We start from the raw sequence: 72,089 nt of genomic DNA on the forward strand, positions 1-72,089 counted from the left end.
GTCTGCTACATGTATATTTTCTATTGTGTTGGTCAAGATGTGATGTTGTGGCCCAGATGTACGTTGTTGTTGAATTGACATCTGCTCCCATCTAATCCCACACAGGAGGGCTCCAAATGTGCATCGACCATACTCTGTGCTGGAGGACATGGTTGACGAGGAGGTGATCCGCAAATTCCAGCTGGACAGACGGAGGTTGCAGGACCTTGTGGGCCAATTTTCACCTCATCTTCAGCCACACAGGACATATCCAGGATCATTTACACCAACAGCAAAGTGATGGCGGCACTTCACTTCTTTGCAACTGGCACTTTCCAGTACACAGTTGGACATGCCGGGGGGATGTCCCAATCCATGTTCAGCATGGTACTGCGGGATGTGCTGGATGCCATGATGTCTTACAAAGATGAAGACATCCATTTCCCACTTCTGGCAGAGCTGCCTGCAGTGAAGGGTGACTTCTATGCCCTGGCCCAGATCCCACACGTAGTGGGTGCCATTGATGGGACACATATTGGTCTGATTCCACCACAGGCACGTGAAGCTGTCTATCGTAATAGGAAGCACTACCACTCTATAAATGTGCAAGTGGTGTGCCTGGCTGACAACATCATCTCACATGTGTGTGCAAGGTTTCCTGGGTCCGCACATGACTCCCACATCCTGCGGAGCAGCAATGTCCCCCAACTGATGGCTAATTTGCATCAAGAACGTGCGTGGCTTGTAGGTGAGTGTGCTGTGATGACTACTGTGTTGTATGTGTGACATGCTGTTCCCATCAATCCTGGTAGTAATGTATGTGTCTGTCATCCCCTCACCTAGGCGACTCTGCGTACCCAAACTGACCGTGGCTGCTGAGCCCCCTACGGAATCCAACTACCCCAGGAGACATGCGCTACAATGATGCCCATAGGAGGACACGTAGGGTGGTGGAACGTACGTTTGGTCTGCTGAAGTCTAGGTTTCGCTGCTTGATAAAACCGGAGGGGCCCTGCCATACTCACCCGGAAAAGTATGCAAGATCGTGGTTGCCTGCTGTATGCTCCACAACCTGGCCTTACGCAACAACATTGCACTGATCATGGACCCTGTAGACCAACAGGTTGCTCCGCCTCCCATACCACCCATGTCCAGTGATGAGGATAGTGAGGGGGGCGTGGCTTGGACGCCGATCGGGATGGCGGCGTGAGCTCGCAGCTCCGCGCGGAATCCCGCTAATTCTCCTGTTTTTGGGACCCTAGGCGACCCGAAAACGACGTTCCTGCCCTCTGAAGTGTAAGGGGACAGCTGGGCATAATCGGAGAATCGCTGGGGGACTGCGGGCCCTGAGAAGATCGAGAAAAGAGGCGGCCGAGGTGTTGCCGAGGGTGAGAAGAAAATGGCGGCGAGGAGATCGGACGGTCCCGTACTCCAGCCCTGAGCCAAGTTGTCACCGAGTGGCAAGAGATCCAGCACTCGGCTGCCCGAAGCACTAGAATTGGCGGTGCTGTGCACTGAGATCAGGGGACGCTGACCCGATCCACCCAGGAGCTCGGGGACCCTCGCTGGCCACCGCCCTAAGACTCATCCTCCCCCCCCGCAGGCTGCAGGGGGGTGACGGAACGGAGCCCATCCACCTGGCCATTGCTCCTGAGACCGTCGGTGGGGACGTAGTACTGTCTGGTGACTGGAGACCGGGGCGGACCCACGGCCGTGCCAGCGGGACGGACGACTGGATCTGTGACGCAGTGCCCTAACATGGCGGCGATCGGAGGATCGATGCCCGGGAGCCGCGAGGGGGACTCGGCAACGTCGACCCAACTGAATGGAAGTCCCTCCCCGGAGCCTGACCAGGAACAGCGGCTGAACCGGCGCTTGGATGCCATCCTTGAGGTGATCACCTCCACGAAGGAGGCGCTACACAATGACATTGCCCAAGTGGCCACGGGCCTGGGGCTGCTACGCGCGGATCACGCGAAGCTGGCGGATCGGGTCAAGGACCATGACCAACTGTTGCTGGACCTGAAGCCTTCGGTGGTGACCGCGGAGCACAGGATCACAGACATATTGGCTCGACTGGACACTCTGGAGCGAAGGGCGGAGGATGCCGAAGGCCGTAATAGGCGGAACAACGTGCGGGTAGTAGGCCTGCCGGAACGGATTGAGGGGGAGGACGCGGTGGCCTACATGGAGAACTGGTTCCGTACTGTGGTGGCGCCGGAGGGGCTTACTCCATTTTTCACTTTGGAGCGAGCTCACCGGGTGCCCGCTCGCCCTCCGGGGCTTGGCCGCCCCCCCGACCGATGGTGGTACGGCTCCTCCACTACAAGGACCGAGATCTCCTCATCCAGCGGGCCAGGATGTCGGGCCCTTATGAGGTGGAGAACAGCAAAGTGACGATTTTTCTGGACTATACACAGGCGGTCCAGAAGGACAGGGCCTCGTTCCTCGCTGTGAAGAAGGAGCTCAGGGAGGAAGGCATCCAGTACTCCTTGCTCTACCCGGCCAAGCTGCGGATTATCATGGATGGCACCACACACTTTTTCCAGACTCCGGATGAGGTCTGGCAATGGCTAGAGTTGTACAGAGCGGGGACGGACAGAACGCACCAAAGTCGGCGGGACCAGCCCAAGCAGCCCCGGGTGCGGCAATCGCAACGCATCAGGTCCCGCAACAGGCGCCAGCGGGAGAAACTGGAGGCTCAAATGGCGGCGGAGAAGAGGGATGCCCTTGCAGCGACGGCGGCCATAACAGGGTCACAGCAGAACAGTGAACGGACCGAAACGGACTCGGGTGGGGAAGGCAGCAGAACAGGAGGGGAACTTTCGGAGGCGGAGAGCCAGAAGGGGGCAGATGTTACCCCACAGACTTCGGATGATATCATCTGCGGCTGAGATAGACTTGGGATTAGATCGGGACTTCATGGTAGGATGATATCCTGTCGCTGGAAGGCGGGTTGCCGGGTGGGGGAGCTGAGTGACTTGGTGGGGATGATGGGCGGACGCGGGCTCCGCTTGCTGGGGTCGGCGGCGACTCACCCCCCTAGGCCCTTAAGGTCGACTGTGGTGGAGACCACAGGATAAGTGTGCGAGAAGTTGGGTTAAGGTTTGGATGGGGGCGGCCATCGGGTTCGTGTGCTCTGTCCTGGGGTGTGGGGTTTGGGGTATGTTTCGGTTTTGGGGCTGTTTGGGGGGGGGCAACTGCATTGGGGGGGGGGCATTGACCGTTGTCTTTTGATTCGGACTGCACGGGACTGGAATGGGGACATTACCTAATCTGAAGTGCCTAACGTGGAATGTCCGGGGGTTGCGGACTATGGTAAAACGTCACAAAGTGCATGCATTCCTGGTACGCAGGGGGGTTCAGATAGCTATGCTCCAGGAAACCCATCTCACCAAAAAAGAGTGCGCTGCCCTGCAAAAAAGATGGCGGGGCCAGGTCTTTGGCACCACCTATTCGGCGTACGCCAGGGGGGTCTTGATCTGGGTGAGGGCGGGGATACCCTTTCAAGTGCTGAACCAGGTGGTGGATCCGGAGGGCAGGTTTGTAGCGGTGGAGGGGAGGTTATATGGACGCAATGTGGTATTCTGTTGTGTTTATGCACCGAACACTGACCAAGGCCGGTACTTTGATGGCCTCTCGGGGTCCTTGGCCTCTTTCCTGGCAGGTCCGATAGTGCTAGGGGGGGATTTCAACTCGATTACGGATGTGGCTCTGGATAGGTCCCATCCCCCCCTAGTGGACTCTCCTGTGCGCAGGCTGGCCGCGCACAGGAAGGACTGGCAAGAACGGTGGGGGTTGCTGGATGTCTGGAGGGAGAGGCACAGGGGAACCAGGGATTACTCCTTTTATTCCGCTCTCCATGATCTGCATGTCAGGATCGATTCGGTGCTTTGCGGGAGCGCTCTATCCCCATTGATTACCCATGCGGAATACCTAGCTAGGACTATATCCGATCATAACCCCCTATTGGTGCACATTCAGTGGCAGAGGGAGCGCTCAGTGATACCAACATGGCGGCTTCGGCCGGAGACGCTGGAGGATTCTGTGTTTGAGGATGCGGTCCGGCAGGGCATTGTTAGTTATTTTGGTGTGAATGAGGGCACGGCAGTGAGTAGGTCTATTGAATGGGATGCAATGAAAGTGGTGGTGAGAGGGGTGTGCCTGGGCAGGTTCTCGAATGCTCGAACGACTGTGCTGAATGATCTGATGAAAGCAGAAGACACTTTGAGGGACCTGGAGCGCCGCAGGCCGACCAGGCCTGGTTTACAGGCCCAGTTATTGGAGGCGAAGGAAGTGGTAGCTGCTGGGACGGAACGCTTGAGATGTTATGATTATAGGCAGTACATTATCAGGGCACACGCGGAAAGGGACAAGGTGGGAACCCTCTTGGCCAGACTAGCGAACCCGGAGCTCAGGGGTTGCCCGATCCTCAGCATCACTAAAGCGCAAGGTGAGTTGGTGTACTCCCAGGCGGCTGTACTGGACCGCTTCAGGGGTTATTATGAGGACTTGTACCGGAGTCAGTTGGAAGTGGGGATGCAGGACATCGTGGAGTACCTGGGGGAGAGGCCGCTTCCGGTCCTTGATGAGGAGGACGCGAGGGACCTGGGTAGCCCCATCACGCTTACGGAAATCCGCGTGGCTATCAAACATATGGCCCGTAACAAGACGCCCGGGGTGGACGGATTGCCGATCGAGTTCTATCAGCACTATGTGGACGTTCTGGCGCCCAGGCTGCTGGTGGTGTACACGGAAGCCTTCGAGAAGGGGGCCTTGCCTGGCTCCATGCGGGAGGCCTTGATAGTGCCGCTCCTCAAGCCTGGCCGGGATGCCGCGGACGTGAGGTCTTATCGCCCGCTGTCCATGTTGACGGTGGACTATAAGATCCTGAGTCGCATCCTCGCTACTAGACTGGCTCCGCACATGACGGGCCTGGTACACAGGGATCAGGCCGGGTTTATACCCACGAGGAGCACGGCGATGAATATTCGCCGCCTGGTGGGAATAATGGACGCCACCTTGGGTGGGGAAGGAGCGCCGGCGGTTCTGTCCGTGGATATCGAGAAGGCCTTCGATAGCTTGGAATGGCCCTTCTTGGATGGAGTGCTGGAGAGGTTTGGCATGGGTGACGGGTTTCGAAGGTGGACGAGGGTCTTGTATAATTCAGCGACGGCGAGAGTTCGTTTGGGCGGTCTGGTCTCAGCGGCGTACCCGGTGAGCAGGGGAACGCGACAGGGGTGCTCTCTCTCCCCTCTGTTGTTTGCCCTGGCGATGGAACCCTTGGCGGTCCATGCGAGGTCGGGCGACCGATACTCGGGTATGGAGGGTGATGGACAGTGGCATCATATTTCGCTTTATGCGGATGACCTGCTCCTGTACCTGGCTGATACCTCGGGGGCCCTGGTTGGAGCGATGGCTCTGCTGTCCGAATTCGGCCGGCTATCGGGCCTTAAGGTCAATTGGGCGAAGACCTGCGTGTTCCCGCTGAGGGCGGGATCGCCGGCCCCCGACAGCGACTTGGGTGTGGCATGGGAACCCTCTTGCATCACCTACTTGGGTGTCCGCATTTACCACTCGGCTGCTGACCTTTTGGAGGGTAACATTGGCCGTTGTGTTCGATCACTGCGGGGCAGCCTGTCTTTCTGGTCGACCCTCCCGCTGACAGTCCTGGGCCGGATAGCACTGCTGAAAATGGTGGCGCTCCCCCGCTTCCTCTACTATTTCCGAACGCTACCTGTCTGGATTCCTCAGGGGGTGTTCAGGGAACTGTGATCTATGATTACTGGCTTTCTCTGGGGGCATGGCCGTCGCAGAATAGCCTTGAGCACGTTACTTCGCCCCAAGATGGAAGGGGGCATGGCTGTGCCCGACCTAGAACTGTACTACCTAGCGGCGCAGCTGCAGGTCCTTACACAGAACGTAGCCAGGGTGTTCCGGGGGCCGGAGGACGACCGGGATCGGGGGATACAGCGCCACGTGCTGTCGTACATCGTTATGCAGCAACGGCTCGAGCTGCGGGCCCTCTCCATGGAGGAGCGGACGCTCCGGCTGTGCTGGCAAAGGAGCCTTCGGAGAGCGCGGGCGTCAAGGCCTTACGCCCCGGAGATTCCGATCGGGATGTTGACGGCTTTGCCGCACGGAGGAGATTGGTCCCCGTTGTTGGGTTGGGAAGAGGCGGGGTTGCAGGTGGTGGGCGATCTGTACATAGATGGGGCTCTGGCGCCGTTTGACGTGCTCCGGGACCAGTTTGGCCTGCCTGAGGGGGGCTTCCTCCTGCACGCGGCGGTGGTGGCAGCCATACAAAAGCATTGGAGAGAGGGGCTCCTGGAGCCCACGACGACCATGGCGTGCCAGTATGTGGTGATGGCGGCTGGCACATTCAAAGCTGTGACATGCCTCCATAATAGGATGCTGACGGAAGGGCTGGAACCGCTCCATGGGCTCAAAGCTAAATGGGAGGCGAGTGTTGGTCGGCCCATACCGGATACGGCATGGGGCCACATCCTGCGACGCACGTGGAAGGGCACCAGGAACGCCCGCTTTCAGCAGGTCCATTTCTATGTGCTTCATAGGGCCTACTTGACCCCAGAGAAATTACAATGGTACTTTCGGGTGCCGGATGCATGTTGCCCCCGGTGCTCGTCCCCAGGGGCGGATATGGACCACTTGTTTTGGGGGTGTCCACAACTGGGAACCTATTGGGCAGAGGTAGGGGAACTTCTGAATGAAGTGACCGACAGGGAGGTAGAATTCGACATGGCAGCGTGCCTGTTGCTTTGGTTCCCGCATACTAAGCGCACCAAGGTGACAAGCAAATTCATAGATCTGGCTCTGATATTGGCACAGAGGGAAATATCATGGCACTGGAAGTCTAGGGGCGGTCCCTCACTGCGTAGATGGAAGAATGAGTTGCTGCGGTGGTCTGACTGCGAGAGCGTGCTCCGGATGAAGCAAGCGGTAAAGTTGGGGAATGAAAAGGTATTGGATGCGGCGCGTGCATGGGAGTTGGTGGTACAGGCTTTGCGTGATGCTTTGGTTGAGGGTGAAGACGGCGAGCACTAATCCACTGGACACCACGGGGCGTATACAAGAATACGGAACCACGCACTGTATTGGACCCATCCAGTTCAGCGGAGCGAAACGCGCACCTTAGCAGTTGCCCGGGGGGGGAGGGGAGTTGGGGGGGTTAGTTGTGGGGGGGTTGGGGAGGGCCGGAAGCCATTGGAGGGTTGCGGGCTGAGGCCTTGGACCTACTGGGACAGGGGGTATTGAGTGGTGGATCGACTGAATGGGTGGAACGGCCTGGTAAGTAGGCCGCATGGCCTAGAGCAGGCCCCTACAGGGGCGATCACATTACTTGCACGGAGATGGCTGATGGGAATGTTGTTGCGGGTGGGGGGGTAAAAGCAGATACGCAAAACGATCTATCGCCAGGGTCCCAATGGGACGTACACTGTGTTGTGTTCCTTTCGAGCGAAGTGATATGCCGCCCGGCCTCCGGGATGCGGGCTGAATGGCTGTGTACCACTGTGAATTGTCACTGGACGGGGGGGGCCACGAGTGTGTTGGCTGTTTACTGTTATCCTGTGGTTTATAATTCTGCAATAAAAATATAATTTACAAAAAAATGAGGATAGTGATGAGGAAGAAGGTGTGGACCAGAGGCGTCAGCTCATTGCTCGCTACTTTAGTGAAATGTGAGTAACTTCCTCTTGTGCTGGTGTTCAAAGCGTGATGTATGTTAGCTGGTGATGTCTGGATGTGGTGTGTGGATGGTGCCTGTTCTGGTATGTTCTGTTTGCAAATGGGTGTGGGAGATGGTGTACGTCAAATGCTCCCTGATGTGTGTCCTGTGATCCGCTTAATTTGAGATGAGTATGGTTTGTGGGACGTTGCTGTATGTTGTGCTGTGATGGTTGTGAATCAGTTTCCTAACCTGTGCTTCTTGTTGTCTCATTTTCCCTAGGTCACTCCCACAGAGACATGATTGACAAGTACATTGATACCTGCACCTGGTAATGACAAGTACTAAAACGAACCTTTGAATGAAACATGGAGTTCACAGAGCTTTGAGTGTTTACGTGGTGTTTATTTGCAAAGTGTGGATTACTGTTAGTGCATGTTTACAAATAGGTGTTGTTGGGGAAGTGAGAGTTGAAGGTCAAGTCAGATGAAAACACCGTGGGTACACCACATTGTGTGATGTACACATAGTCCAACAGAAGCGTGCAAATGCTTGGCATTGTGGTGCAGGATAGTTCGCAGAGTGCATGCCAAGGTCAAGGAAGGGTGAAGTCAGTGGCGGCCCCTCTTTGAGCGGGCGGATGGTGCATTGCCACTGCTGTGAGCTGGATCCAGCATCGGACGGCCCCTCCTTCTTGGAGCCGGAGCGGTGCCAGCTGTGGGGGCAGGTTGTTGTGGGGCATCCTCCCTGTCAGTGGCCTCAGATGATGGTGGTGGTAGTGTTGGTGGCCTGTCCCGCTGGCCACTTGGGGGAGGGGGGTGGTGTTGATGCCCTATCCCGCTAGCCACTTGGGGAAGGGGGAGGTGGGCTTGGTGCCCTATCCCGCTGGCCACTTGGGGAAGGGGGAGGTGGTGTGGTGCGGGATAACCACTCCCTACAAAGAGCTGTTAGCTCGCCAAAGATGTCGACTAGTTGTCCCAAATGGGTGTCCACTGATCGCAACAGCTGGCAGGTGTCTATAGAGTCTTGGTGGGCACGATCGGCATGTGCCTGAGACCGTTCGTAGGAGGCTGCAACTCTGGCAATGGCATCCAGGGTCTCTCTCCTAGGATGGGCTGGGTGTTCTTCACAGCCGCACCTTGCAGCTGCACTCCTGTTAGTGACCTGGGCCGTCACCTGTGTCCTCACCCATCGACTCTGCCTGCTAAGCTGTGATGTAGAAGGACCATCATCGTCCGATGAGTCAGGCAGGATATCCGTGGCAGGAGTGGTGTGGTGGTGGTGGTGCTGGTGGTGGTAGCTGCACAGGTCACAGTGGCAGTAGTTGCTGTTGGTGCAGTGTTGATGGCGGTGGAGGCAGGGTTTTCCTGTGAGCATGATGGCCCTGGGATTGTAGTTGGGCCGGCATTGTCCTCCGCACCCGAGGTGTCCACCGGATCATCACCTGAGAGTCCATGCTGTGAGGTTGGCGAATGGTGCTGGTGGATGCTGGTTTCTCCTCTGAGTTCACGTTCACCTGAGGGACAAGAATATGAAGTTGTTGTGACATTTCTATTTAGTAGGGCATGCGAACATGTTTGTTGTTGTCTTTAAATTGGTGTGTTCCACAATACTGGGCATTATGGTGGTGGGGAGGGGGGTAGACAATACTTGGATATGTGTGGGCCTGTCCTGCTATTGGATGGTGCCCCTGTGAAGAAGGCTACCTACATATGAATTTGCAGAGGGTGATGCAGTGGTTTGCACATGGTATGCGGACTCCATTTTGCTGTGGGAGTGTACATGGGGGCCTGTTGGGAGTTGTAGTGCTGGACGAAACTCCCCACCCTCCCCCACACTCCACCACCCTCCCTATGAACATGGGGGCCTGTTGGGAGATGTAGTGCTGGACCCATCCCCCGCCCACTCCCCCACACTCCTACCACCCTCCCTGGGTACATGGGGGCCTGTTGGGAGTTGTAGTGCTGGACCAAACCCCGCTTCCCCCACCCTCCCTGTGAACATGGAGGCCTGTTGGGAGTTGTAGTGCTGGACCAAACCACCACCACCCTCCCCGCACTCCCACCACCCTCGCTGTGAACATGGGGGCCTGTTGGGAGTTGTAGTGCTGTGTGATAGTGGTCATTGGTTTGTACTTACCAGTCTCAAGTCCCTCTTCGATTACTTCGAGGCTCTCTGGGTGCAGTATGCCCAGCATCTTCTCCTCCCATTCTGTGAATGGTATGGGCTCCGGGGGAGTGCCGCCGCCAGTGTGGTGTGCCCGCAGGTGGTTCTTGGCCCTGATGCCTTTCACCCTTGTCTTGAGGTCGTGCCACTGCCTCTGGATCTCGTGTTTGGTGCGTAGCACGGTCCCTGAAGCATTGACTCTGCTCACTATCCTGTCCCACATGTTGGTTTGGTTGCCAAGGTGGTCTGCTGGACTAGGTTGCCGAATAGATGTGGTTCCACCCGGATGGTTTCATCGACCATGACCTTAAACTCAGTCTCTGTGAACTTGGGGTTTTTCTTGGGTGACATGTTGTGTGTTGTGCAAGGTGTGGGTGGGGTGTGCAGGTGTGTGGTAAGTAGGGATGGTGTTGTGGAGGTTTGTGTGGTGGGTGTGCTGGTTTGCAGGTTGTGTGTCTGTGTGTGTGTGTGTGTCTCTGCTGTTCGTGGTATTCTGCCTCTTTCTTCAAGGTGTGCTATGATGCAATGGATTGTGGTGATGGGAGGGATTCCTTATATACTCTGTGTGGTTCTTGTGTCCCAATGGTTGTTGGCAGTCAGGTGTTCTGTGGGTGTGGTGACTTGGATGTTCTTGTTTGTGTGGGGGGTTCCTTGGGGCGTGTAGTTGGTGGTGGTGGGTGTTTCAGGCGGGTGTGTGTCCTGTTTTGTGTGTTGTGTATTTACTCCCCTCCGCCATTTTGGAATCGGTTTGACGGCAGGGGTGATGTTCGTTTGGTCCTTCCGCAGTCATGCTCCGTTTTCCAATCATTCCGCGGCGGTCGTGGGAGCTGGTGAGTTCCGTTGGGGTTGCGGGGTTATCCTAATCGTGCTGGTGTACCCTCCGCAGGTCGTGCGGTGGTTGGCCATGCTTCCACGGTGTTTGCGTCCATGGCGGTTGGAATTTATGTAGTACCGTACGCCTGTGGCGGTCTTTCATGTTATCCGTACGCCGCGGACGGTGTTTTATGTGTTCCGTCCACCGCGGTCGGATGTTTGATGTCAGTTATATCCTAATCGCTACCGCGGATTTTCCGCAGAGCGGCCGGGAGTATTTTTACCGCGACCATGGCGGACGGAACACGTTTCCGTCCGCCATCCTAATCGGCCCCTATGTGTTTGTTTTTGCAAATCACTAAATCCAGGAGGGTCTGCATATTTATTGCCTTAGCACCAAAACACTATCCCACTACATGAATAAGTATTGTGGCCCCTCTATGCTAATGTCATCCAGATATGGTTGAAGAAAATAGACACATGAACAACACCATGTTACATGAGTGAATAGGGCACCTTGAAGTACTAGTTTTCGGACTGAGATGAGGAAGGTTCATTGGGAACAGCATGTCAACGGCAATGGAAATGGAATGAAAAGATAGTAACAATGGAAATAAATAAATGATATAGCATGACAATGGATAAGACTGACAATACAATCACAATGGAAATAAATAATATTGCAACTATTTGAATATGCACTTCAGAAATGATAAACAGTGACATGTGCAAGAGAACGACAGGGGGGGAGACAAAGCTGGCATCTATTTTGGAAAATATGTCTGCTACGCCCAAATTGAGGCCTAGCTGACAAGAGTCAGGAAAACACACTTCTACACAACATAGTAGATTTGTTCCGAAGACAATAGTACTAGTGTATGTTAGTGTATACATGTGTAATCAAGTGTAAAACCAGCTTGTCCACATTGTTAATATTGCACAAAAACATAAATGAAGATAAACCATTAATAATACCCCCTTCTGTTCAGTCTATAATCCCTAAACACACAATAAAATTAGTCAGAAATTATGACACACCTGCATCGCTTTCTGCTTCTTTTGACTCAATTCTTTCATCAATTCAAGCTGACTGTAAAGAAGATTCTTGCCATTCTCTAGCTCCAATGATTCTCTCTTTCTCTTTAATGATGTTTCTTTGTCCTCACACCCACATTTTAGGAACAAATTTGAATAAGCGAAGAAGCACAAATCAATACAATTATTACAGGTGTTAGGATTAGCCTAAACATACTTCCCTTGCAAACTATCAACCCAATCACCAACCTTGATAAATCCCTGTCCTATTTAACTGACCCGGGAACCTATTGCCATGCTCTTCGAAAGCATTGAGTCCACCTGAAATATTAATTATGTTTTTTACATATGTATTAATAACCCTACTATTATCAGGTATGCCGGTGCAGGCAGCATTCCCTAACCTACAATGGCCTGAATAGCTTACCTTCCTTCAGCAGAATGATATCTAGAGCAAGGCAGTTTTGCATTATCATTGCATGTATAGCAATTAACTCACAATTAATTTGCTTTAATGTGCCAACATTGTTAGAAGCAAGGCTATCCACAATCGAAGACAAATTTCTAAATATTGACATCCTTCATGGCCGCAACTATTGATGGAATCATAGCTCCTAATATATATAATACTATCAGTTCAAACACAACTTTCACTCTCGACACTCCACTCATGTAGTGCTAGAAACACCAAAACAATATAACACAAACTCGCCCAATTACACCTCAGGTCCAAATAAGTAGTCTTACCACACACACAATAAATTCCTCTCAAAATTGGTTCTTCACCAATCAGGAAATCACTACTTACAACATAACTTCTTTTCACTCTCATTCTCACCCACATGTTCAATTGACCTAACACAATACATAAATCTATCTTTCTCTCATGTTCTTTCAATTTAGGATGCCAATTTGAAAATCTAAATTCCTCTTCAGCCTTAGTCTGCTCTCGCATTCCCTTTTGATCTTTCCATACTTTCTCATTACACTCTTCTCTCACTATATTCTCACACATAGTCACTCAACAGTTTCGTACAAATATTTTCATGAAATTCACTAAGTAAACTTTACCTATGTGTCCGTGTATTTGATTTAGTATCATGTTGTACTGCAGTTAAATCAACTTCTGTGGAGGCATAGCTCAACAAAGAAAGAAGGCACAGCAATATATCAACTATGATTATTAGTGTCACTGTCACGGAGAGACAAATCATTTTGCAACATTTTTTATATGCCATTTTCTAAAAGAACAAGGAACGTGGAACTTAAATATTCACCGAAAATATCTTTAAAACTATAGACTTTTATTCTTTTCTTTGAAAGTAATATTCAAAAATAGAAATCAAAATAGACTTCCAATGTTCTTTTTTTTAGTTCTTCTGCTTTAGTTCATAGAATTAATTTTTCATTTTCTCAAACTTGTTTCTTGATGTTATGTCTTTTCAAAGTTTAAACTAATCTCTGTCAGTTTTTTCTGAGCATTCAAGATGGTTCATCTTCCAGTTTACATTCAGAAAAGAATTGGCAGCAGGTTAATGGACTGTAGATCTCTTATCTGACTTTTCTTTTTCAGATACTGATGCTAGAGATGCCCATTCAAGTGAAGCATCCATTCTTCTTGGAGCTCTATTTCTTGCAGGCTTTTTAGCAACCGGAGACTCACTTTCACTGAACTCTAAGTCAATTTCAATTACTTCAGGTTCTTCATTGATTGGCTTTAGTCTTTCATTCTGTCAGTGTTTTCTTTTACAGGTTCTCTTTAGTGTCTTTGTTGTTTTGACTCTTGCGTCGTCATTTGTGGCTACTGTTGAATCTTCTACACTTACTGATGGACTTAAACATTGATCAGGCAGAGTCCGGGGACTCTCCGAGATGCGGTGTTCCGAGAAGAGATTCGGGAGGCCTTTGCGGGATTCTTTTTATACTAATTGGTCGTCCACTGCCAGTAAGGGAGTGGAGTGGGACACGCTAAAGGTGGTGATCCAAGAGCATGTTTGTCTAAAGTTGGGGGTACAAGATGAAGTCTGGAACGGGAGCCTACCGACGCAGAGGACATGTTAGCCAGGCTGCCGCATGGGAGACAAGAGCCGGAGCCGCACAATGAATCCCTTCTGCGGGTACAGCGTTGACTTGAGGAGGTGTGGGACAGGCTAGACTGTTTCACTAGGCGAGAATACCGCCAGCTATTGCGTAGGGAAGGTGACAAATCGGGGAGACTGTTGGCGTGGCTGCCTGGGTGGGACCAGCCTCCCTCACTTATACTGATGCTTAGGCATTCAGGTGGACTACTGCCATTACACAGGCCGTAGGTAACTCCCTGTTGTGAGACCATCTGACCACGGTATAGCAGGAGGGCTCTGAGGCTGAGCCAACTGCGATTCCGAGGTTTCAGAATGATGTGCCCCTCACCTGTCTCACTGAGAAGCATGCGGCAGACATGGGGGTAGCAATTCAACTTGATGAGCTGCGGGAAGCGGTGTAGAGTATGACCCGTTGAAAATCCCCAGGACCGTATGGCCTCCTGGTAGAGGTATACCAGGCTTATGCTGACCTATTACTCCCCCAACTATTAGAAACCTTGCAAGAGGCCAAACGATCAGGAGTTTTGCAGCTGTCCATGAGAAAGGCGCAGATTATTATGCTCCCGAAGCCGGGTAGTGACGTAGGGGGCCCTGGCTCATCTAGACCTTTGTCAATGTGGGGGGTCGATGCCAAATTGTTCGCCAAGGTATTGGCAATGCGTCTGATTAAGGTGGTAGCGCACCTAGTCCATGAGGACCAATGCGGGTTCATGCCGGGAAGAGGGACGCACATGATTATTCGTAGTCTTTTCACGTATTACATTCGGTGGTGGATAGCAATGCCTGGGGAGCAGTCATCGCCCTGGATATTGAGAAAGCATATGACATTCTGAGATAGCAGTCTCTGTGGGAGGTCCTGAGGAGAATGGAATTAGGTTGTGAGTTTATAGCCTGGGTCCGACTCCTCTATTGTCAGCCGAGGGCTCGGATCTGTAATTGCGGTCAGATATCAGAGAATCTTTCCATTGAGAGGGGCGCGAGGAAGGGGTGCACATTGTCCCTGCTTCTTTTCGCCCTAGCGATGGAGCCATTGGTGATCTGGCTTCGGCGTGACATGGACTAGTGTTGTATCACCATTGATGGTGCACCCATGTAATTTCATTGTATTCAGATGGTGCACTGTTCTACATTTGCCAACTGGAGGAAGCAGTACCTGTACTTCTGGACATATTCGCTTCTATAGGATCAGCATCGAGCTTATATGTTAACCGCCAAAAGTCAGCCATATTCCCACTGGTGACACTAGCATGGGGGGATGCTTTGGATCTCCCCACTGTGGAGCTTGGTTGGGAGAGTGACCCTTTTTGATACCTGGGCATACAGGTGGCTGATTCGCCGGAAGCTAAATATGGGAGCAGTTATTACAGGCTTGAGCAAATCCATCTGGTTCTGGGACAGACTTCCCCTCTCAGTTGTGGGACGTGTGGCGCTGGCAAGGATGTTTATGCTCCCTGTTGTCTTTTTGCCCTCCAGAATTCTTTATGCTGTATCCCGAAATCTACTTTTGACACCTTGAACAGCCTTCTGGTTTCGTTGGTGTGGGCCGGAGGACGTATTAGGGTTGAATTCAAGATACTCAAGTTGGATGCAGATTCAGGGGTTCTAGGTCTCCCAGAATTTAGACTCTATTATTTGGCGGGGCTGCAGCAGTATGCGGCGCAGTGGTGTGCTGAGGGCTGCAATGTAGAGAAGGCACTGCTGGCGGATTGGGGTAATGGGACAGAACTGCAGAGATACCTAATTTGGGGCTCCTGGACCCCTGCGGAATGCCTGTACATAATCCGGCAGGTTGCAGAGGCCTGGGAGCTCTGGTTGTCCGCAGGGCCCTATGCGCTCTATAGATCCCTCTCCAGGGGCTATCAGATCCAGTGCTTCATGGATCTTACTAAATGGTATGGGGCGGGCTGCACAACAGCTGGAGACATGTACATGAATGGGACCTTTTTATCCTTTGATGAGGTGAGGGGTTGGTTCCAAGTACCGGTTGGTTATTTCTTACAGTACACAAAAATATCACGCACAGTCCGCAAAATATGGACCTCATTTCCGGATGAGCTGGAGGAGGCGCGGACTTAAGCGTTGTTGCTTGACCCTGGATCCATTAGAGGACTAATCTTTCCATATATAAACCCTTGAAAGAAGATCATATGGTCAAGGTGTCCACAAAAGAGGATAGAGCAGACCTGCAAACTGCAAAGTGATATTCTGGGTTTTAATGATGAAATTCCGTGGACACAGCTTTAATATCATCATTATTCAAGGGTTATCGGGACTGAGTATGTCCATCTGAGTCAAAGCCCTATTAAGAGCTTGGTCCACTATTTTCCCCATAGCACTGACTGAGGATTGAGGCAATTAAAGATACATTAACATCACAGTGCCAATGTATCCTGAGTATGATTACAATGTCTGGCATGATGACTTTAAGATACCAACACTTGTTTTTTTTTACACGCATGGAGGTTGTCCTTTCATATAGTTCTTCACTCGGTTTCCCATGGGGTTCTTTCTATTGCTTTATCAACAACAGTCTGAGCGATTGTATCCAATGAAAGAAATAACTTGAAGTAATGCTTTGTATTGATTTTTTCTGTACATTTAATGCAGATTAAAATTATACCATATTGTTTGTTCTAAATTATAGACCCCGAAGAAGGGCCAAAGCCCGAAATGCATTGGGCTTCAGGGCTACATTGAAGAAAAGTGACAACAACTTCAAATTGAGAAGATTGTACAATTGTGTTATATATTTCATGTTTGTTTAATGAAACACATTAAACATGTATATGATAATGAAATAACACAGGAATATTGTATATGATTTTTGAGGAGGATTTTGTCTGGTTGACGATGTTTAAGTGACTGTTTGAGAAAGTTTTGTAGGTTATGTGAAATTAAGGAGCAATAGCGCATAGGAAGTGTGCACAGTGGTCAAGCTATATACATTTGCTTTAAGGTGGGTTTGTTTTTGACATATTGAGTTAGTGTGTCCACCACTGCCAGCACGCAAAATAGAAAAGGTAACATCACACTAGGCTTTGAGTAAATTAAATATTAAATAAGTGGAGTGCTCCATGTTCTACTGAAAATTGATTATCTATTTGTGCCCACAAGTGTAGCCATAAGCTGTGAACAAGAGTGGCTCTATTAATGAACCACGATCTGATTTAAACATCTGCTGTTTTACTCAGTGATTGAAGAGCAATAGTCTTGTTGTCTATTAGTCTGGAATGAATGTGAGTTGATTTAAGAAGGAAGTTGATACAGACATGGCATATTGAATTATTCCATGAATCTAGATTCTTTCTACTTTTCCTTCTTGTAGAGAGGTGCCTCACGCCCTGAGCTGTTGCCAGGAGTAGTGAGGACTTCCCCCGCATGAATACGGGTAAGATTATGATGCTAACAAATCTGAATATTGAATATAAGAAACGTACATGACTGAGTAGTTTCTTTAATGTCATAAGCATAGACCGATATTTATAAGGGATAGAATGTCATCATATTTACATATTTTGTTTGTTTCAGGTGACTCGAAAAATCCTGTAGATCATTTGTTTGAAGACCACAGGTGATTGTAGGCGGTATCATTCTACCTAAGTTATTTTCACATTTTTGTCACAGTTTGTACACATCTATTTAGCAGTAGCATTTCTAGTCTGGTCCTGAGGAAGGCCGAGATCGGAGCACGATCGTGATGGCCGAAACATGTAGACCCTATACCTAGATCTACGTGATCGCAAATTTATTCAGATCGCGTTTGCACTGTTTTTAATGTTTGACACCCAGCGATAACCATTGAATAATTTTTTCGCTTTGTAGCCAATTTTAATTCACTATTTTTGAGCACTGCAATTACTATTTTACACATGCTTCAGAGATCTTAGGAGATCAGACTCATTGTCCCTCTTATTTAAAACATCTGTGAGCTACCCCTCATAGTGAGAGGGTTGCAGCCCTTGGTTGCACTAGGATTTGCAACTAAGAGGAGGTCCCAGATGATGAAGCATGCCACCTTGGTGGGTGATGGGATTCCGTCCTCTCAAACAAGACTTTTTTCTCTTAATTTTTGTATCAGATTTAGGTCAAAACTGTCTTTGTCTTTTTGGAACCACTCAGACCGGCGGACTTTATTTTGTTAATAGAGTATTGAATTGGGAATTGGGTCAGCGGTGGTCTTGTTAAAATATTTCCCTACAACCCTCTACCATTGTTGTGTTATTTACTCTGCAATATCTGCCTGCCCCTCGATAATCCTATTTTAGGTATCCTGTTTTTTCTGTTTTGGGATGGTTCCCACCACCAGTCTCTGCCAAGGTTCTTTTCATCTTTATTCTTTTATTCTCATATATTTTATTACAAGCCATATTAGTTAATGCTGCACATATTTCTCCTTTGAGGGAATTGCTTTGTATGCCGCACAGTTACCATACGTCCAGCAATGAAGCTACTGAATGGAGCATATGGGCACCCAGGCAGACCACTTTGACACACTTTACTGATACTTAGCCTATCTCTGATGCACTGTAAATTGAAGGGTTAACATGTAATGTGATATCTGTGCAGTTTTGTAATAAAAACCAGTTTAAAAAAAACATTGTTTAGGGCTGATTCACTGAGAATTGTTTTCTTCCTCTGGGGGTTCTTGTAGCTTGAATTTTCAACTGGAGTTTTTCACTGGCACTCATGACTTGTAACTACGCTTCACTCTGATCCTGAACTTGAAACTGGCCAATGCTACTAATACCTTCACCAGGATCTTCATTCTTGTCAGCAGCAACTTCTATAACTTCATCTTTACACGTTTCATTTTCAGATTTTACACCCCATTCTGGATCCACACTACAAACTTGAGCTTGATTCTGTGAATCAGTGGTTGTTGTCATCACTTCTACATCCACCTCCTTCGCTCTTCTCGTTTGAGAGCGTGGATCTACTGTGAAACTCCAGGACTCTTAACACCGGTCTTAGTCAGAAATATAACTTAAAACGGGCCTCTGCAATGTTCCTACAGGCAATTTTTGTAGATGTGTTTCTTGATGACCACCCAATCTCATGGATTCATTGGGTGGCATTGAGTTTCTTTGGTTGGTCCTGTTACCAAATTCACCTTATTGGACCTGATATCTCCATATAAGCTAGGCCTCTGCAGTAATCTAAAATGATTTTGTCTGTTATTGAAACAATTGTAACTGAAGGAGCATAGGCGAATCTCGTTTCTCTGTCCATTAACACTTCATGGGGTGAGAGAACAGTCTTTTTAGCCGCTGTATTTCTAATACTCATCACGACAAGAGGAAGGGTATCAGGCCATTTCAATGTAGTGGATGCACGTAGTTTGGCAAGCTTGTTCTTGATGGTCCCATTCATCATCTCAACTATTCTAGAAGATTTGGGGAAATGGTTGCAATGAACCCTTTGATCAATTTGGAGAGCAGTGCAAATCAATTTCAAAATTTAAATTTTTAAATGGCAGCCATGTTATGTCTCAATAAAGGTTGGCAGGCCAAAATGGGATATTTATTCCATTAACAAAAGCTTAGCAACTGTCAGGCTATCCAATCTTCTGGTGGGGTAGGACTCATCTCATTTAGAATACAAATAGACAATAACAAGAATGTACTTAAGGGCGTGGTAAGCTGGCATCTCAAAGAAATCGGCTTCAAGTCTTGTAAATGGGCCCCCTGATTTGCCAATATGATTCATGAGTACAGCAGTCCTCTTCCTTTGATTATATCTCAGAAAAATTAAGCATCAATGGCAAACATCTTCTGCAACACTTCTGAATTTAGAATATGGCCAGTATTTATTAAATGAATCTCTTCCTACATGTGACTAGTTAAGAAAACACCCATCCATACAATTCAACATTGTGCCAGTCAATACAAATGTATTCTCAGGAATGATGTAAATATTTTGATAATTGTTTTTGTAAGCCATCATTCCTTATTTCCTTTCGTCATCCTCTAAGGTTTTTCTACTGGAGGTCCCTCAATTCACTTAAAGAAGTCTGAAATTGACTCAATAAGAATTTTTTTTTTTTGGTGCTTTTATCACTAATATTTTATGTGATCCATTTTGTTTTGTCCTTTGAATTCTAATCTGTTCATTTGATCTTACCATTTAATTCTGAGTTGCACAATAACTGGCTACCTGGTCTCCATATTTATTTGTAAGGGTGGCAGGATCTTTTCCAGTCTTATGGGTAGCGCATTTTACCACTACAAGTTCTTTTGGTTGCTGTATTGCTTCCAAATATATCAAGTATGTAGGAACTGTTCATGTTGGGATTTCTAGAGGATGTCTTAAACCCCTCTTTATGGCCATAATTGTCAAAAGTCATGGGCCACTTGAAAACTATTTGGATATCTGTATATACTGTCACAAACAAACTTTCTGACACGTACCTGGCTCCTGTCAGTGCGAAGTTACATTGGGCAGGTATGATGCTTCAAGAATTTCAGAAATGGAACATACTACATAGGTAACCTGCAGTGCTCCATGATGGTCTCTTAAAGAAGAAGAACAAATAAACACAATAAGATCTGCAATTTCAAGAGTAATTTCTTTACCGTCTGGTCTTGGCTTGGTAAGTAACTTCCTTACACTGATGCAACCGTGTTCTGGCTTGCCGTCATCATCATTATCACTCCTATTTTAGTCCTCATTATTGTTTGGAACAGGAAACAGCATTGCAGGATTTAGGAAATTACGCCTATCTGGTCATGAAAAGTGTACCTGTACAGGTAAGCAAAATCTTAGCGGAATATGGAACAATCACAATTAATGTATATCCCATTATAATTCTTTCCTCTGTTCAATTGCAATGCAAATAACTGCAACCACTTTCAGGCAACCAGGAAGACTTACAGATATTGGATGCAAAACAGCTTATAGGTAAGCTTTAGGCCACATAGTTCCACCATTTATATGGGTCAGAACTAACAAAGCATGCATGCATCTTTTGTGACAAAAAAGATAAAGTTCTTTGCTATAATCAAGCATTCCAGGGGCAGGTGCTGTAGATAAGTTTTCCCTCATTTCCAAGATTTGCATTTGGGTTCACATTTATCCTGACAGGCTTTGCACGTTTTATTAATCCCATCTCTTTTCCTGCAAAATCTCATACCTCTTCCTTAACAGTATTTCTTAAATCTAGAGGCAATTAGTGTTGGTAAAGACTGGAAAATAATTTACTATTGAATCATTTTTTTTTTTTTTTAATATATTTTTATTGCAGGAATCAGTAAATTTTTACAAAGTGACCAGCATTATAAGTTCAATCAAAATTAGTAGAATACATCCCTCCGTCCCTCAGCAGGATGAACCATTACACAGCCATTTAGCCCACAACCCAAGGGTCGGGCGGCGATACCCAATGGGGACTCAACAGGAAGTCGAAGCTGGTCCGGATGATCCACTATCCGTCATCTGCTTTTCTAAACCATCCTACAAAGAAAGCCAAAAGAAACCCCCCCCCCCTCAAAACACTATGAACCAAACTAAAACCCCCCCCAACCCCGCCATCAGTGCACGGTAACAGCCGTAATAGGATCTGTGAGAGGACCCATGAGGAAAGCAACAGACATGTAAAGTGCAATCGTCTATCGGGACTCGGGGCGAGCTGCATCTTCGCTTTCGGAATCGCTGAGAGCGCAATAATCCCTGAGGGCCTGCACTAATGTCTCCCATTCTAGCGCCGCCTCCTGCGCCTTCTCGTTGTGTTGTCTCCTAGCTAACTGGTACCGCAGCGTGCTTTCCCCCGCCGCCCATTTCAAGAGTTCGCTGTGCCATCGGGCCCCCGTTGGACCAACCTGTGCCTTCCAATTCCTGGTCACCTCCCGTTTAGCAAGGAGAAGCCCCAGATCAATGAATTTACTAGTGATTTTATTTTTGGGGGTATGTGGGAACCAGTGCAGGAGCCCCACTGCCGCATCAACCGATAAGGATCTCCCCGTTACCTCCTCCAGGGTATCCCCCACTTCCAGCCAGTAGGAGGACAGCCTCGGGCAGGACCACAACATATGAAGAAGGTCTGCATCAGGCGCATGTCACCTGGGGCAGTCCGCGGAGTCCGGGGCAAAATATTGTTGGATCTTCGCCGGGGTCAAATATGCCCTATGGAGTACGTAGTAGTGGACCAATTGAAAGCGGGCGTGGCGCGTGCCTTTCCAGGCCCGCCTCATGAGTTGGGATCAGGTCGCCTCCGGGATCTCCTTCCCTATGTCTTCCTCCCAACGGGTTCTTAAAGTAGTGAGGGGGGCCAACCCCTCATTGAGCAGTCTGCCGTATAGGCAAGTGACCGCCTTAACAGTTCCCGCCGACATCATAACGTACTGGCACACTGGAGAAGTAGGAGGTTCCTCCTGCCCGTGCTTCCAGTGCGCCTGAATCGCTCGGACCAGGGCCGAGTGCAGAAGAAAATCACCGCGAGGAACCTCGAAGCGATCAATGAGCTCCTGAAAGGGCAAAAGCGCCCCGTCCTCGTAAAGGTCACCCACCAACTGTAGGCCCGCGTCCTCCCAATCCGCTAATCGTGACCAATCACCGCCATGAGGCAGGGCCGTCAGCATGCCCAGAGGTATTTCGGGTGCATACGGTATCCGCAACTGGCCCCGGGCGTGGGCTCGGTTCCAACACAAGCGAATGGTCTTCTCTTCAAGTGTCAAGTCCTGCAAGGCCAAATGTTGTCGCAGCGCTATGAAGGAGAGAACATGCCGAGCTATCCCTGTGCCCCTCCTGTCCTCTGGGCCTCGGAATTCCCTGGCGACCTCCTGGGTGAAAGTCTGCAGCTGCGCTGCCAAGTAATACTTTTCAAAGTCCGGCACCGCCAGCCCACCCTCAGCTTTCGGCCTCGTCAGGGTCTTGAGGGCCACTCTTCGGCGGCCCGAACCCCAGAGGAATAATTTACTATTGAATCATGTGATTCTATTTTACACTGTAAATCTTCATCTTGGATTTCAATTGCAATACCATTGGGTCTGCAATAAATCACACAGTTCATCTTGCAAAGAGAGTCTCTGCCTAATAAATTAACAGGACTAGAATATGACATAATATTAACTGATGATTACTCTCCATTGATCCTATTTTAACAGGGACGTCTGCTGAAACCAGGTTTAACCATATGTGTATTACTGACGCAAACAACTTGGACTTCTCTTCACAAGAGTGGTAGGTTTGAAACCTCTACAGAATGTAGCAGAGATAGCTCCTGTATCTACTACGTAAACGGACGGCTATTGACTATAGCATCAATGTATTTGCCACTTTCGTATACCTCCATGACTGTTCCAAGTAAGCAGTCCCCCTAACCCCTCAGTCATAATCATTTGTGAATTATTTTCTGGGGAAAACTGAGGAAATCATTAATCAAAATCAAGGGATTCTGTTGGTACCCTGGAATACATGGAAGTTTGTTTTTCACACTTTGCTGCAACACTAGAGCTATGGGCATATTCATGCAAAACTGTCCCCGATTTTGCATATTCTACACAGCAGCTATTTAGTCTGGGGCTAAAGGCTGTATCTGCATCTGATGCACATTCTGTTGCATCTGGGGGGAAAATTCACTCTGGATTCAGTCTGGATTCTGTCTGCATTCCCGCTTCAAGTGGCTGATTTTATAGCAGAAATGACAAGCAGTGTTTTTCATTAGCCGGTCAATATTTGCATTTATTCTGGAATTATTCACAACCCTCTTCTACGCGCTTGCATCTGCACCATCTCATTTCCCAATTTCTCGAATTGATGACATTACATTAATTGCAGTATTTTCACTTAACACAAAACCCAAATAAGAACCCATCATTTGACTCATGCCATTTCTCTGGAACTGATTTGCCTGGGCAACCATCAATTTCTCATTGATCTTCTTCTGCCTTACATCAAACCAATCAGTGCTGTACTTGGCTTACTTTAGGATCTGTTCTATTCCTTTGGACCTGGCCCTTTTATTAGGGTCTCCCCCAGATTTTCTTTTGCCTTATGTTGCTAAACCCATTTTTGCTGGCTTTAGGACTCTGTGCACATTTCCCCTGCTAACCAGTGGCAATGTGCTTGTGCTCGCTCCTAAAATTATGGTACAAATGGCATCTACCAGAATGGTATATTTAATTTACAAATACATCCATAGTAAATGTTACTGCATGTACCCCGGACAAGTAAAAAAAAGGCTAATAGTGGGTCAGCAGTAGGCATGGGCGGAAAATCCGTTCCGCTCGCGGATTTTGCGGATTTTCGGGAAATCCGCAATCCGCGAGATTTGCGAATCTCCCGCAAAATCCGCAAATCCGCGAGCAGCGGATTTTGCTCGCACTGCTCGCACTGTTCACGTGAGTTCGCGTGAGTTCGCGCCCCGCGAATAAGTGCAAAATTGCAGAAATACGATCTTAGCAAAACTGAAAGTAACTACTTACCAGGTTCAAAAGTTCAGGCTCATCATTAGTAGCCATTTCCTGTAGTGCTTCCTGAGGGGCCCCTCCAGAGTTCAGTTGCCAGTTGAAACTATTATGTGACCCTGCTCTGAACCTCAGAATAGTTACACATATGCCACAAAGGTCCTGAATTACAGCTAAGGGAGACAAGCAGGAGCCAGGCTGGAAGTTAAAATCCATTAATCAGCCCCTAATTCATTATTGTCAGTTGGGGCAGGGCAGGTGTTGTAACTAATTTTGCAACAATGAAAGCACTTAGCAAGTGCAAAAGATCACTAATCAGGGCGCACTAAGGAAGCAGGTGCCAGCTAAAAAAATATTCTGTGACACATTAATCAGCCCCAAATTAATTCAGGTCACTTGAGGCAGGGAAGGTGTGATTTGCTTTGCCGAAAATAATGTACACTGGACAACCAGAGGGTGTGGTGATGAAACAGAGGGTGGCATGGGTGGGCCAGAGGGTGGCATGAGTAGTCAGAGAGTGGCAGTGGTGACAGAGAGTGGCAGTGATGAAGAAGAGTGTCCCAAACAGGCTGGACACGTAGAAACAACAAGTTCGCGAAACTTGCGACCCGACAGGTAAGTTCGCAATTTGCGAAAGTGTACAAAACCCTCGCGAACTGGCAGAAACACGGGCGAACACAAAAAAAAAAATCCGCAAATTCGCGGGAATTCGCGGATTTTGCGGATTGCGAATCCGCAAATCCGCAAAATTCGCGAACGCGAGATCCGCAAAATTCGCTCATGCTTAGTCAGCAGCTCTCATCATACCCCCCACTAAAGTAGCCTTTTAAAACATGTCTCAAGTCTGTCATTAGTGCAGTTTATACTGCTATTCAAACCTGGCATAATAAAACTTTTTATTTTAAAATTAGCACCTGTATACCTAAGTTTTACATGTCTTGGTAGTGAACAACTCCTAATGTTGTTTTTCACTACTGTGAAGCCTATCTCTCCCATAGTTTAACACTGGATTGGCGTATTTGAATTAATAAGAGCTAACTTTATAGTGGGACAGATATATATATTCTGTTTACACTCAATTGAATTGTAATTTAAACTTTCCAGAAATAAATGTATGAGTAGGACAGGGAGTCCCCACAGAGAAAGGCTGGCACCAGGTATAAATATTGGGCTTTCGAGTGCCACTCTTCAGAACACTCGTGAACCTGTGGAAGTTACGAAAGAAGGACTGCCCTTCTTCTGCTGCTTAAGGGACTGCTTTGCTGTCCGAGAAGAAAGACTTGACCTGCTTGTCTTCATGTCGGGCTAACCTGGGTGATTCCTAGGGTCAGTTTGCTCACCTACTGTGTGTGCTACAGGGACACAACAAACTTAGGAGGCCTCACTGCAACTGACCTTCCTGGACCTGCAACTGGACCTGCCTGAGCCCTGCTGGTCTATGCTGGAGTGAGTCACTGATCTCCAAGAGGTGTCTCTCCAGATCCCGGACACTTGGTAGGCATCAGAGTGTACTCTTCTTACAGAAAAGGTGGAAATTATAAAGGTTAGGCTTCTTATGTCCCCGACTGGGCTAGTTTGCGCCAAGACTCTGCTGCACGCGATGACCATCAATTCAAAGCTCTGGTGAGACCTGCTTTTCACATCGACAGCGATCACAAGCAACGACCAGCAATGTGGCATCTGCACTTCGTGCTACAGCATCGACAGCCCCCCGCAACCGACAATGCAAAGCTACATTAACAGCCATACGCAACTCTCAGCCTGCTCCTTACGGCCTCCTCCAGTGCAAACGGAACTCTTCAAGCTGAACTTTAAAGGTAACTCTTCAGCTGAACTAACTTTGCCCCTGTATCTGACCCGTGCTCCAATACAGTCGGCCTAAACTTGTTTCTTTCCCTCGGTCTAGCGCAACCAGATAACTGCAAGTGGCTCTTTGTGTTCTTAGGTGCTTTTTTCGCATGGACATTTAAAATAAAATATATACAGATATAATGATTGGATAGTTGTCATTATGGTATAATTTTATTTATTATCAGTTACTGTGTTTTTGCTATATTGCTGTGGGTGTGCTGCATAAATATTTTACACATTGTCCCTAAGTTAAACTTGATTGTTTTTTTGGCCAAGCTACTAGAGAGATAAACACAGGTTAATTTAGTGACTTTTTGAGACACTTCACAGTGGGTTACAAGCTCTGAGATAGCAGAGCACCCCAAGACTGACCCCGGTGAGGCCCTTTCTTACCTGTAGGGGCTGCCAGTCCTGCAGAGTCCTGTACGAGGCAAACCTCTGCAAAGCACAGACGGAGTATGTCACCCTTGGTGGGGGGGGGGTCTCATCAGAAGACTTGGCTTGCCAGGCACCTGTTCAGCCTCAGGGCAGGGGCGTAGCCAGAGCTTCTGGCGCCCGGGCTATTCTTTAGATTGCTGCCCCTGGCAGATGGGGGTGGGATGGTGTGATGGGGTGCTGGGGAGAAAGGACTGCATTTAGCACAGAATGTACCTATTACAAAGGATTAAAGCTAAGGGGTGCATCATGAAGTTCAGCTGCCCTACACGTGCAATACAATACAGGCTGTGCGGCATGTGCGCTGCACACTAGGTACATTTTTCATATGTAAGCCCTGGCGCGCTTTTCACTTCAAGAGATTTCAACATACATCCTACATTGTAATTTCTATCGAGTTTTGGCTTAAAAAAGATAAAACCATAATCCACATGATAAGAAAGCAAAATTTACTCCTTGACTATTACTTTATCGACGTTTTATTTAGCACATTGACCGGGTTGTTTCTTAGCCATCACTTTTGTTGGAGGCAATGTTTTTGCTCAAATCAAATTTTTTAAGTGTTTTTCTGTTGAAGCCCTGGGTGTTGACCTTTAGTTGAGGAGGCAAACCAAACATCCACTCTCCGTGACTTTGTGGACACATGCCACGAATGGTACTTGTGCCAGTAATGCCTATGGCAGACTGATGGGCAGGGGCACCTATCAGCCACCTGAGACTATCACCACATAGAGAAAAGAAACGTCATAGGAACGGAATTGGTATATGTAGATCTGAGTTTGCAATTGAAGCTCCCATGGCCTCATGTATTTGCTCTGGAGCCCAATGGATTGGATTCAACCTTGTAGCTTGGCTCTGTTGCGCCATCATTCCATCCCGATATCATGTATTGTATTTTAAACCTTTTTTCTAATCTCCACATTCAGTACTTTTTCCCATTTTAACCAAAATGTTCCTGTCTTTTAACTTCCACACTCTCTTCACTCATCTCTCTTTCGTTCTTATTGCGATGCCATTACATGATATTTCATTTACCCGCTCCTCAGGTGTTACTTCCCCCGTCACCAGCAATCACCTCGGCGTGACGGTCTCCAAATATTATCACTACCCTCTGTAACGAGGGGCTCTACCATGCGTGCACGAGGCCCTTTCCATCCTCGCTACGCCACTGGAACGTTCCGGTTTGTTTTTAAATTGCCAAAGGAGCCCAAGTATTAAAACCAATAGGAGATCGCCTGTAGGCATGGGTAAAAAAGAGAATGTGGACGGAGAGTCAAAGAAGGAGAAAGGCGGGAGTTAAAAGAATAAGAGTGGGGAGCTGAGTGAGCAGACACAGGATGACAGGCAAGGGGTGGAGAAAAGACGGGAGGGTGCGAAAAGAGAGAGGATCGAGGAAGAATGCAGTGCTAGCCAGTCCTGCATGGTGTGAGCTGGGTTGCAGACCGTCAGGCCGGCAGCATCCCCGGGGGGCCTCCCCAATCCCTTGAGGATCTCCAGTGCAACTCGGGTCCATCTCACCGCCTCCGGAAAGGGACCCTGCCTAAGTGTGTGTGCTCTGAAGTCTGAGCTCACGTCCAGCAGCTGCTAGCATCAAACACGATGACACATGTCCGGTGTGCGCTTAAGACATCTCAGTTGGTGGTATGTTAGGCGGCAAATAAAGCCGGAAAGAACGAGCATGGACTAGATATCACCCCCGTAAAGGAGTTGTCTCTCTTAGACTCTCCGTGAACTGACCCCCTCTGGAGCTTTCACTTGTCAGGCGAGGTCAGCTATCTGAATGTAGGATCACTTTCCCCACCACACGCGCACACACCTCCTGAGCTGTCCTATCCTCTTCTCTAAAGCCAGCTTTTCCCTCGTAGGCTCCCGCTGACTCTCACCTGGGACATTGTGGAGTCAGTCACTCTGTAGGGTGATGTTAATCATGCTTCACTGCCCCGCCTCGTTGTGCGCTATTTAAAAAAAAATGTCCGTAGGGCCACCGCAGCAGGGTTGACCTCGAGAAGTTATGCGCTGTCCCTCCCACCACCAGGAGCACCTCTCAAACCTGTCTTCACCTACTGCTAAGGAGAGGCGACGGGCCCGATTCAAAGAGTATGTTGGTGGCACTGTGTCAATCACAATCGGGCACAAATATTTCCTACAAGCAAGTCGGTCTCCTGTTTAGCTCTTACCTTTCCTGCAAACACGTCCAGTTCTATGTTGGGGTAGGGGTTCTGCAGCAAATCCCCCAGCACTCCAGAGACTCCACTCAAGAGAGCGCGTGGTGGCACGGGGGCTGGCCAAAAAGGATGCCCAGGGCCGTCATTGGTAGCGCTTTCGCGCGCTACAAGATTGACGGCCCTCGGACCCAGATACACAGTACCCCGCGCCGCACCACCACTAAGCTAGGTGGTGAGTGCAGCATTTGCAAGCAGGTGTGCTGGCACCTCATCCACGTGTGCAGGGCTGCTCAGCAACAGCCGCACGTGTGGGTGTGGGGGGTGGTGGGTTTACTTCACTGTCCCCAAATAATAAAGGCCACAGGCCACCAATGCTGCACAACCGCCACCGCCCCCAAAATAGTGCCGCCTGGGGTGGACCACCCCCTCCCACCCCCCCCCCCCCCCCCCGCACTCCCCTAGCTACGCCGTTGCCTCAGGGTACAGACTCTGGACTGAGATGACAGCCTCAGGCTACCACCCCTGGACTGGTGAGAAGGAGAGTGGACCTATGTATGGTATCTTACACCAGGGCTGTTTCCCCCCACTCTGTGAAAGCACAAAGGTGTGGGAAACCTCTGGCACATGCAGATCCCAAGGCTAGAAGTGAGGCCTGTCCAAGGTCCTGCTTGGAGCCTCCACTTGGCAGTGGGTGGTCTGTGCCCGGATCTTGACCCTGGCAGCTGTGGGTGGCCTCTGTTGGTGGTTATCTTTATTGGTAGAGTTTTCCCTGGCTCAGGGACAAGAAGTGGAATGGACCACATCAATTTCTTAGCCAGAGTGATACTGCCTAATTGGATGCATCTGTAAGCAGTAGCTTCACAGATGGGGTCAACAGATGAGGAGAAGGGTTCCACATGGGCTAGTGTAGTGGCCCCAGAGGGTAATGCCTGGCGGATACAGTTTGGTTTGGATGGACACAGAACTAACAAGTGCCACTGCAAAAGAGGGCCACTGTCCATGTTCCATTGCCTACGCAGGAAAGTCCATCAAGGTATTGATTAGTCTACTCTAGCTTTTGGCCACTTTCTTACATATACCCTAAGTTTGCTAGCACATCACAGTCTGTTGTTTATGTAAACTGAGATCAGGATGCAAACCCATCTTTCTCTGAACCTTAAACTCCACTGTGCTTCTTAAAAAAAGCCTTTCATAATAGGCATGCGTTTACTTTTCCAGCTCTTGCGTAGATCTAGAATTTCTGACCAGTTAATTATGGTTTATTTTTCACATGCTCTATTACTCCTCTGTACGTATCAACAAACACTTCAGAAGGAGCATTATTAAGTGCAACTGCAGCTGGTCCCTTAGTCGGCCAGGCAATAGCAACCTTGCACTCGGACAACAGGTCACTAAGAACAACAATCCAAACAGCACAGTCAATCAATCCAATACATTTTAGAAATCGTTGTCAGTCTCTGAACCTCTTTGTAACAATTCCTTGGTTGCTCTCGTAATGTGGGAAAATTTGTCTTGAAAGCATAAAGATCACGTCTTTCCCAAGGCACATGCAGATAGTTCCCCAGCCGCGGCCGGTAGTGGGAGTATCGTCCGGGCGGTGACGTGGGGAGGGGGAGAGGCAGGGTGGGGAGTAGTAATGTATGGATTACAGACTTTAACAGGTAAGTAAACATAAAAATAAATAAAACGAATTTTGTTGCGCGTACTGCACGGTTCTCCCACTACCTGCCGCGGCAGTAGTTCCCTGGAAGTGGTTCTAACTCTGAATCTCTTAAAGACCATTTTACTTTCTTTCCAACTTCTGATGCTTTTATTTTATTGGTAACCCTCTTCTTCCACCTTTCTCTGTATTTCTTTGAATCCCTACAAACCTTTTTTTTTCTAGTAAATCCTTAATGTGGTCTTGCAAGGTTATTAAACCCAATTCTTTCATTTCATTGTTCGTCAAATCCATTTTGTAATTTGTCTGCACATTTCTCATTCTTGTACTCATCGGCTAATTCCTCAAGCTTATCATGTGTTATCATTTTCACGCCTTGTTTTTTCTCTGATCAGGTATCTCATTTCATCCACATTGTATGATACCATCATACAATGTGGATGAAATGAGATACCTAATCAAAAAAGCAACAATTTCCCCAAATTCACTTTTTAAAAGTGTAAAATCAATATCACTCTCCTTTGTAGATTCAGTAGTAACAATAGCAGCACACATGCCATTTAAAGCTGAGGAGACAACACTAGTATCTCTACTATAACTCTGCAAAGCTGTCAATGTATTATGGTAGAGTACTCGCTGGTTGACTCATAACTGTAAGCGTGGACAATCTCTGGGATTGCACACCTGTACGATCTCCTGTTGCACCCATATCAGGCAAAGTGGAACCCTGCTCCTGTCCCTGGATTTCATCAGTATACAGAGGCAGTCTGAAATTCAAAAGACTGTTAAAAAAGTTATCCTCCTCATCTGAGTCTCTCGGTTCTGTTTCTCCCAGTCTATCCCATATATTAGATTCAACAGGGAGGGGGGCCTGACTGACTCTTTTCCCTGTATGAGTGGTGTCCGGCAAGGCTGCATTCTCGCCCCTTTTTTGTTCTCCCTTTATATTAATAATCTGGAGCAGTTTCTGTTAGGGTTAAAGGCAGATTGCCCAAGGGTGGGGACGCGTCATATCCCTGTTCTGCTTTACGCAGATGACGCGGTCCTAATTGCACGCACACCCAGGAGCTTACAAATCTTGATTGACGGATTTGTCAAGTTCATGGGTGCCTTAGATCTCTCAGTTAATCTGGGAAAATCTTATGTGCTTTTGGCTGGTAAAAAGACCTCCGCTAAATTCACTTACACAATAGGAACCCACATAGTAGAAGAGGTCAAAACGTTCCCTTATCTTGGTGTAACTTTTGATGGCACCCTACAGTTTAATTCCCTGGTGGAGGAGCGCTGTGGTAAAATGATTGCCTCCAATAGGGCGATAGCTAGCTATGGCAGGAGGCTAGGCAGATGGTGCCCGGAACAGGTGATGAACCTGTACAGCTCTGTTTCATGCTCTAAAGTAATTTATGGGGCAGAAGTATGGGGCTTTGCTAATACCACTAGAATCCAACAGGAAGAAAGCAAATATTTGAAATCCATCCTGAGGGCACCCCAAAGTACTGCTGGTTTTGTAGCACATAGGGAGTTAGGGAGGCCATACCTAGAGGATTTGGTAAAACTTAGGCCAATTGTGGCCTGGTTAAAAATCTGGGTTAATCCTGATGCGTCTCTTAGTAGAGAAATTTTATTGGACTGTCTAGAGAGGGTCAAATGTATGCGCATTCCCTGGCTCCATTACGTAAAGAATACCCTAGAGGAACTAGGCTTTGGGAACCTCTTCACCAACCCCGCAACAATTGTAGCCCAGCATAAGATGCAAGTAGGGAAAATTTTTCTAGAGCGGAAAAACCTATGCAGAGCTGAGGCTGAAGGGTGCAAAAAGACAGTGAAGGCCCATAACCTGGTGAAGAGCGTGGAGGGAATGGAGCCATTTTTGTACCTTATGCATAACGCACAGGATAGATTCTTGATGTGCCGTTTTAGACTGAATTTACTCCCATTTATGTTGGCATCACCAGCAGGATTTGTAACATCAATTGAACAGAAGGGACCCTGCGGCTGCGACAACAGGTCTCCGCAGGACTCCCTTCACTTTGTTTTGCTCTGTCCTTTTTTCTCAATGCCTAGGCGGAGATTTCTTGTAAATCTCTTAAAAAAAGCCAAACTGGAACACGCTAGGGAGGCACTAGTCTTTTTACAAAAAGCTTCGGACCCCTTAACATTGTGCTGTATTATGAATTTCATCAAGGTAGCGGTCCGTTTAAGGTTAACTAGGGGTGATGAATGAAATGTTGTTGATTTTATCTCCTTAAAGTGTTATATAATATTTACTGTCTGTGTTTTATGTATATACTAACTCTTTGTATAAGGATCTTGAAAATGTTTAATGACTTTTTACTAATGTATATATGTGTGTGTGTTAGACCTGACACCTTTTGGCGTGGTTCTTCCCCCCATCTTTTTGCCTCTGACTCATGTGTTTTGATGCTGTGCTGGATTTCGTTTTTGCTGATTTAGATGTTTTGGACACTCTGCCACTGCTGATCAGTGTCAGAGTGTAAGTGCTCCTTCTGTAAATTGTGATATTGATTGAGTATACCTAATTGGCATATTTGTATCACCACGAAGTCCCTAGTAGAGTGCACTGTGTGTGCCAGGGCTGGTGATGACAAATGCTACTAGTGGGCCTGCAGCGCAGATTGCGCCACCCACATGAGTAGCTTTTAAAAGGTGACTCAGGCCTGCCAGCGCAGGGCCTGTGTGCGGTCAGTGACTGCCATGTCAGCCTGGCCAGTGTCCCCACTGGCTAGGCCTAATCCTTCCCAGTCTGTGCACATCAGTCACCCCTATGGAAGGCTCAAGGTACCCCCCTGGGCAGGGTGCAGTGTATGGATAAGGTAGAGCGTGTGCTAGTGCAGGTACTATGCTCTGGTAGTGGGCTACAGCCATTTTTGTGTGCTCACCGCTGTAAGGCTATCTTGCTCCATAGAGTAACATGGAGGGGGGCTAGGCCCATGTGATACCAGCCTATCTCCCCATAGGAGCAAGATGGGACATAAGTGAAAGATATCCCTGGACTCAGAATTTAATGACACATCTTTTAGTGAAGGGTGTTTTTAAATCCTGTGTTGGAGAATAGCACTTTTAGAAAGTGGCTGTTCTCTTGTCTAAACCTTTCTGTGTGCCTGGGTTTGTGGAATGTCTGCCTGGTCTGGATGTGACAGGAAGGGGCTGCAGAGCCCCAGAGGAGAGGGTCGGAGCCATCCCGGGGATGAAAGGGCACATCTGCCTGCTTGGGAGGAGGGAGGAAGGAATGCCAGATAAGTGCTGGGCTGTGCCTGCCTACCTCCCCCACATTAGCTCTCTCCTGGTGGTCAACTGACCCCACTGGCCCTGAAGCTGACAGGAAGAAGAAAGCCAGAGACACCTCAGTGCTCCGCAACCCCCAGAACTGGTTTAGACTGGACCCAGGGCCTCCATGCACCAAGAACTTCAAAGACATTGGGGGGTATAAGGAAAGGACCCCTGTCTGCAGAGAATGAGATTCTGGAATTCTGCAAGCAAGAAGGAACCCTCGCTGGAAGGAGGACAGCTAGAGAACTGAAGGAAGACTGCCTTGCTGTGTGCTCTAAGGGCTGACTTGTTCTGCTGCCCACCTGGAAGCTAAGGAGAAGAAAGGGACTTTGCTGTGTGCTGTGACCCTGCCTACTTGAAACTGCCAAGACTCTGCTGTGTGCTGTGTCTACAAGCTTGAATCTCCAAGGGCCTGAGAAGAGCTGGCCCCCTGTCTGCAACCCAGGAACATAAAGGTTGCCCAAGGAAACAAGACTCTGCGGTGCCCCCCCGGAAGCTGCTGTGTGGCAAGGCGATCGTGAAGCTGCTGTGTGCAGGGAAACTCGGGGACTGCTGGACTAAGCCCTGCTGATCGCCCCGTGTAGCGCGCTGGCTGCTCTCTGTTCTGCTTGAGAGCGCCGCGCTGTCTATTAACTGCTGCATCTCAAGATCGACGTGTTCATCGACACGTGCTGGTGGGGGCCAGAGGGTTCTGAAGCGCTCCAGCGTGGTGAGGGCTAGATACGCTTGACCCGCCTCAGCATCGCCGCGGGCCCGGGCCCTGAAATCACCCCCGAAGGTCTGCTCGCAGCCACGAAGGGGCCGCGCTGTGGTTGGCTGCCGCCGTAGGCTGAGGGAGAAACGCCGCGACCGGATTGGCTGATTCCCCCTGCGTGGCGGTGTCGTCACGGGAGGCTCGGCTGAAGGGCCGCGACAGGATTGGCTCCCGTCGTCAAGGACCTCGTCTGCCTGCGTAATCACCGCCGGGACCGGGGAAGACTGACCTGACCTCGCCGAGGGAATTGTAGGAGTGCTCGGGCCCCCGGCCTGCCGTCTCTGCTCCTCGCCGCCCCCGAGAGACTGGGAGCGGGCGGAGGACCTGCTGAGACCGGCCGGGCCCAAGCGCGAGTGAGCGCTGGCAAGGGAGGCTCGCCTGAGGCATAAAGAAGTGCCGGGGGAAGGAAAAGGAGTCCCCCCAGCCTTCGGGTGAGACGCGCTGCCGCGCTTAGCATTCCTGGTATTAGGGGCAGATCAACTTGGCTATTTTTAAGCGCTGACATTGTTTTCCTGGCTCGTTTTAAGAGCGAAGTGCATAGAAATCAGGGGCATATTTTTAAGTGCTGATTTGAGAGACTAGAGACTATTTTTATTTTTATGCTAAGAACTGCCTATTTACAAGACCTACTAAGAATTAAGTGCAACCTTGTTCTAAATGAAGTGTTTAACGTGCAACCTTTAAGTTAGAAATGCTATGTGTTTTAAAGAAGTGATTATCATGCAACTGCTTCATTTACATGCTGAAACTAGATAAAGTTATATTTTATATATACTTACCTGTGTGGTCTCAGTTTGTGGTGGATTGGGAATTGTTGTTGTGTTAAGTGCAAATGTTATCCCCATTGTCTCCGAGTTTAGCCTAGACTGCTCGCGCCATGCTACCTAGAGGGTGAGCAGGGGTTATCTCAGAGGGTTATTCCGTCGCCCTGACCGGAGCTAGGGGTCCCTACTTGGGCCAAGGTACTTACCTTTGCCAACCAGAGACGCCCGGTTCTAACATTGGTGGCTCGCGGTGCGGATTTTGAACTAATGATTGCACTTGACCTGCAGTGATTTCTTGTACATCACTAGTCTAGTTTAGCGGAACAGGTTGCGCAGGATTTTTTCTTTTTGGTGAAACCTTTTTAGTTGAAAAGGGGTAGGAGGTAACATGTCTCAGACCGCGCAAAGCATGAATGCAGAAGGGGAAGTGGAATTTGAAAGCCAGGAGTTGCTCACCTATAACAAGGAGCAACTGAGAAAATTCTGCAGACAGCTTGAATGCCCAGTAAGGGGCGGCGCAAATAAGGAAGAGCTACGGACAGCTCTGAGGGCCTGGTGGGAGGCCAAACATGGTGTCCCAGAAGCTACTATTGAAGAGGGTGGCGCACAGGAGATTGGGTTTTTGCCCAGTGAATTGCCAGTGGCGAAGCCAGCGTCTAGGGCCGGCAGCACCCACTCCAGTAGGATTATTTCTCCAGAGGAGTTGGAGGAGAATCAGAGAGCTAGGGCCCATGAGATTGAGCTTTTGAAGCTCAAAGCGGAAGCCGACGAGAAGAGACTGCGCCTAGAAGTTGAGAAAGAGGCGCAGGAGAGAGCGGCACAGGAGAGGAGGCATGCTCTCGCTTTGGAGGAAAAGAAGCTCCAATTGGCTCATGAGAGGAGCATGAAGGAATTGGATTTCAAATATAAAGAGAGGGGGTCCAGTTCTAATGGTGGCAGCGCACAACCAGTACAGGCGGGTAAGGTATACATACCAAAGGATCTGGTACAGAATTATCAGAGGGGTGAGGATATTTATGCGTGGTTCAGAGCGTATGAACTTGCCTTAAAGATGAATGAGGTGCCTGAGAAGAATTGGGGAGCAGGATTGTGGAAGCATTTTGAGGCCTCTGGGAGGGATGTTTTGGCACCCTTAGAAGCAAAGGATGCTTTGTCCTACTCCGCCATGAAGGAGGCTTTGTGCCTCAGGTATGGGCTCACTGCTGAACAGTACCGCCAGAAGTTTAGGAACTTCAAGAAGCTTGATTCAAGTACTTGGGTGGAGTGTGTGAGTATGTACACGCGTGCACTGGAAGGTTGGATGAAGGGCAGCAAAGTTACTGATTATGTGGGGTTGTGTCACTTGATTAGTAGGGAGCACTTAAGTAGTTTGTGTGTCCCAGAGCTGCGCCAGCATCTTTTAGACAGTAAGTTAACTGATCCCAGTGAGCTTGCTAAAGAGGCGGACCGGTGGACTAGCACCAGGGTCCACAAGGGGGTGGTAAGTACCCCAGCCAAAGGTGGACAGGGTCCCCAGCAGAAGAGTGGGGGGGACACGGGTAATCAAAAGGAGTCTTCTAAAGGGCCCCAAAGTAGTTCCCAGGAGAAGGTGTCTCAACCCCCCAAGTCTAAGAAGTCCTGGCCCCATAAGGGCCCGCAGGACAAGAAAACCCTCACTTGCTATGCATGTAGGGAGGTGGGGCACATTGCTCCAAACTGTCCAAAGAAGAAATCTGCACCCACTGGTGCTCCAGCTCCAGCTCCGGCGATAGCCAGTGTAGCTTTGGGAGGGGATTTGATTTCTAGTGGGGAGGAGGGGTTAGCATTGATGACCCTTGTCTCTCTAGGAGACCGAGAGATGGCCCAGGAAACCTTGCTGCCCCAAAACACTAAGAAATACGGGCAGAAGGTGACCATCAATGGACAGGTGGTGGAGGCTCTGAGAGACACAGGGGCCAGCGTGACATCTGTTAGGTGTCAGTGGGTGTCTGAAGAGCAAATTGTTCCCCAGGTACTCCGGCCTGTGGTGGCAGCTGACAGTTCAGTGCGCTACTGCAGGCTGGCGAAAGTTCCATTTGAATGGGGAGGAGTCTCCGGTATTTTGGAGATTGTAGTAAGTGATGCCTTGCCTGTAGATTGTCTATTAGGTAATGACCTGGAGAGCTCCCCATGGAAAGAGGTGGAGCACCGGACTCACTTGGAGATGTTGGGTTTGCCTGCGTGGATCTGTGTGTCCACCCGTGCAATGACAGCAAGAGAGGGCGGTCTAACAGAACTGGAGCCTGGAACAATGGCCCAGGGACCTGCCAAGAGAGGAAGGGGTAGAGGGCGCGGGAAACCAGCCCCCACCGTTCCCACGGTCCAGGAGGAGGCAGACCCGGAAGGGGATGCCCTGGAACCTACAGGGGAGCAGGTGGCCGAACTAGGGGAATTGCCTGAGCTGTCCCAGTGGCAGCAAGAGGGTGGTCCCTCCAGGGAGGAATTCTGCCAGGCTCAGAAGGAGTGCCCTTCTCTCATGGGTGTGCGGCAGCAGGCTGCCGACCAGGCCGCAGGCCTGGGGTCCAAGGAACATTTGATCTATTGGGAGGATGACTTACTGTATAGTGAGCCTAAGTTCGCTGAGCCCGGCGCAGCCCGTGTGCTGGTGGTACCGGAGCGCTTCAGGAACTTCCTACTGGGTCTGGCTCATGACGTGCCTCTCGCAGGACATCTGGGGCAAGACAAGACCTATCACAGGCTTGTCACCCATTTCTACTGGCCCCAGATGAAGACGCACGTCTCTGCCTTTTGTAAGTCTTGTCAGACTTGTCAGGCCAGTGGCAAGAGTGGAGGGAAGCGCGTGGCACCCCTCCAACCCTTTCCCGTGGTGAGCACCCCTTTTGAGCGGGTGGGCATTGACATCGTGGGGCCCCTGGATCCCAAGACAGCCCTAGGCAACAGGTTTATCCTGGTCTTGGTGGACCATGCCACTCGGTACCCGGAAGCCCTTCCGCTCAGGACAGTCACCGCCCCAGTGGTGGGCCGTGCCCTGATGGGGATCTTTTCCCGGGTGGGATTTCCGAAGGAGGTCGTTTCGGACCGCGGGACAAACTTCATTTCTAAGTATATGAAGTCCCTGTGGAGTGAGTGTGGGGTGACCTACAAATTCACCACTCCTTACCACCCTCAAGGAAATGGTTTGGTTGAGAGATTCAACCGCACATTGAAGGGCATGATCATGGGCCTGGAGGAGCCCATGAGGCGGAAATGGGATGTCTTGTTGCCATGCCTGTTGTTTGCCTACAGGGAGGTGCCTCAGAAATCCTTAGGGTTCAGTCCCTTTGAGTTGCTGTATGGCCACCCTGTCAGAGGACCTCTGGCTCTGGTGAAGGAGGGGTGGGAGAAATCCCGTGGGAAAACCCCTCAGGATGTGTTCAGCTATGTGCTGGCCATTCGCAACCAGACCAAGCGCTTCAGGAAGCTCGCTCAAGAGAACCTGGAGGCTAGCCAGGAGGAAATGAAGAGGTGGTATGACCAGAACACTTCTCTGGTTGAGTTCCAACCTGGTCAGAAGGTGTGGGTGATGGCGCCAGTGGAGCCTTGTGCGCTCCGTGACAAGTGGTCTGGCCCATATGAGGTGGTGGAGCGCAAGAGCGAGGTTACCTATTTGGTGAACCTGAAGACTCCCAGGCAGCCCCTGAGAGTGCTACATGTGAACCGCCTCAAACCCCACTTTGAGAGAACTGAAGTGACTATGCTCATGGCTACAGATGTTGGAGGGGAGGAGGATAGTGATCCTCTCCCTGACCTCCTGGCAGTCAAGGAGCAAGATGGGTCAGTGGATGGCGTGGTCCTCTCCCCCACCCTGACCCCAGAACAGCAGGAGGACTGTCGCCAAGTCTTGGGTCAGTTCGCCCCACTGTTCTCCCTGACCCCAGGTGTCACCAAATGGTGCGTCCACGACGTGGACACTGGAGACAGCTTGCCTGTGAAACAGAAGTTTTACAGGGTGGCTGACAAGGTCAGAGCTAGCATCAAGGAAGAAGTTTCCAAGATGTTGGCGCTTGGGGTTATTGAGCCCTCCAGCAGCCCCTGGGCTAGCCCAGTGGTCTTAGTGCCTAAGAAAGCTGCTACCCCCGGTGGCCCCCCAGAACTTCGGTTCTGCGTGGACTACCGTGGGCTCAATGCGGTCACGAAGACTGACGCGCACCTCATCCCCAGAGCTGATGAGCTGGTGGATCGGTTGGGAGCTGCCCAGTACCTGAGTACTTTTGATTTGACTTCGGGGTACTGGCAGATTGCCTTAACTGACGGGGCAAAGGAGAGGTCAGCATTTTCAACGCCAGAAGGACACTTCCAGTTTCGTGTCATGCCCTTTGGGTTGAAAAATGCCCCCGCCACATTTCAGAGATTGGTCAACCAGGTACTGGCAGGGCTGGAGCAATTCAGCGCAGCCTACCTGGATGACATTGCGGTGTTCAGCTCCACTTGGGAGGAACACCTGCAACACCTCACTGAAGTGTTGAAGGCTCTGCAGAAGGCAGGCCTCACTATCAAGGCCAGTAAATGCCAGATAGGGCAGGGATCTGTGGTGTACTTGGGACACCAGGTGGGGAGCGGCAAGGTGGCGCCCCTACAGGCAAAAATTGATACCATTCTGGCTTGGGAACCCCCCAAGACCCAGACTGAGGTGAGAGCCTTTCTAGGTCTCACCGGGTATTACAGACGGTTTGTCAAAGGCTATGGCACCATTGTGGCCCCTTTGACAGAGCTGACATCTAGGAATCAGCCCAGGAAAGTGAATTGGACTGAGGCCTGTCAAACTGCTTTTGACACCCTCAAAACTGCCATGTGCACAGCACCGGTGCTTAAGGCACCTGACTTTTCAAGTGAGTTCATTGTGCAAACTGACGCTTCAGAGCAAGGCGTGGGAGCAGTGCTCTCACAGATCAATGATGAGGGAGGAGACCAACCTGTGGCTTTCATTAGCCGGAGGCTAATCCCCAGGGAACAAAAATGGAGTGCCATCGAAAGAGAAGCTTTTGCTGTGGTCTGGGCTCTGAAGAAGCTGAGGCCCTACCTGTTTGGGACTCACTTCCGCGTTCAGACCGACCACAGGCCCCTCAGATGGTTAATGCAGATGAGGGGTGAGAATCCAAAATTGTTGAGGTGGTCCATTTCCCTACAGGGGATGGACTTTACGGTGGAGCACCGCCCTGGTACAGAACACGCCAACGCTGACGGTCTGTCCAGATTCTTCCGCCTTAGTGATGAGGACTCCCAAGAGGTTGGGTAGTTCTCCCCACTTTCAGCTGGAGGGGACACGTGTTAGACCTGACACCTTTTGGCGTGGTTCTTCCCCCCATCTTTTTGCCTCTGACTCATGTGTTTTGATGCTGTGCTGGATTTCGTTTTTGCTGATTTAGATGTTTTGGACACTCTGCCACTGCTGATCAGTGTCAGAGTGTAAGTGCTCCTTCTGTAAATTGTGATATTGATTGAGTATACCTAATTGGCATATTTGTATCACCACGAAGTCCCTAGTAGAGTGCACTGTGTGTGCCAGGGCTGGTGATGACAAATGCTACTAGTGGGCCTGCAGCGCAGATTGCGCCACCCACATGAGTAGCTTTTAAAAGGTGACTCAGGCCTGCCAGCGCAGGGCCTGTGTGCGGTCAGTGACTGCCATGTCAGCCTGGCCAGTGTCCCCACTGGCTAGGCCTAATCCTTCCCAGTCTGTGCACATCAGTCACCCCTATGGAAGGCTCAAGGTACCCCCCTGGGCAGGGTGCAGTGTATGGATAAGGTAGAGCGTGTGCTAGTGCAGGTACTATGCTCTGGTAGTGGGCTACAGCCATTTTTGTGTGCTCACCGCTGTAAGGCTATCTTGCTCCATAGAGTAACATGGAGGGGGGCTAGGCCCATGTGATACCAGCCTATCTCCCCATAGGAGCAAGATGGGACATAAGTGAAAGATATCCCTGGACTCAGAATTTAATGACACATCTTTTAGTGAAGGGTGTTTTTAAATCCTGTGTTGGAGAATAGCACTTTTAGAAAGTGGCTGTTCTCTTGTCTAAACCTTTCTGTGTGCCTGGGTTTGTGGAATGTCTGCCTGGTCTGGATGTGACAGGAAGGGGCTGCAGAGCCCCAGAGGAGAGGGTCGGAGCCATCCCGGGGATGAAAGGGCACATCTGCCTGCTTGGGAGGAGGGAGGAAGGAATGCCAGATAAGTGCTGGGCTGTGCCTGCCTACCTCCCCCACATTAGCTCTCTCCTGGTGGTCAACTGACCCCACTGGCCCTGAAGCTGACAGGAAGAAGAAAGCCAGAGACACCTCAGTGCTCCGCAACCCCCAGAACTGGTTTAGACTGGACCCAGGGCCTCCATGCACCAAGAACTTCAAAGACATTGGGGGGTATAAGGAAAGGACCCCTGTCTGCAGAGAATGAGATTCTGGAATTCTGCAAGCAAGAAGGAACCCTCGCTGGAAGGAGGACAGCTAGAGAACTGAAGGAAGACTGCCTTGCTGTGTGCTCTAAGGGCTGACTTGTTCTGCTGCCCACCTGGAAGCTAAGGAGAAGAAAGGGACTTTGCTGTGTGCTGTGACCCTGCCTACTTGAAACTGCCAAGACTCTGCTGTGTGCTGTGTCTACAAGCTTGAATCTCCAAGGGCCTGAAAAGAGCTGGCCCCCTGTCTGCAACCCAGGAACATAAAGGTTGCCCAAGGAAACAAGACTCTGCGGTGCCCCCCCGGAAGCTGCTGTGTGGCAAGGCGATCGTGAAGCTGCTGTGTGCAGGGAAACTCGGGGACTGCTGGACTAAGCCCTGCTGATCGCCCCGTGTAGCGCGCTGGCTGCTCTCTGTTCTGCTTGAGAGCGCCGCGCTGTCTATTAACTGCTGCATCTCAAGATCGACGTGTTCATCGACACGTGCTGGTGGGGGCCAGAGGGTTCTGAAGCGCTCCAGCGTGGTGAGGGCTAGATACGCTTGACCCGCCTCAGCATCGCCGCGGGCCCGGGCCCTGAAATCACCCCCGAAGGTCTGCTCGCAGCCACGAAGGGGCCGCGCTGTGGTTGGCTGCCGCCGTAGGCTGAGGGAGAAACGCCGCGACCGGATTGGCTGATTCCCCCTGCGTGGCGGTGTCGTCACGGGAGGCTCGGCTGAAGGGCCGCGACAGGATTGGCTCCCGTCGTCAAGGACCTCGTCTGCCTGCGTAATCACCGCCGGGACCGGGGAAGACTGACCTGACCTCGCCGAGGGAATTGTAGGAGTGCTCGGGCCCCCGGCCTGCCGTCTCTGCTCCTCGCCGCCCCCGAGAGACTGGGAGCGGGCGGAGGACCTGCTGAGACCGGCCGGGCCCAAGCGCGAGTGAGCGCTGGCAAGGGAGGCTCGCCTGAGGCATAAAGAAGTGCCGGGGGAAGGAAAAGGAGTCCCCCCAGCCTTCGGGTGAGACGCGCTGCCGCGCTTAGCATTCCTGGTATTAGGGGCAGATCAACTTGGCTATTTTTAAGCGCTGACATTGTTTTCCTGGCTCGTTTTAAGAGCGAAGTGCATAGAAATCAGGGGCATATTTTTAAGTGCTGATTTGAGAGACTAGAGACTATTTTTATTTTTATGCTAAGAACTGCCTATTTACAAGACCTACTAAGAATTAAGTGCAACCTTGTTCTAAATGAAGTGTTTAACGTGCAACCTTTAAGTTAGAAATGCTATGTGTTTTAAAGAAGTGATTATCATGCAACTGCTTCATTTACATGCTGAAACTAGATAAAGTTATATTTTATATATACTTACCTGTGTGGTCTCAGTTTGTGGTGGATTGGGAATTGTTGTTGTGTTAAGTGCAAATGTTATCCCCATTGTCTCCGAGTTTAGCCTAGACTGCTCGCGCCATGCTACCTAGAGGGTGAGCAGGGGTTATCTCAGAGGGTTATTCCGTCGCCCTGACCGGAGCTAGGGGTCCCTACTTGGGCCAAGGTACTTACCTTTGCCAACCAGAGACGCCCGGTTCTAACAGTGTGCTTTTATGGTGTTTTTTAATCACCGAATAAAGATCTTTGAATACTGAATACTGACTCATAACTGTAAGCGTGGACAATCTCTGGGATTGCACACCTGTACGATCTCCTGTTGCACCCATATCAGGCAAAGTGGAACCCTGCTCCTGTCCCTGGATTTCATCAGTATACAGAGGCAGTCTGAAATTCAAAAGACTGTTAAAAAAGTTATCCTCCTCATCTGAGTCTCTCGGTTCTGTTTCTCACAGTCTATCCCATATATTTTCTTTCTATCTGTCATCTCTTTGACTATTGTGGGAAAACTCTCACCCCTTCCATCATATCCTCCCTCCAGCATTTCTCCCCGAACCCACTTGCCTTTTGTTACTGGGTCCAACCTGGGCATATTCCTCTAGCAGAGTCTACTTTGATAATAACTTCAAGTCAAGAGTGTTCCAGCAATACTGCACTAATTTAGCAGCAAGCTCCCCAGGGATCGACAAGCCGAAAACCAGTCTTACCTGCACAGGTAGGGTTGAAGCATTCGGAGTTCTTGAGTGCTTCCTGTCCGCAAGTGCTTTCAGCCACTGCAGCTGAGTTCAGGTGAGTGGACCACACACAGCCCAGGCGACTACACTCAGTGGGTTCAGAGTCTCTAACTCGTGGGCTTGCTCTTCAAGCAAACTAAGGCTCTCCGCGGGTACTCCCATGGGATAAGTGTTCAATTTGTCTCCCTGTGAGCCTTTTCCAAATGGGCTCCTTCTGGAATACGGGGTTGCAGCCTCTGCACTAAGCACGACTCTGGCTTGATCAGTGCAGCACGATACACATCTCAAGTCACAGCAGCCCTCACCTGGCATACAGGGTCACTGACTGTGTGCTGCACACGGGCCACAACCCAATTGGTGCAGCATCTATTTCCTCACATCACACAGGGAGTCCAATCCACAGGGCTCCCCCTCTAGTCTGGACCTCTCATTGCCAACGCTCTCCCCTTCCTCACAGGGCAAATAGTCTTCGAAAGCAGACAGACGCTTGTGCTCCAGGCTTCTGGGGTGGTGGTTTTGAATTCCTTGGGTGATGCCACCTCACCCAGCAGGGAGACTAGAAGGCCTTGCCCCCTAGTCTTGGTCACAGGCAAAAGTCTTGAGGAGTTTTCCCTCTCATAGAGACTGTCCGGCTCTTTGGCAGATGACACTCTTTGGAGTCTCAAACTCCCCTGCTTATAGTCCATTTCCATAGTAACAGAACATGGAAAGCTTGAATGACCCATCTAGAACCAAGGCATTTACCGATATTACAATAAAAGGGTACTCTGTAAGGATAGATCAAACATTTCATACACCCTTACACTACCAGAACACAGTGACAATTAAAACAATTCATATGGTAGTTCTGTAGTATTAATAAATCAATTTATCATATAAACATTTAATTATCTATGAGTCAAATAACACTTTATACCTTGTCTTTCGATAACTGAATGTATGGGTGTCCACATAATAGCTTTCCAGTACGTTACATGCTTATTGGTAGCACGAATATAAGTCCTGAAGGACTCTTATCAGTCCTGAAGGACTCCCAATGTGCATTCAAAGAAAAAAAACTGTCGCCTCCAGGTGCATATCCTTGTGCTGTTTTTTAGCAATGTTCATGCTCCTAGTGGTATGTGTTGATGCCTTTCACCCAATGTGTAATGGCCTCCTCTGGCCCAACAGCAAGGTCACATGTCACTAAGTACAGGTAAATATAAAAAAGCAAACACTCTTACAATGAATCCAAAAACTACCAACAATGTCTTCTATGTGCTCTGTAACCCAAATGCCATGTTGCCTCCACTCAATACCCAAAATGCAAGAAGAAAACAATATCACTCTGTATTGAAAAGGTCCTGTGTGTTAGAACACACACCAAAATCTATGCATGCACTACGACCTACATTTTTTATACACCGTGCTGAATCGACGCAGGCATGCGGGTGAAAATTGACTGACACATGTTCACAAGTGATTATCTTAATATCGAGCAAGTTCCCATGTTTGAAAAGGACAAGACAGTCTCATTTAAGACTGACACATCACTGTGGCAAATGAAACATTATGGTCACCAAAAAAAACACCACAGGAAAAGGGCATGTATGTGCACGATAAAGAAAGATACTATTTCCAGACACCAAATGCAATTTAAGGTCTGAAAATGTTATGTTTTATGTTGGGCTTCTGTTTTTTTAAGTGTCCACTCCTCCGCCCTCTCATCCTTTTTCAGTTGAAAAGCAGTCTGTCCCAGCAGGAGTGTCTCCAAAGGTGATGGTGCCACAACACAGTTCATGGGAGTGACTAGTGACTGGATGTCAGCTACAGTGATATGTGTATCAGAAGGTTAGCCCAGGGCCCCCAGCCCTACACTTTATGATTCTCTTATTAGCCCCATCTCCTTCCTGAGATGTGCACAGGCCCCTTACTTGTGACCTCTCACTGAATCAAAGAGCACCCTTTGAAGTGCACAGGGGAAGCCTTGCTCTCCCCTCCCCAGGATGTGTCCCACCCAGCTTACAGGAATGTAGCAGTAAACTAATCTGTCTAGGGGGATTTCTCTACCTCCTCTCCATGTTTCACCATGCATTCATGGGTCTCCCAAAATGGAACCCAAAGCCCTCCATGTATTGTACAATCCACAGGCAAACATACAACCAGTACATGTATTCAGAATGCACGTTCCACAGTACTCTATCCTTCCCATACTGTACCACTCACAGACACACATACATCCAGCACTTGCATTAACATGCATGCATTGCCCAGCACCATATCCTTCATATACTGTACCACTCATAGGCACACATCCATCCAGCATATGCATTTAACGTGCATGAACTGCATTCTTCATGTATTCTACCACTCACACGTACACATATATCCCGTACATGCATTCCAAAGAAGATAAGGCTGTGGCAGGTACCTGTTTTGGTCTCCTACGGGGCCTAAAACCCATCCTGGGGCTATTCGATGCACCCACTCGACAGACAATCGTTCAATCCACTGTGCTGTAATTCTTGGACTATTGTAATGGGCTGTGCAGGGAGAAGTCAAAGCTGACATCCATTTTGGAAAATATGATTGGCAGGCATAAATTCAGGCCGAATCAACAAGAGTCAGGAAAACACACTTCTACGCAACATAAGAACTTCAAGACAAAAGCACTATACCAGTGTATATACAAGGGTAAGTGAGCGTAAATTCACATTTTGCACATTGTTAATATTGCATGAAAATATAAATGCAGAATATCGTTCATATTAATCTCCTAAGTAGCTTTGTTTTGTTTTGCGGAAAGGTTTATTATTAACGCATCTTTGCCAAGCGCTTCTTCACAAATTATATTGTCTCCTGTTCCTTAATGTTGTGTTGTACTTGAGTTAAACATGTCTCTATTCTAGAACAGATGACATGTTGACTATTCCACGTTAGAACCTGTCATCCTGGAATGCTGAGTAGAAGGAATTCCCGAACGACATTTTTCCAGATTCATGCCCATATATAGGTATAAATCACGCTATCCTTATATAGGCATAAAAATCATAACCATATTTAGACTTAGCCTATGCAGTCCAAATACGGCATGGCTACTTCCACCAGTTCCGAGAATCCACAACGATTTCTTGGAAAAACCCGCCTTCAGCAGTCATGAACTTCCCCTTGCTTGAATATTGATTTATCCAAGAACTCACAGAGTTTTCAATGAACTGAGTCTTTGATGACGGTATTATGTCCAACCTTACGTCAAACTCGGCACCTTCAAGGTATAAATATGCCCATATTTTCCCAGGCTAACACACAGTGGTTTGGAGATGTTCGACTGTCTACCTACACAACACAGCTCGCCGCAGCAAGTGCCGTTGGAAGCCGACCCTCCAGCAGACGCACTGAGAGACGCTGTCTTTTCTCCTGCCGAGAAATCCAGCTCCAGTGTTTCCAGGCTACCTTGCGGGTTGCTGGGAAATCGAGTCCTGAGAGAGAGATACAAGACCTCCTTCATTCTGAAACCAAGGCACGGAGCTGATTAGACCCTTAGAGAATTCTTGGATAGATTCTTGGTAAAGAATACTAAACTTAAGCTACAACTCACTTACTTCTTCCCTTGTACTAGACCTAGGTTAGGTACACCGGGGTAGGCATATTTTAGAAGCACCAGTTGAGTACTTTTAGTCATTATTTATTAATGTATGTATTTTATGTTATTTTATATGATTTAGAAACCATACCATGCTTTTACAGTATTATTTTATAATACTCTTCGTACTGTACGCATTATACTTTGCAACTAGTATTACGATTGTAGCAGTTCATTTCCTATGCATGAGGAAGAAGACTGTTCAATAAATACTTTTTATTGAAAATGCCCATCTCTCTATTTCTCTGCACCTCTGGTGAAACGAAGCATGCACGATTGACTGAGTGAAATAGTTATCTATTGTTTCCGTGACTCTAGAGATACTTTTCTTATTGTTGGAAACAAAGTTGTCATGTTTATGCGATTGTCAGAAACTAATCCCTTCTTGTGTATTCGAGAAAGTTTCTAGTGACCTCTGAGCTACCTGGCACTCACAATTAAGTCTAATATATTCGATAGAGACCTAGTCAACCCCAGTCCTACGTCTAAACTATAGTATATTTTATTCCAATGTGCAGAGCCAATTGGGAATATAGGAGCTACACTACATGGCGCCCAGCGCTTGGTAAGGCGATAATTTAACGCTAGATGCTAGAGTAACTCAGTCGTGCTTTTCACGCAGACCCCTTCTCCCGTAAAAAACTCCAATAAACGTCTGGAGTGGGTGAAAGGAAAATATCTGCCAAAACTGAGTAGGACGTAAATACTATGTATTAGTTTTTGGTTTGTTCAACGTTGAAGGATACAGTGTTCTAAAATATTGTGCACCTAATCTTTGTTTCCTTGAAACTTGTTTTGCAAACTTACAGTCAACAAAATAATGAATAGTGTCGAAGAATTAGCTAGAGCTGCTCAAGCAGTTTTAGACAACACAAGTCTCCAACAAAACGATGATGAAGCTATAATCATCCCGGCAAATGTAAGAAAAACAATAATTAACAAACTCATAAATAATGGAGTATCATCGAGAGGTGGCAAAGTAATATTTGTCATAGAGGCACATGAATATCGGCAGACAGAGGTATTCTATTCATGGATTCAGTTTACTACAGCAAATGCAGTAACACATGAGTTCCACCACTACAAAGTAGAGGAACCTCCAGTGGAATACGTTCCTTACGAGGACATTGAAATTCCATTAACTTACCAAGAGCATCAGCTCTGGTTTAGAGGCATCCTACAACATCAAAATCACATTACCGGGCTCGGTCCACTGGGTAGACCAGGAGCAACATGGCCGGTACTAGCGAGCTATACACAACATCCTGACATTGAAAACATGACAGGACCAGAACTGTTAGCCCAGCTAAAACAGTTAATTAAAATACATAGACAATTGGTTCAATATGTCATGCGGCCCTTAACAGTCCAACCTACTGTAAGGATCCCACAGCACACCCCTCACCAGGGGAACACAAACAAAATCACACCACAGACTATACAATCAGTCATTGGTAAATTGCCCGCCAAAAGGTAACAAATTCTGTTTTGGTTAGCCCAAAAAATTACTCAGCTAGAGGCAGTATTTCCTGATAGTACACCTCATGAGAAACACAGAATTCTGACAATCTGTTTACCAATGGGGATAGCACCACATGTGGAGGACTGTCACACTTGGGGTAGTCTATGCTTCGATCTACTCAAAAACACATGGTGTTCCGTCTATGGCGGTAATACCAGACGTCCTAAGACAGATTCAAAATGAATACGGACCAGAACCTGCTTTAAATCTTGGTATGAAGTTGCTAAAATATTTCAAACAGGTCTCGGCTATACTATTAGCCAACATTACAGCTGAAGCAGCACCCGTGGCAATCCGCCAAAAATTAAAAGAAACAGATATAACAGAGCAACCATATGAACTTGCAAGAATTATTGAAAAATCATATGAAGAACTAGGTAGAGATAGTTTGGGTGGAAAACCCTTAAAACCCCAACTAACAGAAAATCCTGAAAAAGTATTTATTAAAAATAATCTCACTACTCCTAAAAAGAAGTGGGAGAACAGTAAACAAACACCTCTTAACCCCTTCCATGCTCATGACGAGCTCAGCTCATCATGAGGCATGGTTGAGCTGTGCTTATGATGAGCTGAGCTCGTCATGAACAATGGGGCTCATAAATAGTCAGCACAGGAGGGGAAAGCCATAGCAGCCAAGGTGTTAAAGAGAAGCGTTCTCAGTCCAGAGGAAGATCTCCCCAACGGGGAGGTAGGTCTCCCCAACGGGAACCCTCTGAAAAGAGGTATAACCTCAGAAATAGGGATAATTTGAGAAAACCTGATAGATATCAAGATACTGATACACATTCCTCTCGTACCTTTAAGACTTCCTCACAGAAATCCGAAAGAAGAGGACGATCAGAACAAAAGGAAGAATGCGTGAAGTTCAAAGACGAACAGCACGTTCCAAAAAATAAGAAAACTCAATTCACCATGTATAAGGTAGTGAGTGTAAAGATCAGACATGCCGAGTATCTTGAGGACACAACTCAAGAACAGGGAGTGGGCCCAGACAATGCTAGACAGCTCAGCAGAAGTCACCATAGCTCGCAAGATCTTGAAGAATCATCTGGAGACAGTGGACTTGAATGAATGCATTCAAGTTGAAACTGCTGAAACCAGGGTTAGTGTACCCCATAAGTTATATGAAGTAACGCTCCAGATGGAGGGGGACATACCTAGAAAAATAAAAGCACTCTTTTGGGAGAAGCTATCTAATGGTAATGACATTCTTCTAGCTGAACAAGACTGGCCACCTGAATTTGCCAGGGAGTGCCCACATGGCGAAGATATGCCAGCCTTCTCAAATCACATTCCAAATTATAAAAATTACACATATGCCAGAAAATGGGCAGTAGCCCAGGCTCCAGCATTATATAAAAATCATGTAGGATGGGATGAGGCTCTCCTCACCATAAAATCCAGTTAAAAACTCAACCTACAATGCAAAGGCAATATCCTGTTAAACAGGAAGCAAAAAAACAGGTCAGGGAGATTTTAAATCAACTTGAATTTCAAGGGGTGATTGAAACATGCACCTCATCTATGAACAATCCTTTGTTTCCTGTCTCCAAACCAGACAATTCATATTGTCTAGTTTTGGACTACAGACATTTACAGTACAAAATGCACACAGTGCAGCTCTGATGAATAACATCGTGCGTAAAAAATACAAAACAACATTAGACATTTCAAATGGTTTCTTCTGTCAAAACATTGCACCAGAAAGTAGGTACTTGACCGCTTTCTCAATAATGGGGACACAGCGACAATTTTGCGGTCTCCCCCAGGGATGCAAGAATAGTCCAGGGTTATTTTCAGCCAGATAAACAGAGTTACTACAAACGTACGATGATGGGGCATTATCTTATGTCGATGACATCTATCTTACAGACGATGATTTGGACGTGCACTTGAAAAGAGTGAACACCATAATACTGGGGTTCGCTTCTGAAGGGTACCAATTCAATTTTAAGAAATCACGAATTGCCCACCTCAACGTCTTATTCTTAGGCTTCGAGTTATCAAGTGAAAGCAAAAGCCTGGCAGCAAACTTTCTAGAGAAATGTGCGCTGCTCCAACCTCCAAAGACGCTGTAAAACTTACAGTCAATTATAGGTTTCCTGAATTTTGGTAGAACTTATGTTCTAAATTACGCAGAAAGGATTACATCTTTCTACGAACTAATCAAACCTGATTTCAAAAACATAGTTACAAACATGCGACAACGTGCGAAATCTTGTAATCCGAATCTTCCCAGGGAGATGCGGATTCACATACCTGACCTTTAATGAAGGTGAAACGGTACCAATAGCATATAAATCACACTTGTACACACAAGCAGAAATGAAATTCACTTCTACAGAAAAAATTCGGACAGCGGTTCAAACTGCCTAGGGCAGGGAAAACGCATGATGATCGTTACACTTGTACCTGCCCTAGAGGCAGTGACGAAAGCGAGCATTCGAAATGCAAAAGCTTTACATTCGAGATGGATACAATGGGTTAAATCACTTGCTGCAACAGACGTTGAATACGTTTTTGACCCCTACTTGAAAACACAAGAATTTCTACAATACGAACACGAATGTCCTCTGCTGACGGGGATTCTGCCTCTAGAACATTACGGATGTATAATTTATACAGACGGATTAACACAGCCCGGAGTTGGGGGTAAACAAGCCTATTGTGCTGCGTGCGCGATTGTTAAAGGTCGCTGGCACATAGGTAAATTCAGACCTATGGTCACTAAAATTCAATCACTCGGAGACTGTACAGCTCAGCGAGCTGAACTACAGGCTTTCAAAATGGCACTTGAAAATACAGATCGTGAATTCCTCACACTCATAGTGTGCGATTCGTATAACTGTGTCAGGAATTATAATGAATATCTGCAGAACTGGGTTCAAAATGGTTTCAAAAATACAAAAGGTGGCACAATCAAGCATAAAAAGCTTTGAGAACAAGTAGATCAACAAGTAAATCAGTCTTGGCACAGGGCCAAGACTGATTTGCATATGGCCATGTCTGAACTGAGGTGGCTTGGTGAGCAAAATAACGATGGATTAAACCCAGATCTGTGACTGGGGGTGAATGTTTTGCCATTGTACAACATTCCGTCCATCATCTTGTATGTTTTGCTGTTCACCCTATGTGGGAAGGGTATGCCCAGACGTGGGTCCCGTTCTCACTACACCACTGGAGTCAAGCTATCCTGGCTGAAAACGGCTGATAGCCAGAAACCGATCCTAGGATGGTTGATTCCAGTCCAGGAAAGACATGGCTTGGCAGTTCGGGCTGAACTGTTCCCATGAGGCACAGGGCCAAGACTGATTTGCATATGGCCATGTCTGAACTGGGGTGGCTTGGTGAGCAAAATAAGGTGAGGAGGTAGACGTAAAACAGATTTTACAACGGAACAGAACTAATCCTGATTGGAAAAAATGGTTAATCTGGCCCACAGACACGAATAACTGTCAAGATAGATTGCTGAACAAAACACAGGGGTTCACAGTGAATAGGCCAGATCCAAGATACTCCCAGAGACAACATCCAGGGATAGTAACAATTTACAGTGTAGGAAAACTATGCCTTGAGTGGCAACAGAAATCCACGCTTCCAGATATTAAACAACACTTCTCTTTACTTAAAGAAGGTGTTGATTTACGAGACTTCTTACTTGGACCTCGTAGGCCACGTCTAAAACGTTTCATATACGCCGGTATACACGCTGCTTACAATGAAGCATGGAAAATCATGCAAATGGAAACTGCAGAAAGAATACGAGAAATTGATCGTATTCATTTAGAGAAAGCTCTCTCTGTAGTGGACAATGGGTTAACGACTCTGTCCTCCAGAATTTATTCTTTGGACAGCATTGTATCCTCTGCCATTGACATAATAGAGCTAAAGTTACAACATGGCCAGTCTCAATTACGTTTTATAATGCTGCTAGGCTGGACATTACAAAATCTCCGTTCAGGCTACGTGCCATGCCGTCTAATCAACACCACGTCATTGTTTACTGTCTTTATCCTTACAGATAAACAAATCTCTTTGGCACAAAGAGGAACAGATTATACAGTGCTGAGCATTGAAAAACTGGAAAGATTACCATTAACTGCTTCTGAGAAACCAGTCGTAGAATGGATAGTACATGGCACCATCACGATACCAGTGACGATTTTCCAATTTCAGTATTGTCTACAGCACATACCAGCAGGCATGTATGAAAGGTTGGGTAAAGAATACATTAAGTCGACCTGGAATTTACCATACACAAACAAATATTGGAGTGGGGGAAAGGAAGTATATCTTATTGGTAAAAATTGTAAAAACTCTCTTAGCGGTACACTTTTGTGTCAAGGTATTAATTTACACGGAGCCTGTGAAGGTTCTTCAAATAACCTCTCTTGCCACCTGCACGTTTCACCAGCAGCAGTGATAGAGCCAATTTTCAGGCAGCTTTCCAATGGCAGCTACGTTATGCTCAATGATCACAGCTGTTGTGGCTTGTGGGACAACCCCGCACGGCCACCAGCTGCTGCGTGTGTCTCCCTCTGCCTGCCTTCTGCCTCGCCGCCGGCCTCGCTGACGCCTGGCCGTTCCCCTCTGGTTTTGCCAGTGTTTTTGCCCAAAATTTGTGCTTGTTTTTTCTGCGCCGTCCGATCGCTTTTCTAGCTGTTTTCCTCTGTTTTGCCCGTCAATTGTGCCTGTATTCCCTTGTGCTGTACCATCGTTTTCCTTTCTGTTTTTGCTTATTTTTCCCTCCATTTGTGCCTGTTAAATGTAATTATATCCTCTTTGCCGTGTCCAGTTTCCTTCCTGTTTGCCCGCCTACCTCGCCGCCCTCCGCTCTCCCTCCCCGCTTCCCGCCTCCCGCCACCACCTGTGGCCACGCCCCTTTTCTCTTCTGTTCCCTCCCCGCTCCCGCCTCCCAGCTGCTCCGCCCACCCGCGCACTTCGCCTTAAATGGCGACCGTGCGAACGTGCAGCGGTCACGCGCAGCGGGCGCGCCGATTGTGCGCCGAAGGCGCGCCAAAGGTAAGCCCGTCTGCGCCCGTCCAAGCCTGCAAATTCACCTGCATCCGGACCTGCCTCGCACCAGCACCCGCCAAGTCGAACACCAGCAGCACCCACCTCAAATGCATCCTGCTCAACACCCGCTCCGTCCACAGACACGCCATCGAACTCTGGAACCTCCTAGACGCCACAGCCCCTGACGTTGCCTTCCTCACGGAGACCTGGATGAATGCCTCTTCAGCTCCCGACATCGCCATCGCTATCCCAGAGGGCTACAAGATCGTCCGGAGGGACCGCAACGCCAACCAGATGGGAGGAGGCATCGCCATCATCCACAGGAACACCATCCGTCTCACGACCAGCACCGACAACACCCTGACCAGCGCCGAACACCTGCAATTCCAGATCCACACCAGCCCGAACACCACCCTCAGAGGCACCCTGATCTACCGACCCCCTGGACCACGCACACAATTCAGCGAGGACATCGCCGACTTCGTCAGCCCGCATGCCCTCCCCTCCGCTGACTACATCCTCCTGGGGGACCTCAACTTCCATCTGGAGAACAACAACGACCGCAACACCACCACCCTGCTGGACAACCTCGCCAATCTTGGACTCAAGCAACTGGTGTCCACCCCCACCCACCTCGCCGGACACACACTGGACGCAGTCTTCTCCTCCAGCCCAGACATCGACTTCAGCCACGCCACAGAGCTTCAATGGACGGACCACAGCTGCGTCCACTTCACCTTCAAGAGAACGACGACCCACCACCACCAGCAACAGGCCGCCCGCAGAAGCTGGAACAAGATCACAGCAGACCAGCTCGCCACCTCCCTGAGCCAGCACCCTGCCTGCCAGCTCAGCGAACCCCAGCCAGGCCGCCGACAACCTCACGAAGTGGATCAGCAACTGCGCGGACGAGCTCGCCCCGCTGAGGACCCCGCCCAGCAGACCCGGCAGCAAGAAAGCCCCGTGGTTCACCGACGAACTCAAGAGCTCCAAGAAGAACTGCAGAGCCCTCGAGAAAGTCTGGAGAAGGGAACCCACACCGGACAACAGGACCTCCCTCAAGCTTGCCACCCGGAAGCACCACCAGCTGATCCGCGCCGCCAAGAAAACAGCATTCAAGGACCGACTGGACAACAACGCACACAACTGCAAAGAGCTCTTCAACATCGTGAAAGAGCTCTCCAACCCCAGCGCAGGAAACAACGACATCACCCCATCACAAGACCTCTGCAACTCCCTCGCTTCATACTTCCACAACAAGATCGCGGACATACACAACAGCTTCAACAACCAACCAACGCACACCTTGACCGAACAACCACCCCCCACCACCACCCTCCACGCCTGGACCCCGATCAGCACCGAAGACACCATCCGCACCATGAACTCCATCCACTCCGGATCACCAACCGACCCCTGCCCCCACCACGTCTTCAACAAGGCCGACGCTGTCATCGCACCCCACCTGCGGGACATCATCAACACCTCCTTCGACACCGCCACCTTCCCTGAGAGCTGGAAACACGCCGAACTCAGCGCTCTCCTCAAGAAACCAACAGCGGACCCCACCGAACTCAAGAACTACCGCCCCATCTCGCTCCTCCCGTTTCCAGCCAAAGTCATCGAGAAGACCGTCAACAAGCAGATGGCCGCCTTCCTCGAGACGAACGGATCCCTCGACCCCTCACAGTCCGGCTTCCGAGCCAATCACAGCACCGAGACCGCCCTCATCGCCGCCACCGATGACATCCGAGCCCTGATGGACAATGGAGAAACAGCGGCCCTCATCCTCCTAGACCTCTCCGCGGCATTCGACACTGTCTGCCACCGCACCCTAGTACAGCGCCTCACCAACGTTGGAATCCAGGACAAGGCACTGGAATGGATCATCTCCTTCCTCCACGGAAGAACACAGAGAGTCCGCCTACCACCGTACAAGTCAGAGGCCTCCGAAGTCATCTGCGGCGTCCCTCAAGGGTCATCTCTGAGCCCCACCCTCTTCAACGTCTACATGAGCCCCCTCGCGGCCATCGTACGCAAACACAACCTCAGCATAATCTCCTACGCCGACGACACCCAGCTGATCCTCTCCCTGACCAACGACCCCACCTCCGCCAGAGCCAACCTGCACGAAGGGATGAAAGAGGTAGCCGAGTGGATGATGACCAGCCGCCTGAAACTGAACTCTGACAAGACGGAGGTCCTCATCCTGGGCTCTTCACCCTCCGCCTGGGACGACTCCTGGTGGCCCCCCGCCCTGGGCACCGCACCCAAACCGACACACCATGCACGCAACCTGGGCTTCATCCTGGACTCCTCCCTCTCCATGACCAGGCAAGTCAACAACGTCTCCTCGGCGTGCTTCAACATCCTACGCATGCTACGGAAGATCTTCTGGTGGATCCCCACCGAGACCAGGAAGACCGTCACCCAGGCCCTCGTCACCAGCCGTCTGGACTACGGCAACGCCCTCTACGCCGGTACCACCGCCAAGCTCCAGAAGAGACTCCAGCGGATCCAGAACGCCTCAGCCAGACTCATCCTCGACATCCCACGAACCAGCCACATCACCGGACATCTAAGAGACCTTCACTGGCTCCCCGTCAACAAAAGAATCACCTTCCGCCTCCTCACCCACGCACACAAAGCCCTACACGACCAGGGCCCGAGCTACCTCAACAGCCGAATCAACTTCTACGCTCCCAAACGCCACCACCGATCAGCCAACCACGCCCTCGCCGCCGTCCCCCGCATCCGAAGAGCGACTACGGGAGGAAGGTCCTTCTCCTACCTGGCCGCCAAGACCTGGAACTCCCTCCCAACCGACCTGCGCCTGACCCAAGACCACCTCTCCTTCAGGAAGAAGCTGAAGACCTGGCTGTTCGAGCAGTAGCAGCACCATAGCCCCCCCCCCAGCGCCTTGAGACCCTACGGGTAGGTAGCGCGCTATACAAGTGTCACTGATTGATTGATTGATTGATGTTGCCAGGAAAAGCATATCCAGTTAGTGTGTCAGCCAGGGTCACTTGTTGTATGCAAGTATTGTATCCAAAAAGCAAGACAGACATGGAGTCGGCGTTATGGCCTTCACTGAATATCTCTTCTATACTAATTGATACTTTAAGCAGAATGAAAGCCATTCTTTTACAAAAAACTGTGCCACTGACCTCGTCTAGAGAAACGTATGATCTGCAAGTTGCAAGGACTTCTGCAGAGGTACATGCATTATTATCAACAAACTGCCCAGTATATTTCGCAGAAATGTTAGGTCAAATCTTAAACATGTCTGATACCAGCGGCATTGCACATGTATTTAAGACGATTATTTCGGGACTGTTAGCACCCTTTGAAGCAGTCCTCAGCATTTTTCCAAATTTCGTGCACTCTGTGTTCGGGCGCCTGCCTCTCATTTTGGGACTCGTAGCAGGAATTCTATTTTTGTTTATTTTGCTCAGACATGGCAAGTCTAGTCACCAACGATACCCAGACTACCATGGAACAAGCCCTCCTAGCTATGCGGTATTGTGATCCGACTACGCTGATTCTTGGCTCGGCTCGTTTAAGAAATCTGAATACCACTTGGTTCCTTTCGTTCAGACCAATCTGGCAAGATTGCATCTTACCTGTTCTACGATGCCTGCTTTGCGGAGAAGAATGTGTGTTAGACATTTGTCTTACACTTCCATCAGTACTGCCATCGGATGTTGACGCCTTGCTAGGTCCGGTAACGACTCATGCATCTTGTTGCCCCCAACGGCTACCAATCCTGATGACGGCATTCATTGAAGTCTCACCGGCAAGTCTAACTGAGGGTGAGATAAGTAGAACAACAGGCACACAGGTACCACCTACTGCGAACATTGCTAATGCGACTAACACTGACAACGATGCTTCTCATCTGTGCACATTTGATCTACTAACTGAAGTAGTTCCACTTTTGCCAACTATGGTAGACGGTTTCTTTGCCAGCCTAGACAATCTGATGTTTTCTCCTGCCACCGAGAATAACTTTTGAATCTTGAACACAGAGTTCCATGAACTCTGAAATCCAACCTTCACTTTTTCAAAACAAACATTCTCACTTGGGAACTCTGTTTTTCTATGATTCAATTTGAACTTTTTTCCAAAATAGAACTTTTTTGGCACAGAGCAATCTGCTTAAAGTAGAACTATTCTTAGAGAACAAGAATTCTTTTGAACACTTCCTAGAGACAATATTTGGCCTTGTCCTCAAAACAAAAACAATTTATATATTCTGCTATGGGATGGTCTCGACCTTTTTTCTGTACTTAAGAGCCATTTCATGAATGTAATTTTGTGATTCATTAGGTTAGCATTAATCATTTCATGCTATATATCATACATGTAAACACTTTTCTCAAATGCGTACAGTTTATGCTCATTTCGTGTACAGCCTTTTCAAATGCAAAATGTGTATTTTGGGTGGGACTGTGAACGCATGCTTTAGATATGTTTCAGTACTTATGATTTAGTAATGTTGAACTTAACAAAGTGGAGTGGGTGTTGTATAAGAATTTAGGACCCTAGTGTAATTTTTCCCGATTGATGCCCATATATAGGTATAAATCACCCTATCTTTATATAGGCATAGAAATCATAACCCTATTTAGACTTAGCCTGTGCAGTCCAAATACGGCATGGCTACTTCCACTAGGTCCGAGAATCCACAACGATTTCTTGGAAAAACCCGCCTCCAGCAGTCAGGAACTTCCCTTTTCTTGAATGTTGATTTATCCAAGAACTCATGGAGTTTTCAAAGAACTGAGTCTTTGATGACATTATTATGTCCAACCTTACGTCAAACTCGGCACCTTCAAGGTATAAATATGCCCACATTTTCCCAGGCAAACACACGGTGGTTTGGAGCAGTTCGACTATCTACCTACACGACACAGCTCGCCGCAGCAAGTGCCGAAGGAAGCCGTCCCTCCAGCAGACGCACTGAGAGACGCTGTCTTTTCTCCTGCCAAGAAATCCAGCTCCAGTGTTTCCAGGCTACCCTTGCGGGTTGCTGGGAAATCGAGTCCTGAGAGAGAGATTCAAGACCTCCTTCATTCTGAAACCAAGGTACGGAGCTGATTAGACCCTTAGAGAATTCTTGGATAGATTCTAGGTAAAGAATACTAAACTTAAGCTACACCTCACTTACTTCTTCTCTTGTACTAGACCTAGGTTAGGTACACCGGGGTAAGCATATTTTAGAAGCACCAGTTGAGTACTTTTAGTCATTATTTATTAATGTATGTATTTCATATTATTATATATGGTTTAGAAACCATACCATGCCTTTACAGTATTATTTTATAATACTCTTCGTACTGTACGCATTATACTTTGCAACCAGTATTACGATTGTAGCAGTTCATTTCATATGCATGTGGAAGAAGACTGTTCAATAAATACTTTTTATTGAAAACGCCCGTCTCTCTATTTCTCTGCACCTCTGGTGAAAAGAAGCATGCACGATTGACTGAGTGAAATAGTTATCTATTGTTTCCGCGACTCAAGAGATACTTTTCTTATTCTTAGGAAACAAAGTTGTCATGTTTATGCAGTTGTCAGAAACTAATCCCTTCTTGTGAATTCGAGAACGTTTCTAGTGACCACTGAGCTAGCGGGCACTCACAATTAAGTCTAATATTTTCGATAGAGAACTAGTCGACCTCAGTCCTACGTCTAAACTGTAGTATATATTATTCCAATGCGCAGAGCCTATTGGGAATATAGGAACTACACTACACTTTGATGGAGCAGGATTTCGCAAAAAGAAACCTGCTCGAATGAATACCCCCATAATACGTACTAACAGTAAGTAGTAATAGAAAACTAACGTGCACCTTACTTAATCACGAAGGAAACAGCTTTGCGCATGTATGCACTATCATGAAATAATATATGAAAGAACTAAAACCGTATTTACATTATGCTTTGAAAGTAAGGATAAATAATGCATGACTAGGCCGCATGTGCATTTCGTAGTTTGCATGTTGCATCTTGCTTTGAAATAATAAATAATGCCGCTTTTGCTTAAAGCTATGCTAGGGAAAAAACGCTAACAGGGAATAGTGCAAAGGTGGGTGGTAACAGTCAAAAGTGCATTCTCATATAATTAATTAATGTTCATTTTCCAATTGCTATAGTGAGCTGGATGAGACGCCCTGTTCCCTTAACTTAGCCGGATAAAGTGGGGGCAGGATAAATGAGTGAAATGAATCTGTCAAAGGCAAAAGTGAGCACAGCAGAAGAAGCGCTGGGGTTGAAGGCCAATGTGATAATAGCCTGCCAAGGGAAGTGACTGACCATGGGACAAAAAAGAGAACTTCTGCAGACATTGCTTAAAATTATGTGCAATTGTAACATGAAATAAATTGTGTGAACAGAACAATTATGAAATCATGGGAATGGATGTAGAACAATGAATATGCCCAAACTTTGAATGAAGGCACCATGGTGTGACAGAGCCACCTCCCAAACTCTCCAATCATCTGTTGAGTTACGTGAAAGGTTTCAACTGATGTGGGACGGACATGAACATTTTAGGGTATAACTGGGGAGCGTTTGAGGGTGTGGTTAGGTTAGGCTGGCTACAGAGAGAGAGAGGGGAAATGCGTCGCTGTCTGTAGGTTTGCAGAGAGGTCTAGCTGTTCATGTTCTGTCCCGTTCCTGTAATCTGTATTCCCTCTCTCTATTTCAGGGGACCCCCACAAACATTTTGGCTGTAGCGGTGGTTTTCTACAGATCCTTTGGGTTTGTATTATTACTCTGACTCATTCTTGCAAAATTACTTGCAAATGTATTTTTGTCTTTGAAAATTGTGTCTCTTCACCTATCCACTCCGTCATAATAAATTGTTCTGCATTATTGATGCTGAAACTGATGTCTCTTAATCTAGCCACTCCTTAATGCGCAATGTCATATTTGTAAGAGGAGTTTGTTTCTACCTGAACTTGCTGATGCTTTTCTCTCCCTTTGTGGATTTTATTGTTTATATTTGTGACAGTATGCATTGAGCATTTTTATCATTTAATTTGAGATAAAGCCTTATTAACTTTACCGAGCATCTGGGATTATTTAACCGACTGAATAGTTAGTTAGATAGTAATATCCTTACCATCAAAGTTGATGTATAAGTTAGATAAGTACCTTTGTGATGTCACACATGGATCTTAGAAGAAAAAGAATTGAACGTATATAAATTGACCCCAGTGCATCAGAGATTTGGGTGAATGTGTATGGGCCATTTTTCTGTGATATTATTGAGTATTGATCCCTGATCAGGTATTGCCTTGCGCTGAATCACCTTGGGATACGCCGTTATGAGAATTACATTTGTGAACATAAAAACTGTAGAAAAAGTGTATGTGGCCAAGAAGCGAGATAATTTGCTGGACTGTTATCACCAACATTATATCGGTATTATGTTGAATCTAAATGCAGTAAAATCTGTTATGTCTGTGTCTGCAGAAGTTTTCTAGCGAATTCAGGGGAAAGTTGGGCCTTCTTAAGTGTTTAGAACAAAGGATAATCTTGAAGAAAAATGCTATTTCTTGTGTACACAAGGTCAGAAAAGCACCCAATCTTATGATGGAACATTTGAAAAGAGAAAGCAGCAGATTGATCAAAGATGGCATTATTGAGGAGATTGAATCCGTAGAGTGACTTGCCCTAATAGTATTTGTACCTAAAGATGGGGGTAAACAGATCAGAATGTGTGTTGTTGACCTTAGAGGTTTACATAAGAACATGTGGTTTGATCACCAGCCTCTTCCCAACATCTCTGAGGCTTTATCCACGCTAAAAGGTGCCAAAGTGTTGAGTGTTGTTGATCTCTCATCTGCATATCATCAGGTTAAGTTACATGACGAGTCCAAGCCTTTGACATTGTTTGTCACACCTTTGGTAGCTTACTGCCTCATTAAAATGCCCTTTGGATTGGCCTCAGCAGGGATGTAGCATTCTAGCTGGAATCCCAAAGACTCACATTACCCCCGAGAAAACCTAATTTCACGACTCTATTCGCCTAGCCTTAGGTGCAAACTAATCTGGCCGCATTAAAGCAAACTAGCTGACCATTGAAGGGAGATCTATGTTTTACATTGCCTGTTAATCTACAAGATCATGCATTCTGACAAATTGCATTACCTTGCCAACAAATGTAGATGCTTTGGTAGATTGTGCCAGTTGAGACGCACAGACTCCCTTCTAATCTAAATTTTACCTTCAGCAAAAAATGGACCTTGAATTAGTTATTTTCTGGACATGTTCCCAGAATTTGGAATGTAATTCCCCCTGAAATTCAGACTCCATCTTTCTTATCACTGTTCAAAAAGCAACTCAATGTCTTTCTTCTCAATGAGCTTCTACCTAACAATCCTCTGACAGAACTGGCCTGGGGGTCTAATATGCTGGGTGTGTAGGTTTATCCATGCGCTCTTCCCTCTCCACACCTCAAACTGCAGGCAGACATCAAATAAGACAGGTTAGGTTAGGCTGATTTGTAGAGTGCAACAGCTGCCCCAGCAAAGGGGCTTCCCGGCACTAAAAGCAAAAAAAGGCCACTGACAGCAAAGGGTTCATCAAAGCGGGCAGAAGAGAAGCCAGAGAAACTACTGCATCTAGAGAAATGGGAAAAGATGAGTTTTCAGAGCCATCCGGAATGTCAGGTAGTTGCCTAAGCTCCGGATGTAGACAGGAAGAGCATTCCTCAGCTTAGCTGCTAGAATGCGAAAAGTGCGTCTACCGGCGCTCTTTTTGCATTCTATCTAGGAAGGGTGGGAGGGCAGTCTTTTTCCCGCTATCCAATGCCTAATCTGCTGGTAAATAACTGGCTTTGCCATGTGGACTATGCCTTCTTGATATATCTGAGAATGCATGCTTCTTAATACATAGGCTTTCACAATAGGCTCACAGGTCTTAAGTTTCCTCTTCCTAGACCCTCCATGTGTTTTTATACTGGATACCATTGCTCTTGCTCTGTGCCTTTCCCTTTGATTGCAGTTACTAGCATATGTTGTGGTGCAGTTTTATGTGAAGTGCCAGGACCTAGTAAATGTGGGTGAGCCAACAAATTCACAGAGGCGCCGAGCCTAGCCAAGGGTCTGCCCTGGCTATAAGAACTTATGAGCAAGCTGAACCTTGGAAATATTTGCCATGTAAATCATGCAACAAAGATCATGTTATAATTCAATCATTTAACATCAGCATTTTTTTTAAACCTTCTAACATCTGATTATTAGAGAAATATTTATGAAAGTGAAACAAAGTGTAAATGAACTGGGACACATTCCTGCCCCGATGAAAAAGCTGTTAGTGTACTCAGAGGCAACTCATTTGTTATGTATACTCTATAAATGACTTATGGCCAGATGTACGACCATTTTTAGCAGCCACATATAGGAAATCAGCCCGTTTGCGACCCCTCAAAAGGTTGTAGCATGCACCAAACCTATTTTGTAAGTTTGTAACCAGTTACCGACTCGCATAATCAGTTCTGTAAGTCGCTATAAGGAAGGGGTGTGCAAAGGGCGTACCTACCTAATAGCGAATCACAGGGAGATGTAAGATCTCAAAACAATCACATTTACCACCAATTTCAAATTGGAGGTAAGCTAGTCACAAATGGGAAGGGGTCTCCAGGGGACCCTTTCCCTTTTGTGATTGGCTGCAAAAATGTTTTTTAAGAGCAGGCAGTGGTCCGACAGACCACGACCTGCTCTTAAAAAATGAAACAGAAATATTTAATTTTTTTAATGCATCCTGTTTTCCTTTCAAGAAAACGGGCTGCAGTTCAAAAAAATAAAAACCTGCTCTATTGAAAAAGCAAAAAAAAGCAAAGAATCAACAAAGGAGTGTTTCATCAAAGAGATTGAAGAGCAAGCATGTAATTATTATTCACAGTTGTCTGTTTACCTGTGAAAAGAACCTCTTTAGGTTTTTTAAAAAGCCCTCACTCACCAACCTAGTTGGTGACATGCTTCATCAACGGGCCCCACCAGGAGTGGCCGAGGTCCACCCTAGTGTGCTACAACGTCAGTTTACTGCAAAGCTGGTTTTGTGATTAGTGAAAAGTGAATTTAGTGAATTAAAAAATGTCCAAATATTGATTGGTTTTGCCAATTGGACCTGGATAAAAACAAAGTGTAGGATGATGACTAAATTAAAAGTCCTGTATAATCCTAGAGGTGCGGTCAACATGTTTCTGCCTATGTGTGACCATTTTCCCAGGCTTTCATCAGGACCAAGGGGTGTTGTGATGAACCTCATCGGTAAGGGCGCGGTAAGGCCCACCCTAACCAAAGGTTACTTGTGTTAAAAATGTAAAAGACACTTAATCAAGATTCCATCAAAGTTAGAGAGAAACCAAGTTTATTCTTAAAGCAACTGGAGGCTATCTTCCCTCCAATCAGGGCTCCAGTTGGTTTATAGTCTCCGATAGGCTCGTTCCACGGCTGACATGTTTCTACTTCCTTTGTTCTACCAGCTTTAACGCCTTCACGTGGGTGTTACCTGCCGGTGATTGGTCTCTTTCGGTCACCCCTCCAGAGTGACGTTGATGACGGGTCCCACGCCAGCCGAACGCCGACGTCTTTCTAAGCTTTATTAACACGGACCTCCCTGAAGGAACCATAATATTATACTAATGGGCTATACTCACCAATAGCCCATATACCATATACATAAATAATAAGTCAGTCGGCAATGGAGAAGGGTCAATCATTTATTCTGCAGATACAAGCCCTGACAGGGGAGCCTCAGTCTACACGACCCTCGGAGGTGCGCAGAGGAGACTGACAACATACAAACAGGGCAAAGCATACATACGTTTCACACATAGCACGATGTCACCTTACATGGAAAGATACAACTTGTCAGTGAGCCAGCAGGAAGACCCATATAAGGCACAATTGATTGCTAGTAGCTAGGCCTAAGCTATTCCGGGGGCAGATCAGTGAGGAGCCTCCCTGTCTATCTGTAGCTCGGGGAGTGCAGGAACGGGCTCTGCTAGAATGTGCCCATCCCACAAGAAGGGCAGGTGTGACCTTGGGTTTCCCTGAGCTACAAACTAACGAATGGAGCAGACAGCTAGGCCTGCCATCGTGGTTTCGTGCGGAAAGCCTAATCACGTGATTTCAGGGAAACAGTACTTGACACAGAGGAACGAAACAAGATGGCACCGGTCATATCAATAGGTTTAAGGAGCACTACAGTGAATCATTCCCAACAACAATAATATAATGTGAATAATGCTATGCTAACGTGCGGTTATAGGGTTATGTTGTATATATTAGGCCAATATCATGTATTCATCGTATTTATATCTCATCAGACGGCCCTTTTGGCCTACTATAGCCTATATAACTAGATTTATTCTACAAGCACTCCTTCATCGATCTGCATAAGATTTGAGACCTCCTTCTGGATCATTTGTTTGTCGATTTTAGCCTGTTGAGAGACCTTCAAGGCGGATGTTATTCTAGCTGCACAGAAAGAACAGCAAGCAGGGCCACAATGGAGACATAGGCAGCAAGTAAATATGACTCCAAAGGCTCCAGCAAGAATCATGAATATCTTCCAACCCCAGGTAGACAAAAGACCCCAGAACCATCCACTAAGGAACCAAGTATCACTAGCTAACCGGTGTAGTTTCTGAATGGCAAGATGTATGGTAGGGGCTGAATCAGGAATAAAAACACAACAAGAGCTGCCGATCACGCGACAGGCTCCACCCCTATCTGCTAAGATGACATCAAGAACCATTCGGTTCTGGAGCGAAAAAAGCCTCGTAGCCTGAAGCTCGACAGTAATATTGGTCAGAATCGCAGTTGTGGTCTGAACCACGTTTTCCACTATTCTCGACAGACGTCTGATACTTCGGCTATTGAAAATCGGTCCCCAAAAGGGAGGGAGACCTTTGGAAATATCTTCAAACTGTTGCAAGGAGGTGTTAGTCTGATCAGTACTATCAGTATCGAAACTCCTAATGCTTCTATTAGATTCTATCTCCCGTCTAACTAGCTGATGTGTTCTATGATAATCAGATGGGGCAATATAAACTGGGGAGTAAAGGAATGAGAGGTAGCACCGCTCTGCCCATCCCCGGGGAAGCCAAGTATATGCGTTTTCACCGCATACAAAATATACTTTAGGGGGGGTAATCACCGGAGGAGCACTGAATGTATGCAAGGTGTAAGTGCAATTACATTTACTGTGTCCTACCTTAATATGACCTCATCCCTGTATGCAAAAGGGGGAAGTGCTATTTATAATGGGGATTGGCAAAGCTTTGTCATTAGTGACATTTCGTTCTTTAAAATGCTGAAAATACATGGTGGAGTTGAAAAATTCGAAATCCTGCATTTCCTCTTGTAGCCAGGTAACATTCTCATTTTCAGTGTATACATTCATACAAGCATTTGGATCCAAGTATCCCTCTCCTCCATTCCCCTCAGCATCAAATCCTTGGTGCCGCTCTATATATTTCAGAATGGCCTCATAGACCTTTTTACAGTATATATCTTGGGGTCAGCTACATAATGGGAATACATCAATGACAATATTTGGAACCAGGCTTCGCAGCTAGCTAAGTGGGACAAGGGCAGGGAAATGAATAATTCATGCTGATGCATTACTGACGGAAGTAACCCGCAGACCCAACAATTCGTCTTGTTGGTAGTGCTATGGGTCTGATGTAACATTTCAATAAAAACATTTTTCGCATAAGTCTCTCTGTGTCTAGCCTTATGTGGCGGTAGGGAATAAAAGAGATGTTCTTCTGGGGCAGGGGTAGTTCCTAGCAGTTTCTGTACCGGGTGCTGAAATTCCAGATACACAAACACACACATTAAAATCACCGAAATTACAACAATAAAAACAACGAATGCCACCTTCATTCTGGTGGTCCATCCGGAAAAAAATTGCGTATTATCAATACACCGTCTGGGGGCAATTGGTCGCTCATCCTCCATGGTAAATCGGGCAAAAGGAAACATGCCCTCTATAAGTCCAAATTCTAACTCGGATCCTCTCTAAAAGTCCAAAAACTAATCTTTGTATCCACAAAGCACACACACCACCAGAGGGTTCTTCTTTCCACTGAGGGATCTTCTCCCTGTGTCCGTTAGAGCCTCACAGGCAGACTCCTATCGTTCATCAAAAAGAACAAGCTTTATTTTTCAGTAGTACGACCACTGCCCTTAACTAAGTCTTTCTTTCTGAACAGAGCTATTTAAACACAATGTTCCAAGCTCTCAACGGGTTCAGTTCAGTGTCTCGCTCAGTACCCCAGTAATTCTATCCGACGTTCCTCAACTCAAGTCTCTGTCTAGCTCCTACCATTGGAAACCGGGGTACCGCGCTGTTTTCAGGGATGCAGGTCGTATTTACAACGGCCAGGTTGCTCCTGGTCAGAAAACAATTCTGCTGCAAGGGCCTCTGATGCATGCAAAGCTTGTGGTGACTTGGAAATTACAGCCTCCACTGATTGGGCTGTCTCACTTTCAACAGTGGGCAACACCTCACTCGGTTGCCCTACTTCTTGGGCGTCTGAAAAAGGCACAAAGCTTTGAATCAGCTCTCCTTCCTGGCTCGGAATTCCTTCTCGATTTTGTAGATCAAACGGTAAAGGCAGCGGCAGGCGTTTTAGATGACTGACGTGAATCCAGTGTTTTCTCCCATGCACTTTCAGCGCCGTTCTCGTCACCAGGAGGATCTGATAGGGCTCTGACCACCTGGGCTCCAAACTCGATTTCCGTTGGTAGTTCTTCACCAGTACCCACTGGCCAGGTTCCAATCGATGTCCTGGACCCTCCGGTAGTGGCTGCAATGTGTCCGATACCTGTTGATGAATAGAACGCAAATCTTTAGTCAAGGCGTACAGGTAGTCCGTCATCAAAGGGTAATCAATATCCCTAAAGGATCGGGGTCTGGGGACTCCCACCACATTGGCGGGTCTGCCAAAGATCACCTCGTAAGGAGACAATCCAGTTCTAGTGTGAGGGGTGGTTCTTAAAGACAGTGGTGCCAATGGGAGTGCATCAGGCCAATTTAATCCAGTACTCTCACAGATTTTAGACATTTTTAATTTAAGTGTACCATTATATTTTTTAACTAATCCAGCTGACTGGGGATGTCTGGCGGCATGGAACTTCTGTTTTATCTGCAACCCGTTACAAACGCTCTGTACTAGCTGAGCATTAAAATGATGCCCGTTGTTGGACCATATAACCCGGGGCAAACAATATTGGGGCAGGTATTCTTTAACCAGGTCTTTGGCAGTTGCGACTGCAGTGGCTTCTTTAGTAGGGTAGGCTTCAACCAATTTGCTAAAAGCACATACCACCACAATACGTATTTTAAATTATTTACCCTTTCCATCTGAATGTAATCGATTTGTATTACCTCAAAAGGCAAGGACGGTGGGGCACAATTTCCACTCAAAACAGATTCTCTTCCTCCAGGGTTGTGGCGTAAAAACACCGGGCAATATTTCACTATATGTGCTGCAGTTTTGGAAATGTTGGGGTTGTTCCATACTGGATCTAATACGGCACAAATACCTTTCGCACCTATGTGGGCTGGACCATGGGCCATTGTCACTACAGCATATACTAATGCATTGGGCAGTAACCATCGCTGCTTTTCAGATAAATCTATCCAACAATCATTCTTGTCTAGTTTTCCTACTTCCTGTTCCCACTTCTGTACTTCATCTATTGTTGCTTCCTTTTGAGGTTCTCTCACACTTTCAATAGTATTAACAAACAGAGATGTTTCTGCTACCCACTGGGCCGATATGCTCGGGAACATGGGGTTCATTTTGGTCTGGGCTGTTTCTTTCGCTACTGAATCCGCAAAAGCATTTCCCTTCCCAGTGGAATCAACAACTTTTTTATGGGCGCTGCACTTGATGATGGCCACTTTTTCTGGTAGTGTCAAAGAAAATAACAACCGGTCAATTAAGGGGCCATGATGAATTTTCTGGCCATGTGTGGTAAAGAAACCCCTCTCCCTCCACAGCCTCCCAAAACTATGGGCAATGCCAAAGGCGTACTGGCTGTCCGTAAAAATGTTCACCCTCAGCCCTTCACTCAATTTGCATGCTCTTAACAAGGCTATTAGGTCAGCTGCCTGGGCTGAGTGATGATAAATCCTTGCGGTCTCCACCACCGTCTTTAATGTCGTGACAGCATAAGCAGCTGTCGCAGTGCCATCTGGTAACTTAAAACAAGAGCCATCCACATATAACTCCCCTTGAGGTTCGGATAAAGGGATGTCAGTAAGAACTACGTGTCCCTTAGTTTCCTCTTCTGTTCTAAATATACAGTCATGGACGTCGTCCTTTTCATCGTTCGAAGGGAGGGGTAGCAATGTGGCTGGGTTCAGAGTGGCACATCTTTTGATCGTGATATGAGGTGCGAACAAGGTCAGCTCGTACCCTGTCAATCTAGCACGTGTAAGGTGCTGGGTCTTAGTTCTGTTCAAAAGGATATCCACAGCATGCAGTACCATGACTGTGAGGTCTGTATTCAATACTATTCCCTCTGATTGCCGGATGGCCACTGCTACTGCAGCCGTGGCCCTCAGGCAACTTGGGAGGGCTCATTATCCAAGACTGATGAAAAGAATGCACAGGGTCTTTGCTTCCCACCAAAACCCTGTGTTAACACTGAAAGTGAACAACCGTCCACCTCATGCACATAAAGTGAAAAAGGCTTTCGTAATCTGGAGTACCCAAGACAGGTGCAGAACAAAGAGCAGACTTTAAAGAATCAAAGGCTACTTGACATTCATTCGTCCAGGGCAAGGGTTCATGCACATCTTTGGTTGTCAAATGCAACAAGAGTTTAGAGAGAAGGGAATAGTTAGGAATCCACTGACGACAGTAAGAGGTTATGCCAAGAAAAGCACGAACATCACGTTGAGTACGAGGGACAGACATGTTAGTTATTACAGATATTCACTCCGGAGTCAATCGTCTCCCAGCTTTCGACAGTAAGTGGCCACGGTAGGTCACTTCCTGTCGACAATACTGAAATTTAGACAGAGACACTTTATCACCCTTTTCAGCCAAATGTTTTAACAATTTAACCGTGGCCTCTTTACAGCCCTCCTTTATATCGGAGGCCACAAGAATATCATCCACATACTGGATGATCGTGTTCCCAGTTGGCAAAGTTAATTCATCGAGGACTGCTTTCAAGGCTTTACTGTAAATGCTAGGACTCACTGTATAGCCTTGAGGGGCGCGCGTAAATCTGAAGCTTCGGCCAGCTAATGAGAATCCAAAGATATGTTTGCTATCAGGATGAATTGGAATGCTAAAGAAGGCATTCTTTAAATCATTTACTGAAAAATACTGAGCTGTAGGAGGAATCATTGTCAGAATAGCAGTTATATCAGGTACTACCGGATATTGCGGAACCACAATTTTGTTGACCTCTCTAAGGTCAATTACAAAGCGATATTTATTTTTGTAATCCTGGGCACCGTCAATTGGTGTCTTCTTCAAAATCGGCAAAATCGGGCTGTTACAAACATTAGCAGCTGTCTCTTCCACCAACTCCTTCTGAATGAGGTCACTAATAATGTGCAACAAGGCCTGTTCACCTTCTGGTGAAATTTTATACTGTGGAATGCGGGGCAGCCGGACATTAGGTTTCAAGGTTATTGACACGGGGGCTATTCTTAACAGGCCAACATAGGTATCTCCAGTAGCCCACAGTGTCTGAGGAATCGTAGAGAATTCAGTGGGAAGGCTGTCATTTTTGGCAAAATATTGGGCTGCATTCGGGGGTGGTTTCTGCATTGTCAAATAGACACCATTGGGGGAACAATAAATTTGTGCATGTAACTTTTTCAAAATATCCAGACCCAAAAGGTTTTCTCCACAATTCGAAGTTAACAGAAAAGGTGAATGTACAAAAATTGGACCTACAGTGAAGGGCAGAGGTTTAGAAATGGGGCTTACCACAGGTATTCCAGAGAATCCCACTGATACGTTATTTTGGCCAGACAGAGCAGCCCCTGGGACCAGTGTATGGGCAACTAAACTATTCATTGCCCCAGTATCCACTAGAAATTTTCCCGATGTTCCCAACAGTTCCCCTTGTACATAAGGTCCCTCCTAGTCAACTGGTACTGTAAAATGGCCCCGCTCTGTCCTTGGCTGTCTCATGCATAATCCTGTCCGTTGTACCCATCATCCCTATAATTTTCTTTGTAGTACTGTCTGGTTTGGGGATTGTCAAAATAATTTTTCCGGGAATCCTCATGTTGCGTCTCTTCTTGTCTCATACTATTTTGGTCTATATTCCCTCGACCCCTTCCTCGTCCTCTATTAACTCCATACTTTTCCAGCCACATAGGGCAATCTGCCTTCCAATGCCCTTCCTGTTTGCAATAGTAACATTGATTTATACCAATGTTCGGGGGACCTCCTCTACCTCTTCCTGCCATTGCACCCCTCTGGAATTAGCCACGCCCTCCCTGTCCTGCGCTCTGTCCTCTGCTAACCTGCTGCAACATTACCCTGGTCTTCAAGTCTTTAGTCTTCTTTTCTGACTTTTCTTTACTTTCATTCTCTCGATGTTCATAATATTGGGCCATACTGAGAATTACTGACGGGGAAGCTGTAGTCCACGTGCTCTCGGCTGCTTGGAGACGGGACATAACTTCAGCGAGTAAATTTGTAACAAACCGATTCACAAACAACCGTATCCCACCTTCCGTTGATAGGTCTTGCCCACTAAAGTCTATAAAGAATTTCTCAAACCTGGTAAAGAAATCTGACACGCTTTCATCCTTTTTCTGTCTACAGGCGGTTAATTTGTCCCAATTGACTTTTCTAGGAGGGAGGAGGGTCTACATATAGGTAATAATCTTAGCTGGTACTGCTAGTACCTCGTCTTTAGGTTTTTCTCCAGGCTTTCGTTCTTTGTCCTAATTTTTTAATTGGTCCCATGTCCCTCCCAACTCGGGGGCATGGTCCATGTCATGTATTTGTCTCCAAATGTCTACCGGGATCAAAAGGCCAAAGAACAGCTCAATATCGGGTATTGTCATGATAGCTGAATTAGCTGCCTCAGTCAATTCCTTATAGTAAGCCGTGGGATTCTTACGGGGGTCAGGGATGTGAGCGTTTAGAGTAATGACCTCGCTTTGTTTCCAAGGGGTATAAACCCATTGTTCCTGGAGCCTAGCGTCCACGCGAGCCCTAGTTACCTGGCCACCGCCTTCCCTTAATTCAGGTAGTTCAGGATAAAAGAGGGGATGCACCTCTCTCATGGGGTACTGCGCTCCCCAATCAGCGCACTTTCGGTGCATT

This window comes from Lissotriton vulgaris, chromosome 2_1, assembly GCF_964263255.1.
Source record: "Lissotriton vulgaris chromosome 2_1, aLisVul1.2, whole genome shotgun sequence".
Taxonomy (NCBI): Eukaryota; Metazoa; Chordata; class Amphibia; order Caudata; family Salamandridae; genus Lissotriton; species Lissotriton vulgaris.